The sequence below is a fragment of the Varanus komodoensis genome, unplaced genomic scaffold (assembly GCF_004798865.1).
Source record: "Varanus komodoensis strain SLA01 unplaced genomic scaffold, ASM479886v1 scaffold52, whole genome shotgun sequence".
In the NCBI taxonomy this organism is placed as follows: Eukaryota; Metazoa; Chordata; class Lepidosauria; order Squamata; family Varanidae; genus Varanus; species Varanus komodoensis.
In genome coordinates, this window is record NW_025336114.1 from 5526511 (window position 1) to 5597184 (window position 70674).

The window sequence follows — 70674 nt, forward strand, 5'->3', positions numbered from 1 at the left end:
AGACTGCATTCATGCAGGCCTGGTTCCTTAACTGAAACATGGGCATTGACCTTCATTCAGGAAACTGTTATGCAGGAGTTTGAGCCAGTCAGAAGAAGCAAGTGCTTTAAGGCTTTGGCCTGAATGCTGTCTGAGTTCAAACAGAAGCGCACTGGGAAACATCAGCCAAGCAGAATGAAACCATCCTTTTTAGCCAGTGCGCACAACTGTGTAGTTGTCTTGGTCCCAAAATGGATATGACGATAGCAGCATTGTGTGTTAGAGGAAAAGTGCTCCATCACTTAGGAAGAGGGCTACATGGGTCTCAGCTTTAAAGCAAATGTGAATGTGGAACAGAGGAACCTCTCTGAACTCACCATTTTCCTCCCTACAAGCCCTCTCCCTAGAGCATTTTGTCCAGCCCAGGTTATTTCTGGTAATAGAGCATGGCTGAAGACAGGAGAACATAGAAGATCATCTTCAGGGAGGTTAACCGTAGGCGGCGGGGGGCGGGGATAGTTTCCACTCTCTGTGAGAAGAGACCACAATTAAGTGGTAGAGCATATGCTTCATATGGAGCAGGAACAGCCTGGTTCATTTCCAGTCAAAAGGATACCAGGGTGGAGGTAATGGGAAAGTTCATTCTTTGCTGGAGGCCCTGGAGAACTGTTGCAGGTTAGATACACGAGAGACATTACATCTTTTTCTGCTGAAGGACCAGATGAAATTTCAGAGATACTCTCAGTGGTGGACAGGACCAAAAGCAAAGGGGGGCAGGCAAGAGTACCAGCATATTTTAACTAAAAGCTCTTTCTAGCAGTAATTAAATCTTAGGAGAAGCAGTTAACCATCTTAGAATTGGGGTGGGGAAGAGAAACTGCACAAACACTGAGAAACCAACAAAAGATTGGTGGGAGTGGAAAGGGGATGGGGACAGAGGAATGGGTGTGACCATCTGAGCAACTCCAGAGATCCAGATTGGGATCCTGGGAGGGCTGGATTTGGCCCATGAACTGGAGGTTCAGTATGCCTAGCCCAGGCAGTGCTGGGTTTGAGCAACACCGAGTTTCACAGGGTGCAAGGCAGTTTCCTGTGATTCCCACTGACTGCTATTCAAATCAGGCCCCATCCCTTTCATTATATGTGATTACTACAGTTCTGTGCTTGAATGGGTAGAATGACTTTGAACTGTCCTGTTAAAATGACTTTGAACTTCAGGCCTCCAAAGAAATGGCTCCTGGGCAGGCTGTGTAAAATGAGAGTTTGTTTCCGACTCCTGAGTCACAGAATGCTGATTTTGCTGAGCAGACTCAGAGGGTATCAAGCAGCATTCAGAGGCTTGCCATTGGCTTCCCTCAAATTAAGACATAGACCACAGCATCTGAGTAAGCCTCATTCCTTCCAATGGGATCTGCACACATGTGTACATCGTTTGGGAGCTGGGTCTTGGCATCCTTCCCAAAGGCATGCCGTAGCAAAATACTGACTAGGGAGTTGGGTAATCCACAGAGGAATGCTCCGGGAAATTCCATTGCACAGGTCAGAGGAGATTCTGCTTTCAGATTTGCCAAGCCAGGAACATATACCAAAAAAAGCATTCAGAAAGCCAGCTTAATGAATGAGAAAGATTAGGTGACAGAGAAGCTGTCCCTTACTTGGGGGGCAGTTGAGAGACAGAAAAGGCTGCGTGTCCAGGCTTGTCCCACAACATAAAGGAATCAGTTTGCTATATACAGCTGGCATGACCTTCAGCGTCTCTCTGTCTAGCTTGCCATGTTCTTCAGCTTGCCTTTTGCTCTTGCCCTCAGATGACAGTCACCATGGTGTTTCCCCTGAGTGGAAGCAATGATTGCTAATTTGTTTAATGACCAAACAAGGTACTGTTACACTAGAGGAGTTCCTGGCAGGGGCAGCATCTTGTGAATGGAGCCATGGCAACTGGCTCCCTTCTAGTTTCTTATGTTACCCATATAATTAGCAGGGGTGTTGCAGAATCTGGGCATGACTTAAGCAACAGAGCCATCAACAACAATACAGATTATGAATAAGAGAAAAGGCCCCACTGACAGCCTTTTTAGAGTTCATATTCAAGATCACTTAATGTGCACCCAGGGTGGTTGACTAATAAAATGCTGAATTGTTTGCTTTCTTCTAACGCACTGTATGCCAGTGAAGCATGAAACCTGAGGTTAACAGCCACCTATATGGGGTTGCATCCTTTCCTATTGATTAAACTGTAATAATCAGTATGGTGTTGCGTGTATGGCATAAACTAGTAAGAAAGACAGCAAGGATGATCCTGTGGAAAGGAAAATCAGGAAGCTCATTCCAACAGAACATTGGTGTTTCAGCATAGCAGAATTGACATCCAATGAAAAAAATTGCAATTCCCAGAATATGCCTCACCTGATTACCATGAACGTCATCCTTACCCCCCACCTGCACCGACTTACTCCAGTACATTTGTGCATTTATTTTGATTGGACCAAGAGGAAGAGTCCTACATCACCTCTCCTCTCATCCCAATCTGTCTAGTAATATAGATGCATATAAGTATGCCTGGAGCTAGGAGGAAGGTGACATGCTTGTAACTCTATGGCTGGTGAGGAACCCAACTCATAGCTTCAAGGCATCGCGCCTTCTTTCTTCCATCACATGCCCTTTCTTGTCCTTACCTTACTAGTGCTCATTTCTAGAGTGGGGGTGGTACTGAAGAAAGAATGGGATTTATCCACTCTGGAGGCTACAGGGGAATAGCAGCATCATGTGCATAGTGCCTTTAAATGTTCAAGGTGATTTACATGTATTATCAGGTTATAACTGCTTAATTCTGTAATCCTCTTACAACAAACCTGCAAGGTAAAGCCTTTTGTCCTTCTGCCAGCAAGCAAACAGGATTTTAATTAGGCAAGCCTTTGTCATAAAAATTGATCTGTTCCTGAAGGAGTTTCTAATTGGTTGGTGCTGCTTGTTCTTTTCTAGTTTTGTTTTTAATTACATATTTATTTGTTTTTATATTATGTTTCAATTAAGAGTTTATTTTTAATCTGGATTGTGTTGTGAGCAATCCTGAACATATTCTGGTGAAAAAGGGGGATACACATGAAATAAAATAATTGAATAAATCAGCATTATTTTCTCTCCTCTTCTACCTTATTGCAGACAGAAGGGCTGAAACTGAATGAGAATTGCAGACCTTCTGAATGCTGAAAGGCCTGGCAGAATTGACATTCGAACCAGGGACTTTCTGGTTTGTTGCTCAGTCTCTTACCTACCGTCCAATCATCGCACTGTCAATGCGATGGAGATGCTTGGAGGAAGGGTGAGCTAAAAAGCAACAAACAGATTAGAGCTGCTGATGGACAACATTCCTGTTAGCAAATCGGGCCTCTCCTAAATACATCTGCAGATGAAGTTTGTCTGTCTTGCACCAGGCCAGCTGTGTGGGGCTGTTGATTATTGTCAAGCAGAGGTTTTTGGCAGGTACAGTTTTCCTGTCCCAGTGGTGCAGAAACACTCGCCTGCCTGTGGCCTGTCAGCCTGCCTCAGCCGTCTTCAGAAACAGGACTGTGGTCGGTGAAAGAAAGGTCATGCGGTCCATTGCCTGTGCTACAACAGGCTGTGCTAACTGCAAATGCTCTTAATAAATTAGCTGATGGCATCTTCCAAGTCATACCATGCCCCACAAGCAGAAACAAATTATATTCTGCTAAAAGATGCCTGTAAGGCAAGAAAATCTGGAAGTAAGTCCCACCGGCCTGTGTAAGCCTTATTTGCTGCAGCAATCTGGGCAGGGTCACCACCCACCCTTCCTTCAGGGGAAAACCCAGATGTGACAGACCCAATAAGTGAAAGCAAAACCTGTTCTCTGAAAGAGGGTTTTGTAAGAAACTGTAGTTGAGTGTTTTCCAAACTTTCCATACCTGGGCTGTGCTTTCCCAGCTGTTTTCAAGTTGGTGGCATGCTTTGTTCTTACATTCAAAAAGATCTAAATACCTTTTCATGATCACCTTCCAGAATAATAGACCAACAATAGGCTGATGTGAGTTTTGAACTCCAAAACACAAAAACTTTCTTGTGAACACAAGATTGCAAGGAAGGAAGGCAGCACTTATTTGCTGGCCCACAAGCATCTGATTTCAATGTGAAACACAGAAATCACACGGAGTTGAAGAGGGGCAGAGGGTCTGGTGGGCGCCAGAAGAAGTGTCTGCAGCCACATGGGAGCCTACAGGCACCATGTTGAAAGCCCCAGGTCTGCACTCATGGGATTAGGCGTGATGGGGCTTTCTCTAAGATCTGCTTGTGCCGGTCACCTCTAAAGTGCACTGCTTAGACCCCAGCTTCATCTTACTTTCTCCATTGGAAGTTTGACATTGCCCACACATTAACAAAAGCAGGAGGAACTAATGCTGCCCATGGAATCCATATTCTAATGGGCACAGAGTGGTGGATGCATCCAAGATAGTGCCTTGTTATTTCTAATGTGCACACCAGCACTTTTCATGAGGCATATTGGAGTACCCAGTTGCAACTACATTGGGAATCACTTCCCACAGGCGGATGAAAGTTGCTGCAGTAGATGCAACTGGAATGATAAATTGTTGCAGGATGGGCAAGTGGGAGGATCCAGATTACCAACTGGAGAAGGAGGCAATTGTAGTGGCAGTAGCCTTTGCACCTCAGCCAAAACCTGAATATTTCTGGCAGAGGTAAAAGCCACACCTTCCCTGAGCAAGCTCTGCTCTCCCAGCCTCTGGAGGAATTCTTTCCAGGAATTGCCAGCACAGCTGTTTCCAGGAGCTTTGACCATCTGAGATATGTATGTCAGAAAAACTGCTCTGAGATAACCCTGCATAATATGTCAAATCGGATGAAAGCAACCTGTTTCCTTGGAAAGATTACACTATGCTGCAGTCTGTCCCTTGAGGACCTCTGTGCATCAGGCATGCTCCTGGTCGATCCTGTCCATCCTCCTTGCCTGCTACCCAGACTCAAAAGTTACACAAGCATCTGTCCACACACCCTGCTTTTGATGACTATCCTGCTTTTCTGCAGAAGACCAGGATGCTGAAGAACAGTGGTTGGAATAGTTTCAGCAGCAGGAGTTGCTCTGCTACCTGAGTTAGTTAAACATTCTCCAGGCCCTGTTGGGTAACAAGATCCACCACAGCAGAGCCTTGGCAAACAGGAAAGCTTGCCAGAGTACAGGATGCGTGACAAGCTGCTATTGCCTCTTTGCCAATGTACTGCGTTAGCTATTGACTGAAAATAAATACCTCACCCACCCCAACCCCAACTGTGCCCTGCATTACCAATCTGTTCTCAGTTGGGCGTCATGATTTCATGCTAGAAATATGCCTCCTTCTCCCTTACATCCAGTCTGCCACAGCCTCACCACCACAGAAGCCAAGATCATTACTAATGTCAGAGAAACAAGAGCCTGCATTTTATATTCTTCATTAACAGGCATAGCCCACTCTATTCTGAGGTCTCAGGACAGATAGCAAAACATTCAAACAAATACATAAGGGTGTTCAATCTCAGCTTTTCAAGGGTGGGCATCTTACAGCTTCAGGGCATCTGGAATTCCATCATCCAATTGTTCCTTTGCTCTCCAAAGCAGTTCAGAGATGATATTACGTTACTCAGGTCACAGAATAGGTGATAAGACAGGAGGCATTCTTTGAGGTGTGTTGGAGCCAAGTCAGTTTGCTGCTGCACCCCCACCCTGGTTTTGCTTCTAGGTCCATAATGACTGCACAAGCAGCCCAAATGTTTGTTGAAGATACATTGAAAACAGCAAAGGTTGTGTGCCTGCTCCAGGTTTCAGTGGCCTTGGGCAAGGTGCTGTCAATTCGCTTGCTAGCTGAATGGGTCTACTTACTCACAGCCAATTCTGTGGCCTTCTCCCTCTGAACCCAACTTCTGCAAATGCCCCAAGGGAGAACACTGAGCTTGCATGCCCAGGAAGTCAGATGAACAAGCAGCAACGGCAAAGAGGAGGAGGAGGAACAGCAGAACCAGAGGCTCCGGGGTTGGCAGTCATTTCCTCCGGGAGACATGGGCCTTGGCAAATGTTCAGTAGTGCTGTCCCTGAGGATGGTCTTTCTAAAGCAGGGGTCCTCAAACTTTTTGAATAGGAGGCCAGTTGAAAGGTGCCAGGGATGGGTGCAGGCTGCCAAGGCGGTGTGGGCAGGGGCCCCGGGCTGGGGCCCCGGGCCGGGCCAGGGGTGGGAGGAAATGCATGTGTGCAGAAAGGTAGGGGCATGCATGCACAGAGATAATTTTCTCCCAACGACTCCAAAATGATCTCCTTGCGAGCAAGCCAGTGCCTCAGGGCCAGCTTGCTCACAAGGAGATTGTTTTGGACTCACTCTGAGAAAAGGATCTCCTGGCAAGGTGCCGGCTTGCTCGCAAGGAGATCCCTTTCTCTGAACAAGTCCAAAACGATCTCCTTGAGAGCAAGCTGGCACCTCGCCACACATACATGCGTGCACATGTGGCAAGCTTTGGTGGGCCGGATCCAGCCCGCGGGCCGTAGTTTGAGGACCCATGTTCTAAAGAGTGGTAGAAGTGGCTTCAACACACATTTGCAGCATTTGCAGGTATTTGCTTTCATACAGTGAATAGATACACCAGATGGGAGAAAGAGAAGAAGAAGGCACCTGCCCACCAAGGCTAACTTGAAGCATAGTGGACATCATAAAAAATGTGTTTGTATGCATGCATGTTTAGAAATAGTTATAATTTGAAGAGCAGTACAATTGCATAGTGGGGAAACTCAGGACAGGGTGTGCCTGCCCGTTCAGTCTGCTGTCAAGGTGCTAACTCTTGGTGGGCAATGTGGGTAGGTGCTTGGTCTCCCGTTTTTGGTTATTTATCTTTAAATTGGACTTGAACAGGACCTCTTCGAATAGAGGACATCTTCAGATAGAGGACACTCTGCCGGCAGCCCTTCAAAGGGAGGACCATCCTCTGTAGAAAAAGATTCATGACCACCCAGATATGTCCGTCTTGAGCCAATGTCTGCCTATAGCCAAAGCTTCTTCTGAATGCATCCTCTTGGGAGGCAATTGAATATAGTCAGACGCTTTGGCCAGAGCATTTGGAAGCGGGGCACTCCCCACTCACCAGACAGAGCTGGGTTCCATGCAAACTCTCTCCAGTCCTTAAGCTACCTGGCATGTCTCAGGTGAGGTGAATGATGTTGTTGCATCACCTTTGTGTCCAAGTAAGATTCAATTGTCCAGTTCAAAGTTGAACTTCAGTCAACTCCTTTTGGTGAAATGGGGGTTATTTTGTTCTTCACCTTAGGTAACCAGTGTCTTGGCACAGACCTTGAGAATTGCTTTTGCGAATGTTTACAGTTTTTCTGTAGGGGTGGGGATAGTGGCCTTCCAAATGTTGCTAGACTTCAACTCCTATCAGTCCTAGCTAGCATAGCTTTTGATGAGAGATGACAGGAGTTACAGACCAACAACATCTGGATGTAATGGAGCAAAGCCCCTCTTTTCTCAGGTGCATCATTGACTTCCTTTTTTTTTTGCCATCTAAAAGCACAATCCTATGGCTGGTAGATGCTGGATGACTGGCTATAGGAATAGGAGAAATCCCCTACTATGACCTCCAGAAAGCTGGTCACAGCTGGTCACAAATTTTTAGAAATTATGATAATAACTAGTTTTCCATTTTTAAAGGGATTGGTTTTAAAAACCTTTTCTCAACAATATTGTAGTAGTCGTCTTCTTAAAGATGGCCCAGGAGGCCCCTTTTGACTTGTTCTGTTTCTCTGTTTCTTTTATGGGACAATTTCAACTTGTACCTCTAAGGACTTGCACAACAGATGAACCCAAGTCTCATAGTGCCAGAGACAGTATAGTTTAGTCACAGATCGAGTCCTGGACTGAAAACAGGAATGACCTGACTAACTCCTTATGCTGCCAGATAGGACCTTGGCCCAGCCACATTCTCTCTGCATCATGTTTTCCATTGTTAGATATAAATTATGTGTTCATGGACTGTGGAGTTTGTAATCCACCCTGAGCTTCTAGGATGGACCACAAATACATTGTTGTTGTTGTTCTTCTTGTTGTTGTTGGTCTGCAAAAACAGTTACATGCTTTCATGTCACTGAAGCTGGTCAGATGCTGTTATCTCTTGTTAGCACATTTATTAGAATTTAATATATGGTACTGATATTTTACAAATCTTTATAAATCAGAGGTCAGCAACAGGAGACATCTGTGTCCTATCCAGCCCTTTGAGAAATGATGCCAGCTCACTTGCTCAGCTATCAACCCAGAAGTATAAAAGAAATGGCAGATGTAGCATAGGACTGACACTTGATTAGGGCCCTAGCCTGCTTCTTCCCGAAAACATCTTCCAGCAAGACTAGCTGTTGACCAGGGGCCTCAGCAGCTCTCCAGCCACAGTTAACACTGTCTAGGTGTTCATTTTTCCTTTGAATCTATTTTGAGCTGCTAAAGTGGTGAGTAGGAACAGGCTGTTCAGCAAGAGATTGGGTGCTTGTGGAGCAAACCTTGTTTTGCTGATTATTTTGCTGACTTTTATTAGAAAGTTGCACGCTACCACTCCCACAAGTTTTACTATGTATCTTGTGACACTTTGCCTTTTCAAACACTGTCTTAGGGATGTCCGAGGATGCTATTGCATTGAAATCCTGTCTGTCATTTTCCCCTCAACTTTTTGAATTTAGTAAAAGCGCCAGGCCTTTGAATCCAGGACTTGCTCAGACAAGCATTTATTCAGGTGGGTGGGAAACCAACAGATTGGGATCTATTCATGCCTCATTACTTTTGCTCTGGTCTCCCCATACTGTTGCTCTGGTATGAAGAGAATGGCCCCTATGCTACTCTGTTGGGAGAAACCCTCGAAACTAAAGTGATGACTCTTCAAAAACTCAGTCCCTGAAACACAAAGAAAGCCAAGCATGAGTTGATGAGTCACAAAAGGTGAAGGGGCGTCACATGTGTGATTCAGATGGGTGGGTACTTTTTAACTGCTTAGTAGTGGTAATGGTGAGGTTTCTGTAAATTTCTGTAACAGGGTTTTCCATTTCCCAAGCATCTTTGGACTTCCTATTTGCATTAGGATCACAAGGGTGGTGCAGCAACTCTTCAGTCTTTTCCTTAGACAAGGGAAACTCAGGTGCCTATATGCAGTTCACCGTGGATGTACAAGCTTCTCTGTCCTTGTTCTCTTTCTCACAGGACTGCTACGTTTAGCAGTCAAAATGTACATTCATCAAATTGTGCGACTATGCATAGGGTAGGGAGAACAAGGATAAATGGGTCACAGCCAGAAGCGGAACACCTGGAGGAAGCTAGAAGGTTGCAAGGAAAGACACTAGAGCAGGCAAATCTATCATCCAACTACTGACCAAAATAGTATTTTCATTCACAATCGTTTTATAGGCTGACTTCATCCCAATCAGGAAAGAGAACCTAGGGAGAGCTGCTTCCAATGATCACCTTTTCATGTAACTGGAACAGTACAGCTATGCTCTTCTAACCAAAGGTGTCTTTGGACCGGGATTTTCGGAATAGGTCAGAAACTGGGATGCAGGTGAGAGTGCTGTACGATATTCAGGTTTTTTTGTACAGGCTTCCACCATGTGCCAGAATCGAGATCAGATGGATCCGTGGTCTGACCTCAGCAGGACTCTTTCTACATTCTTTGTGTGAGAAACTTTTCATGCTCAGTTGTGGAATGGACTCTTGTTGGCGACTGGAGTCTGCTAAGTAAGTTGTATAACTCATGAAGCTTTATTCTGATAAAAAGTGCTTTGTGAATATTTCCTTACTGTAGCAATACGATTGGATTGATGGTGATAAGGCACTTTTCTTGCAGCTGTTCCTGCAATCTGGCTGGGGATTATGGGAGTTGTAGTCCAGCATATGTGGAGGGCATTAGGACTGGGGAAGTCTCTCCCAAGATATCCAAACAGCTAGGGACATTCTTAAAAGGGCCACTTGCTAGGAAGTCAACCCGAGAGTTATACTTTTTTCCCATCTCATTCCCCTGCCTCTTCCATCTCAACCCAATAAAAATCTGTTCTCTGCTTTTATCCCCTAGTAAGCAATTGATTGATGTTCAGCACACAGATTAAAAACCAACAAAACAGTGCTTTATTGGTTAATTATTGTTAAAACGGCAGGAAGCCTGTACATGGTGCAGGGCTCTCCTGGAGTCACCAACAAGCAAGTACAACATACTACAAACACTGTGATTTCAAAATAAAAGATTTACTTTTTTGTTCAGCCCAGCTGAATATTAGAAACAACAATCAGTTTTGAAAAATGCCCAGTGCTTCTTTACACAATCACTCAAACTTTAGTTATGAAAAAATACATATTTATGTACATTATATAAACACATCCTATAAATTAAGAGACAGAAGAGGCTACTCATGGGAAAGGCTGCTAGAAGAGGGCTCTCTCTAAGCCGCAGACTTCGTTGTTCCCTCTGAGCTTAGCTGCAGTCTTTACAGTAGCTGGGAGTGGGGTGGATTTCTCCAGCAATAACATATGGATCCCTGTTGCAATGCAAAGCAATTAGGGGGATGGCCTTGACTGGGCAATTAAGCCCCATTTGCTTTACAAAAGGCCTGCCTCTGGTTGAGATGAACATTTCTAGAACTGGTTTGTTGGCAGGAATGTACACAGCAACCTGGAATGCTTGGACTCTCCTTGGGAGCCTGTTATTGGGAACCCCCGGATGTGTGCCTCCGCTTCCAGAGTTTCCACAGCCTGCTACAAAGGTAAAGTGACTAGGGAGAGGTGAAGAAGAGGTCTCTGCATCCATGCCCTCCACAAGAGCCTGAAATTCACAATGATCTCAGCCTTACGGTCTTAACACCGGAGCACTCTCTGGGAACCAGTCTGCAGCTGAGTGAGAAGCAACATGTCCGGCTACCACTCCCAAGTAGATATCAGGACTGATCAGCATTCCCGTAGTCTGAGGCACAGGGTGGCAAATCCCAGCTCTCTGGGTGCACAGTTGACCACAGCATTCATGGTGGATCAGCAGAGCATTTGAAGTCCTGTGAAAGGCCCTCCGGGACAAAGCCATGGCCAAGAACTGCCTGTTCCTTCTGCCTCAGTGAACTCCACACAGGGCCTCGGACAGCCAAGGGCATTGTAATCCTATTCAGAGTCGGCAGCAGCCAGAGTCCAATCGCAACAAATAATAATGGTTCACAATAACCTACTTGAGCCAAAATATCAGCTGTAATTACCTGAGCTCCCAGGCTGGGAGCCAGACTACACACTTTGCCCCATGGAGGAGCTAGTCTACCATTCACTGCTTGAGACAGCAGTGCAAAGGCCTGGAGCCTGTATCAGTGCATTGTGCATAGAGCTGGTCCTCTGAGCAGGAGTCGGCCTGGGTCTAGGCCAGGGCCAAGTCAGTCTTTGGCTCTTGCAGCGCTCCTTAGCTCCTGTCTTGCACTTCTTCCTCCTTCCACCCACTTGAGTTCTTCCCAAACTTGTACACAAGTCGCCGGCCATCCACTCGTTCAAGGATCTCCCGCTTGTAGTAATACCTGCAGGGAGGGATGAGAGAATTAGGGCTTTATGAAAAAGCAATGCCAAGAAACACAAAGACTAGGATCTTTGGGTGGGCTTTGCTTCAAGAAGAGAGGAACAATAGTCCACAGTTAATGATGGAGTGAGAAAAAAAACTTTCAGACGTGTGGTGCCTTATTATTTCTGTCAGTTTTGTATTCTTGCAGGCAGAACAGATGAACATGAGATTCTCCTTCTATTCTCAACACAACCCCGCAAGGTAGTTTAGGCTAAGCAGCAGTCACTTTTCCATGTCTAACCATCATGCTTCGTGACAGAGTAGAGACCCAGGATTCCATGATCCAAATTAAACTCTGTAGTAGTCATTATCTGTGATGCTGCTCCCACTTACCCAAGCACAATGCCTGGATCTGCCTCTCGGAATATCTACATAGTGCCAGTTTCCTGTCTCTAATAACGGAAGAAAAGGCAGTGGTCCATCTAGTCCAGTATCCTGTTCACACAATGGCAAACCAGCAGCCTGCAGGACCCCACAGGCAGGATGTGTGCAACAAGTTCATGCCCAAGTTTCCCAGCAACCAGTGTACAAGGGCACCCTGCAAATCTATCACGTGCTCGCACTGTGTTTGCTTTAGGTTTGCATGCCCTGCTGCAGCAGCTTTTTTGCACATCTGTATCCCCTGCACTCTCCATTCCCTCCCCCAGCTTCCTAATTTCATTCAAATCCCTGACTATTGGCCATATTGACTAGGCTGTGTAAACTGTGATAACTGTATGTATACACACCACACCACTTTTCATTTTTTTTTTTAAACAAGCGGCAGTTTCCCCAACTCACTCAACAGAGTGATGTCAGCTCCTGGCAAGGCCTCCACCTTCATTGAGTCGGCCTTCTCACTGCCGCTGTTACCAGCAGCTCTTGCTCCTCTCGTCACTGTTACACTCACTTGCTTACCAGGCAAAGAACCACTGGCAAGGTAAGCAGTGGCCTGCACCGTCCCTCTTCCTCACCACCTCTGCTGTCTAAGCCCAAGTGAGATGTAGGTAAACAAGCAGGCTGCAATTCCAGGGAAGCTCTTGTCCAAGGGACATGCTGAGCCTTTGGCAGGTGCCCAACCAGGCCTAACCTTGACTTTGGCCCTGAGGCACAGGTTTTGTCTGGCTAAAAACAGTGAGAGGGCATCATGGCACACTGAATCCAGAGACGAGGGTGTACAGAATCAATTGACAACACAGAATTTGAGGAGCTCTGGTCTCCCTACCTTAATTTTTCTGTAAGGTCTCCTTCCTTGTGCTTCTTCTAGAATTGTAATGCTACCATGGCATCTATCCTACAGACTTCTGGTGTCAGACAGAAACTCTAATACTCTCCTTCCCTTGCCGATGTTAAGTCCTGCTTATTATTTTTATATGACTTAAGTTTTTGCCACCTTTGAATTCTTTTTATGACAGATTCAATCTGTTTTACTAATATTTGAATAGTGTTTTCTTTGGTATGCAACTACCCTGGTAGGGCTTTAAATAGAAGTTAAAAAGTTTAAAGTTGGTGTAAACAGGTGATTATATACCTCATGGCACGGCTTAGCTTCTCGTAGGTCATGCTGCTGTTCTTTTTCTTTTGTCCCCAGAGCTGGGCCACTGCCTCTGAGCGCAGGAACTTGAAGATGCCCTCTCGACGGTCCTCCCATTTCAGCAGCCCCTCATTCATCTCTGGGTGAATTAGGATGTCCCGGATGAATTCCCACAGATGGATCCCTCTTGGGGCTAGTTATGAGTAAAGGACAGGAAGGCAACATTATGCAACTGTCTAGATGCCACCACAGGCACGAGCATTTCCTTGCCTGCGATGCCAATGCAATGCCAAGCTGGGTCATGGCAGAGCACCGCATACTGCAGGATGGAGGTGTCATGGCTCAAGCTGCTTGGCTGGGCAGGAGAGCAGGCTCCACCCCACCACGGATGCAGAAGTCTGTTCAGAGTGTGTGGCTGGTGTTACTCAGCCCTGAATCCAGGGGACTGCTATGGAGGGGGCAAGCCAGCGGGCATGGCATTTATCATTGCTGCACTGGTTCTCCCACTCTGTCATAAAGGGCCTTCGTTCATTCAGCAAAGGCGTCACTGTGCCACTGGTGCTGTCCTAATGGATCAGACGGGTGACCCCTTGCTGTGAGCTGCTTTGTGGTTACAGGATGAAGGGCCAGCTCGGACAAGCCAAGTGTTGCATGGGACAATGGTTTATATAAAGCACACAATCTGATTGGTACTGCAGAGAAAACCGGAACCAAATTTGGATTTCCAAGATTGAGATTCACGTACACGTACAGTGTTTACTCTTTTTGGTCTCCAGGCAGTCTCTGTTGTCCTTGCTGACCTTTCTGGGTCGCCCCCTTTTCCTCTTCTTGAGATCTTCTTTTTTATATTCTGCATAGTCACCTGTGGAAAGATGGAAAAAGGTAGGACACAGTTAATCCTGTCTGCCAAACATACTTCAAGCTCTTATAGTTAATACAGCATACCAATTCAGTTGGCATCTCAAAAAATCACAAGTTCAAACACACTTCCTTTAGAAGGGAGAATAGTAGCTGAAAAGCAGCATTTGAAACTGGAAATACTCCTATGGGACTGGGTGCTTGATCCCTATCCAGAGATTCTCCCAGTGGAACAGAACAGTGTCTTCTCATCAGTAACATACTAGCTAATGGTTTAGCTTGCATGTTGCTTGAGTAAGTCGAGGACACCCATTTAAAACAACCAGTACACAAGACAAATGTAAAGGGAATTTGCTTCTTGAGAAGCCTTCCCCAATAGAGCACCCTCTGGATGCATTGGGACTACAAATCCTATCACCCTGGGCCAGCATGGGCAGTTGCCATGATAGCAGGTGTAGTCCAACCGTTTGAAGGGGACCAGGTGGGACCTGCTTCTCTGGAACACTCAACATCCAGAGCCACCCCAGCATCCATTTCCTCCATTTCCATAGCCATTTTCCCTCGCTTTAAATCACTTTCCTATCTCCCAACAGTGTTGGTCTCCCTCACCATTTTACCCCATCCAGCGTTGCATTATGACAGTTCTCCAGTATCAGAAATCACTCCACGTCTGTGGGTAACATATTTGCTATTATAGTGGTTGTAATTAAGGACTTGCATCTTAGAGAGCCCTTAGGCATAATTCCCACCCCCAGCAGAAAGCAGCCACTGAGTGCTGCAACAGTGAATGGCACCCTGGCAAAGACTAAGGCTCAGCTACTCTTTCCGCATGGGTGGCTTGTCTCCTCATAATCCCCTCACTCCACAACCCCCCTTCCTTCCCACAGGTCTCCAGCCCTCCTCCAGCTCCCCCCACCACCAAAATAATCCCCCTCCATGTCTCACCATCTGAAAAGGAGCAGTGCTTCATCTCCATGGGATCAAGATCTAGGTCACTTCCACCGGAGTCCTGAGACTGAGGGCTCTGAGACATTGTCCCTGAGGAAAAAAGGGAAATCAGGGCTTACTTTGTGCTTGGGTGGCAAAAAGATGGGCACCGCACTGGAACACTTCATGTCGGGATTTCACTTCTAGGGCTTTGGGATTCCAGAAGGCTGCCACGGATGCTCCCACAAAATGGTTGCCATGGGGAGGAGTTTGCCCAGTCATAATATGGCCAGTCACAAACACTTCTTTCCCAGAAGACTAATGGGTGAGTCTAACAGAAAAACAACGTGCAAAGCAGAGGTGGGATCTGAGCTCCAAAAACCAAAACTGCTCTTTTGAACAGCAGTAAAGGTACTGCTGGTGGGCAGTTCTTTGCTTTATGCACCATCATCACCTTAAAAAATAAAATAAAAGGCAGAGGCACTATGTTGGAGACCCCAGGTGAAAGGAAAGGGCTCCCAGGGTGCCAATTACTTTTAGCTGTTGTAGGAGCAAAGCAGGTGGAAAGGTAGATCTGTCAAGACGATCATGTCTCTTGGGATCCCTAATTCAGAGCCTGGCAGGGGACAGAGGATACCAACAGTGACAAGGGGTCCATACCTGCTAGGGATGCAGAGCTGTCTGGTGACATGGCCCCTGAAATGTAGCCAAGGTCAGGCTGTGAGAAAGGGTTCTTCATCTCTTCCAAATAGTCCTGACTGCATGAGTTCCCCAATTCTAAGAACAAAAGATTCAGGGTTAAACACATCCACACCCATGCCGTGGGGTACAAGCACAAGGCAGAGCAATGAAAACAAGCTTTCCTTCTCACCTAAGTGACTGGTGTCAAGAAGGGACTCTTGGGATGCTTCTTCATTCCACAGAACGGACATGATCCAGCCAAGTTCATCTGAGACTGAGGCTACAAGCGTGCAGGGGGAAAATATATTATTTTTGAGTAATAAGACCAAGCACTTTCAATGCAAAGCGTGCACCTCCTTTCTCCATTCAGGGACAAGCTTAAAGTTGCACTATCAGGGTTCTGTGCTGTATGAAAGTTGAGACGAATGAGGAAACAAGAAATGTGGGACTGCCCCTGATAAATAGGGAAAAGCAGACACTACGACACTTTCTAGAATTGCCCTTTTATCTTTAACAGCAGTTGAACTTGAACAAGTAGATCCCCTTTTTCCTGGCATGAAGATAAAAGCAACAGGGAAGCTTTGCTCTGTAGATGTGTGTGCATATGTCTGATGGGAAAGGCACAAGAGCAGAGCCAGCAATAAAAAGTAGCAATTCTAGTGCTATCCATCATGAATTTCCGCTACCTTCTCTTTCAATGCTATCAGACATCCTTTCTGTGAGCTAACAGAGGTTCTAGACTGGAAGAGCCTAACCTGCTGGATCTCTGATTCTTGGGAGTTTCTGCACGGAGAGAAGGGGGGGCGGCACGTGTTAGATACGTACCGATTTCATGCAGGCGATCATAGAGCTCATCTCCAAGGGGCCCAAAGATGAGTCCCAGCTGGTCCCGTGTATACTGGCAGAGTGTGTAGCCATCCATGTTGCAACAGGAGAAGTCTATGGCACTGGCATCATACTTGTTCTTCTCCACATGGTAGCTGATCCACTCCAGCACCTGAGACCTGCTCCAGCAGTGGGGCATTTCACCATACCATGTTGGCTTGCCTGCAGAGGGTGGAGGTGGGGGAAGGAGGGAAAAGGAGAAGGCTGAGTCCCGCAGGTGCTGCATGGGAGATTGCTTTGCCAGTGCCAGCCCAGCCGCTGGAACAATTTGCTGGCTGAGAGCAGCGCAGGGTGTGGCTGGTTCAATTACGCACTGGATTTATCTTGCTTAGTCACTGTGGTCAGGTTAACACGTACACCTGTCACCTGTTCCCTTATCTCGGAACATGCCCCTCCTCACTGGGGTGAGGTCATTTAGGACAGCAACTTCGGGGCTCCCAGTTCAACCAGTCACTACTCTATTAGATTACTGTATGGAGCCAACCACAGCCGTATCTGTGGAATCCCTTGATGCTCCAGGGCCTTTCCTTGTTATGAAAAAGCAGACTAGACTTGAGGAACTTGCAAGTAATCTCTGACTTCACCATAACATATGAAATCTAAAAATGCTAAACACTTTGGTATTTTTTAAATAGTTCTCAGCTGCTCATATTCATTATCAAACAAATACATTAAATCTAAATACTGCCTTTCTTCCTTTTGTGAAGAACCTAGATGAGCTTAGTCTTCCTCCACTCCATGTTGTCCTTATAACAACAACCCTGTGAGGTAGGCTAGGCTGAGAGTGAGTGACTTGCCTGACGTCAGCCAGTGAGCTTCACGGCTGAACTAAGATTTCCCAGGTCCCCAGTTCAACACTAACTACCACACCACACTAACTCTCTGTAGGGTCAAAATGTTAAATAAGATGCCCCATGCTTTACAAATGGAGAAATAGTGTTGTTGTTATTCACATTCGAGTGTTGGAAGCATTTCATATGCAATAGCTCAGTGCTGGTTTCTCAAGACTGCCCACAGGGGAAAAGGGGAAAGGTTGGGTGTTCGCCTCTCCCCTGTGCGCTTCCTGATAGTCCTCCTGCAGTGCAAAGAAAGGCCATCCAGGACTAGCACGACGGTGTTTCAAATGTTCCCTGATTGTGGTTTCTTTGGGTGTCCCAGATAAAGCTTGTACAGCATTATCACCCTGCCTCATGCATGGAATTTTACTGTGTGTGTGTAAGTGTGTGCATGTGCGTGTCCCCCACAAGGTGTCATCTTCCACTCATAGCCCTCCCATGTTCTCCCATCACTTTTCTTCGTTTGGAAAACCTGTTGGGAATGAAAAGGCAGGTTGACCACGAAAGCCTCCCAATGGCACCCTTCAGTCCCTTGCCCTCTCACACTGTTGCCCCACCTTCCTTGCAGCACTGAACTGGACACTCACCCGTCGTCTCAGCTGCCGAGGCTGTATTAGACACAGTGAGAGAAACATTGTCGTCATCGCCAAGGTGGGTTAGCAAGTCTGGGTCAGGTGGTGCTTCCTCTTGCTGGTACATTGCACTGATGTAGTTTGAGAGGAGGTTGCTGATTTCACAGGATCCTGCCATGGGATTTTCTGCTGGAAGATTGAAATGCTTAAGACTCAAGGTTGGATCCAGCCAGCACAAAGCAGCTAGCATCATACTGACCCCAAGAGCTCATGTGGGGACAAACGCAACTTTTTGCCTTCTTCCTCAAGGTTTTTGCATAGATCAATTTGGCAAGCCTATTTGATAGTTCCCAGTTGCATTTACATATTCCCAGTGATCCTTCCAGTCCCATGTGGTTGGGACTGGCCCATGAATCACCAGCATTTGAAGATGTTCTTTCAAACTAACCCTAACCCATTGAGGGCCAAGGAAGCCCAGCAACAAATCAGGCTATATTCCTGTTTAATCAAAAAGGCCATTCCCCATCCTCCCCCCCCCCGCATCCCCACAGGCCATTGTCAACCTTTTGCCTGAAAAAAAAAAAAAGGGAATGTTTTAACATGGACATTGTATGCCCTACAGCAAAGCATTCGCCGCAAAAAAGGGGGGCAAAGAAAATAGATATTAGACTTTTTACTTCTTCAAGAGTCCCCAGCTTATCAGCCGTTCACACTAAGTATGAGGCCCTGTGACCTCTAAGAAACCTGGTGCGTTCCCCCCACGCACCCACCCTGCGCTTTTTCACCTACAACTTTCTAGGCGCAAACTGCAATGATCAAGTCACACTCCTAAAGCCATTCCCCCAGTTTCTGAGATGCTGTTGTGGGTCCACGAAGACAAATGCCCTGGAAATGGGCGTCTCTGCCGCATGTAGCCTCACCTTAGTCACTCAGCCCTTAAGATTCGTCATTGCTAACCCCGAATCGCTCTCCTGCGCTTTATCCTGCTGTACAGATTTTAAGTCCTACGGGCAGGTCGAGAGGCCCATCAGATCTGGAATCCACACCGCAAAGTTGGAAGTGCAGGGATGCTGAACTACCGGGAAACCTGGCGGCGCGGGGCCAGCTCGGGCCCAGCCTTCCGCTGCCAGAAAGTTGCAGACTACCTTACCGACTGGAACCCGAGGCAAGAAGGGGCTGAAGCTTCCCCAAGCCTATAGGGGCAGAAGAATCGCCTGGCTAGATCGGACCCGGCATTGTGCCTAGGGCGGCCCGCTGCTTGCAACAATAGCCACCCGGATGCACTTGCAAGCTCAGAAATCGCTCAGGAAAGCGATGGTCATCCTACTGTCTGCATCCGAAGTGTAGGTTGGTGGGAGGGAGAAGGGGGTGAGTAATTACTTGTGGGCTGCCTGCAAATACCCAGTTCACAGAATGCACTGCGGCAGCCATAACCACATCCTGAGCAAGAACCGAACACCGACCAGGTACAGACCGACCACATCCATCCTCCTCAGCCACTCTCTCCTCCTCCCCCATCGCCTTTTTAACCTACCAGGCCGGCGCTCCAACAGCAGGTAATCCACACGCGAGTGGCTGGCTAATATGCAGCGTCCCAGAGAGGGCTCAGCTCCCGCTCACCTGTGCCCTGCTATTCGTGACTGTACTCCTCGCGTATGGCTCAGCCCCTCCCCACGGCTGTCCCTTTTAAGCGTCTCCCGTAACAAGATCTCCACCTCTAGGGGAATTCCGAGCACAGGTACTCAGCTCCCGCCTGGAGAATTTGCATAATATGTGCCACCTGGGTCCTTGCCAGTCTACCTTGCCGGGAAATCTGCACTGACAGTTTAATCATTACCAAAGGAGAGCTGGCAGGATCTGTGCCAGTTTCACCCACGACGGTGTTTTTCTCCCTTTCATATCATTCGCGCTTGTTTGTCCATCAAAGCAGATAAACCCGCCTGCTTCCCCACCCCTCACCCCTTCCAAGAATAGCACTATATAAACTGGGTTTGTTGGGAGCAGCTACCACCTGCCTTCCCATGGGAGAACATAAGGCAAGAGGTGAAGGTGACACACTGTGTTCTGTGTGAACGGAAAGCTGCCATCCTTGTTCTTTAGGAATATGCCATTTTTACATGGCCTACTTAATCCACCACCCCATTCTGTTGCCAAGGTCAACATTTTGCTGCCATGTCTGATGAATTTCAGGAAACACAAAAGCAATAAAATTATCCATCACTTGAGGTGGGTTTTAGCCCCCCAAAACTGATGCCACAACAAATCGGTCTTTTAAGGTGCCACGGAATTCATAATAAAGGGGAACCCAGCACAAACTTAGGAGCCTTGGTCACAACTAAGGCTGCCATCCTGCACTTGCTTACCTGGAAATAATCCCTATTATTGGACTTATTTTTGATTAGTTGTGTGTAAGATTGCATTGTTAGTCCTTGTAAAATCCCTGGGACTTAGTTTGGTTACACTTAGTTGTGTGCACCCTGATCTTCTGCATGTTTACTGAATGGTAGGTGTCAATAAATCCAAGAGGACTCACTCCCAGATAATGTGCACATTCCAGTATTATGGCTGCTTGCCAAAGAAGGGATAAAAGGATACCCCATGTGGAAGAAAACAGGACTTCTGTGGGACCTAAATGGATCTTTAGAGGGAGATTGCAGAGAGGTTGTTTGTTTAGACATCACAGCAAATACAAGCCAGTCTTAAGAACCTTTAAAACTAACCACTTTATTGTGACATGAGCTTTGGTGGACTACAGCCAATTATGCATCTAAATGCAGTGGCTTCTCAGAGGCATCAGTTGGCTACTGCTGGAAACAGTGCTGGCTTCTCTGGTCTGATCCAGCAGCACCAGTCTTCTGTTCCTCAGTGCAGAAAGGCCAAGACCGGGAGATGCCTGTGCAGTTCTTTGTTCTGCCACTGCCCCCTTCTGTTCCCACAAGCTAGACTGCAGGTTATTTCACAAGAAGAGCACTTTGTAGCCTGGACTGCTGGACTGGTTAAAGCTGTCAGTAGAAGCTAGAAAGGGGGAGAGAGTCCTTTTGAAACAATGCAGGTTTTGACTTCAATGGCTAGGCAAGGAATGGGGGGTGGGGGGTGGAGATGTACATGTTGCTTGTGAAAACATCCACTGTCTGCCATGTTCAGCAGGACTGATTAATCCCATGGAGCCCCGTCGTACAGCTATAAATTAAGAGGGACACTGTCTAAAATTGTGAGGAGCTGGGTAGATCTGTCTCGCCCCCTTTGTGGTTGAAGGAGGGCTGTGCTTGCAGGTGGGTGGACTATTTATTCAAGCTGCTACAGCTTTGTGGAAATTCTAAACTGCCCACCAACCTGCCTAGCTGGCTCGGCCACAGGCGGTGTGCCAGCCACACCCTATTGACGTCAAACGCTAATAGAACAGCATTTCTGAGAATGCTGCCTAGCTCAGGGTTTGCTCCAATACCCTGATGCCACTTAAGAGGCTCCAGGTCAGGCCAGACTACTCTCCTGCTTGACTCGGGTAATCAGGAATGCACCTACATGCTTTGTTTTGCACGCAGAGTCCCTGGACTGGGGAAAACTCTTGTGCCTCTCAGACTTCACAGTTTTCAGCTTGTACCCAAAGAAGTCACAGCTGGGTCATGAGCTTCCCCTTTTCACCTCCCCGCCATGGGCACTGATAGCTGTGTAGCAAGCAGAACATCAACAGACACTAGGTATGCCAATACCAAAGCTTCACTTGTTGAATATCAAACAGGAGCCAGGAAGGGGCAGGGTTAGCAACCCAACACAGAGTCTGACTAAGTGATGTTGCTTCTGTAGCAATTTGCAGGGTTTTTTAAATTTACAAATGCCACAAAGCGGAAATGTTCTTGGTGGTGAGAGCAAGAAGAAGAAATGAACTAAAAGAATGCCTTTACATTTAAATCCTAAGCACATTGACCCTATGCATACTTATCTGGGAGCAAGTTATAAATATGGGAATATATATAAATATAATGAAAACTATGTTCTCTTAACTCAGTGGGGCTTAGTTCTGGCTAGCTTCAGTGCTGTTTGGAAACAAGTTCCACTTGGTTTTGGAATCTTATTAATGCTTTAGCAAGCGCTTTATTCATGTAGTTGGGCTTATCTCAGAGGCTTTACCATGGAGTAAGTATTCTTAAACAATTAGAGCTCACTGTGTGTACTCAGAACAGAAGAATGGAGTAGGGGTGGGCCTTCTCTCACTATCAGGACTAAGGAAAGTCTAAGAAGGAATAACATTCTTGACTCCATGCCTACCAGCAGCATTGTTTTCTTTTAAACTGGTGTGATTGATTATCTTATAATACCAAAATGGCAGAGCTAGCTCAGGATGTTTTATCACTTTAATAAACTTTAATATCTATATAATCTTTTCGAAATAACCAGATGATTTTAGAAACAAATAGTCAATGTTGCTGTTTTCCCCGATGGCTTTAACAAATATTTTAAAAGTTATTTTAAGGTAAATGCCATAGCAACATGCAAGTGATGCAGTTTATAGTAGGATTATATATTTGTACAAGGCCATTTATATGAAATATGAGTATGATAGTTCCTGTTGTAGATTATTAGTATTTAATTAATAAATAGGTTCCCCCAGTGCATGTTTGAGTTTAAACTGACTCCTCTGTGTCTAAAACATTAAACACTGGGCAAGATGGACCAGTAGTTTGACTCCATATGAGGGGGAATCCTACATACTGAGGCTCTGTTCACATGAACATTTTTGCAATTGCACCCGAAGTGTTTTCATCCAAAATCAGCGATACATTTGTATTTCATAACAGACTGTTTCCTAGCACTTCTTGATGTCTTCTCTCAGACTTTGGGAAGTGAACTAGTAAATTTACCCAGACTAGAGGACTAGGTGCAGCTTCCCCCCACCCCACTCCCCCATATCACTAGAACCTGGGGCCATTCCATGATGCTGATTGGAAGGGGACTGAGGACAGATGGAAGGAAGAGCTTCATCCTACACCACATAGCCAAATTACAGAATCTGCTGCGCAGGATGTCGTGGTGACCATTGATCCGGATGGCTTAGAAAGGGGACTGGAGAATTTTAGGCAGGATAAGGCTATCAAAGGCTGCTAGTCATCATATGCCACCTCCAGTATCATAGGTGATAATAGCCATGGATGCCGGTTGCTGGAGACCATGACTGGGAGGATGCTGCTAACTTATTTCCCACAAGCAGTTGCTTGGCCATTGTGTGAACGTTCCGGACCAGCTGGTTCCGGGCCTTGATTTGTTCCAGGGTGGCTCTTCTTATGATGTTCAAGTGACACTACCCATAGATAGGAACATATTGTGGTGGGGGAAAGAAAAGCAGGACTAGCCCCAACTCTCACATATGAAAAGAAAATGAGAACAGAACCTACACACAGACAAAGGTATACTTGCAGGCTCTCCTCTCCTCAGCATCCCCTAAGCTGGTGCCCTCTAGAAGTTTTGGGACACAACTCCAAGGGTTCCTGTCCATTTGCCAGGGTGGCTGGGTCTGATGTGTGTTGGTTCACAACAGAGGAAGGGCCCCAGGCTGGGGAAGGCAATGCAAGTAGGGGATGTGTATTTTGCAGGGTGCCTGATCTCATATAGTACAGCTGTTAAACTTCTTTCAGCTCAAGGGCTGAGTTTTGGAGAAACTCAGGTACATCCCAGTTGTTGCTGGGCCAAAGACAAAAAGGCAAGGCCAAAATACCAAAAGTATCTGCACACTTTAGCTTAAGGGTTCTTGCTGCCAGTAACTAAGCTTTAGGATAGTCATCTCAGCCTTGCAAAATGGGGGGAAGGGGAAGCTGCATGAAACCTGGAAAACTACCAAACATTTTGAGGTAGTGAAAAGGGGTGGGTGAATAGAAGAAGAACAGAGAATCTGGGTAACTCCAGATTTGGATGCCAAGTGGGCTGGTGGTGCTATATCCATGAGGTTTATGCATGTAGGCTTTGCTTTAGCCTTCTAATTAACACATTGCAGAGGGGAATGAGGCTAAAAGATAAGATTTTGCTCCTCCTCCTGTGCATTCATGTCCACTAGGGATATCACACTTGAAAAATAAAGGGTATGTTTGTGGGCCTCTGCTCTGAAATCAAGAATGAATAGGAACTTAATTGCTTCCTAGTCTACTGCAGAGCTGTTCAAACAATGCTTTGCAGACAAAAATTAGGAATATTGTCTAGATCTGCATCTGTGGAAGAACATCAGCTTTGACCCTGGTTTTCTAGTTATTTCCCTGCCTCACTTCTCTGCCTACTTCACTTTCTCCATGCCTTGAAAAGTAGTTCATATTGTGAGAAACCCCCTATATTCAGTAGTGCAGAAATGTCAAGTCAGACCACCCCTAGGAAACTGCGTGACACAGCTGTGATGGGATGCAGTGTGTGCCAGCTTTGTGGCTGCCATTAGGAATGCACAACCCTTGATATGGGCCCTTGGGGGTTAAGTAGCCCTTGCATAACCCTTGGTTATTAGAAGGGCTGTGCAAATGTTGTTTAACCCCTGAACGATCCACATTATTCTAGGGTTAAACAATAACCACCAATCTGAATGGTTTCAATAGGGGAGTGGGCAAATTCATAGAAGACAAGGCTGACTGCTAGTCCTGATGGCTATATGCTTTCTCCAGGCTCAGAGGCAGTGTGTCTGTGTACAAGAGCTGCTGGGAAACCTTGGTGGAGGGACACTCTGTTGTACTTCTGTCCTGTTCGTGGGTTTCCTATAGGTAGCTGGTTGACCATTGTGTGAACAGAATCCTGGACTAAATTGACTTTTGGTCTAACTCTTCTTACTTTCTTAACCCTTGATGAGCCAGTCATGTTATGTGGATTTGCCCATAGGCTATGCTTTCTAAAGAAGACCCTTCACAACTTCCTGGTTAGTAAAGTGCTAGGCTATAATTTGCACTGTCCACATCCTTCAGTTTCTTTACAAGATCTAGGAGTTCATGTGACCCATTGGTGTGACCTTTGTGGCTGCCCACTTGCTGATGTTTGTTGGCAAGCCAGAGAAGAATTCTCAGCCTGGAGAATCTAATTTGCTGGGGAAAACAGCCACCCCTAGCCAAGCAAACTTAGTCTGGACTGCCCTCTAGTGACTGATAGTGTGTTCCAAGAGACCGTTTCCTTATGGGCTAAAACATGTAAAGGAGTTGATTGAAAATAAATAAAAGAGGATCAGCAGCTGGGATGAGGTCTGTGAGAGCTGGTGCTGCCCCACTGCAGAGTGACCAGTGAAGGAGATCCTTTTTGTCCGTTGGAAACAAAATGAACACTGGGGATACTGGGGAAAAGCCCTGGAACACGAAGGTCTAACAGAATGTTAAAGCTGCATAGACCCACTGTTTATATGACAAACAACTGTGCTTTTGTGTGTGCCTTCCTGTAAGCCTTTTGTGTTTACAAACCCCATAAAATCACCTGTTTCTTCCTACATGTCAGAGTGGATTGCTGGAATCCACCAGGATTACTGTGGAGGTTACTAAGCCTGAAGTGTGTTCAGCCCTTGACATCAGCCTGTGTTGATACAGGCATGCTACTCCACCAGACATGCATCTTGCTTCATCCTTTTGGGCCAGGCCTTCAACCCCAGATTAGTCAATGCCTTCCCAACCCCATGACCAAACTGGCTTGGAATCAGGGAAGTTTTCCTCCAACACATTTGGAGGACACCAGCTTGGTTTTTCTGCCACATGTATTTGGAAACCAAAGCAAGCATTGGTTGGTAGACCACATTCTCATTTTCTTGGGATGCATTTGTTGTAGGGTGACTGCCGGTGTTGTAGTGGAGAAAGGGCTTGCATATCTAAGGGTGGGGACTGCTTCATTAGCTGGAAGGAGGATTTCATTTGCTCCCCCCCCCCCCAATTCCTCCTGAGCTTTGCTGCAATCCATAAGGTGGCTGCGATGGGGGCGGGGATGGATTGATTTTTTCAGCATCAGTATATAGGTGTGAGCAAATTGTTCCAGGTGGGTTGATCTTGAATGGGTAACTAACACCCATTTGCTTTACAAAAGACTGTGTTTATTGGTAGGGATCAACACAGCTAGTGCATTTTGAACTCCTGTGGAGGTGTCTGCCACCAGTAAAGAGTTGTATGGCACATTAAACATTTATCAATTAATTGCAAATTGAACATTCCAGAAGAAGTATAGGAATGTATTGTAGACTATCCCAACCTATGCTTTTAGGCTGCAAATGTAGGTAATTACTATTAAGCATGGTGGGATTTACATCTAGATAAATCTTGCTTGCTTTCCCCTCTATCACCAACAAGCACAACAGCACTGGACAGGACTACATGATGTTGCTTTGCTACTCCTGGTCCTCCAAGCAGTCAAGGAAACTAAGAATTGTATTTCAGAAGTCTCACTTTTGGTAGTTTCTTTGATTCTGCAAGACATTTCTCTATAAATAATTTCTTTTGGTTTTAATTTCTAAAAATCCTAAGATCAACACTAAATATTGCAAAATTAAATTTCTGGCAACCACATAACCATACAACTCTTAAAGTACCAAAATGCCACCCCAAATTCCTAATAAATGTATTGCTTAACTGCTGGTGTTAGATTTATATTTCTCATGGACCAGCATAGCTACCTTTCTTTTTGAAAGGTTGTCCTTTACCAAATATATCAATTCCCAGGTTTTTCTAGCTCCAGATATTGGATGCATCTTCAGAGTGGAGAAGGCAAGGTGCAGCTTTGAGCGCATTTATGAAGGAGAAAAACTCCACTGCTAAATACACTTACATTGGAGTAAATCTCATTGAACTCAGTACATATTACTTTTGATTAAACATGTTTAGGATGACACAGTATATTTGGTGTAGTGTTGAATATGCTTTCCCATCCATAGATCTCTCTGGAGCCCTAATTGGTCCTCTGCCCCACATTATTTCCTGTACTCTTGAAGTTACCTTTCCCACCCCACAGATCCCTGTAGTGATATCTAGGGCTGGGCCCAAGAACCTTTTCCTGCCTGAGTAGGAAATGGACGCTTTGCACAAAACCCTAGTCAAGGTGCACAGTAGTACTCAAAGCCAGCCAAGCTGTGTTGGCCCCTGAGCAAGAAAAACCCCTGCTGACCCCCCCCCACCCCGACCCCCCAGCACTGTTCTTCTTTTCCATGGCCATAGAATACAGTAATTAATAAATAACAAGCAATTTGCTCTTGTCTGATGACCGAACTGTCTCAGGCTTTTAAATGACCCTGTCACCTAAGGACACCCCAATATGTATGGACAGAGGAAGACAAACATTTGATAACAAAACAGGAAAAAAACCCTCAAGCAGAAAGATGGACCACGTGTTTGCCAAAAGCCAGATAGCTCAGAGAGATCAGATGTAACAAAGAGCATAGCTGGCCCTATAGCTTTATTCCAGCAAGTGCCAAAGCAACTTCTTCTTCTTCTTTTTGCCCAGAGGACTCATGTCCATAAAAGCTGATTAAACTATAGTAGCCAGTGTGGTGTAGTGGTTAAGAGTGTCGGACTGAGACTCAGGTGAATGGGTTTTAGTCCCTGCTCAGCTATGGAACCAAATGAGTAACTTTGGGCCAGTCACAGACTCTCAGCCCAACCTACCTCACATGGTTGTTGTTTTGGGATAAGATTGAGAGGAAGAGGTGGTGTAAGCCACTTTGAGTTCTTTAAAAGAAAAGGGGGGTATAGATCTAATAGAGAAAATAGCACATTTGTGAATTTAAGGGTCCATAGGACATTGTGGCTTTTGAACACACCAGAACAAGAAGCTCCTATCCACTTCACTTTTTTTTTTTCATTTTTCCCTAGCCAATACAAGCCTCTGATGTCAGGGAGTACCATGAACCTGCCAGAAACTGGCCATGTGCATCACACAGAAAGAAGCGGGTACACTCTAAAAAGATTATTGGAAAGCCAAAGAGTTCTGAACACAAGCCAGGGCAAACCATACACTCATATACTAACTTGCCATTGCTGCTCTTCCAAATCCTTTTTGCAAACAACCTCACTTCTGTTTTCCCCCAAGCGAAGGGGCCTGGACCAGCTAGAAGGAAGGAAGACCTCTGGCCCTTGTTTGATATGTGAGCAGCAAATCTGCCTGGCCTTCCTCTTGTCTGGGCCTTCCTGCCTGCAATAGCTCAGGCCACAAGGGCAATTGCCTCGTAGCGAATTGCTGGGCATCTCTCTGCAATCAGGCATATTCTGAGAAAGCTGGGTGACAGTGCTCTTGCCACTGGGCGATCTGGGACTCTGGACTTAATGAAAATACTGAGTAGGCTGCGCAGGGAAGGCAGCAGTCTTCCTTCTAGTTTGAAAGGCTAGTGTTTTCATGCTACACTTTTTATTAGCCCGCTAAGGGGGTGAATCCTAGTCTCCTAGTAACTGCAAGGTTACTGAGTTCAGAGGGAAGAGGCAGGCTTGTGTTAAGGCAGCCGGGGCAGTGCTAAAGATTTTGGGCATGGCTGAAAAGCTCCAGGGCCCAGGTCTTTGTAACACCGCCTACTCTACTTTTCTTCTCACAGGTTTGGTAACCTTCTGCACTAAAATTTCTTTCAAAGTGGCAGCTGTGACTCTGCCTAGCTACATTCAATCCAAGATTCCAATTTGTATCATTCCCTCTCCTCCTCTTAACATACTTTCAAGCATCATTAAGGAAGTGAAATATTGCTATTCTTCAGGCCAAATAAGGTTTTGCTTGAATGCAGACTTGGAATGCAATGGGTGCAAGAGAAATAAATACTATTATTGATAAGCAAAGTGCATTTCTGGGAAGGGGATGAGCTTTATCGTGTATCAGCAATATAACTGCCAATCAAAATGGAGGAAAAAGGACATGCATTGCAAGAAAAGAAAAAAGAGCACTGGTGCACATAAAATTTGGTTATGCTAATTTAAAGAGACAGATGCAAATTTAGATTTTTAAAAATGATTTAAAAACAAATCCAGTGACAGTGTGGGAGAAGTGCAGCTGTGGAACTAACCGTTGGTGGGCAACAGTTCTTAGGGTTCTTTATCTTCAAATCGGACTGGGGAAGGATCATCCGTGAAAGAGATGCCTTCAAATGTGCCAGGGACTATCTTTCAGGAAAGGAAACACAGGGCAGAGCTGCCTCGCCCCTTCCCAGATCTGCTTTGGTCTTGCTGCAATAGGGCTCAGCACTGCAGTGTCATCATGCTTCTCAAGAAACAATCCCCACTAGTCTTAAGCTTCAGCTACGAAACAAAAAGCCTCATGCTCCTCTCTCTCCAGCCACTCAGCTCTGTCGGTTCTACTGCACAGAAATAAGCAGGAAACCAACTGCTTTTTTGCAAGCTCATTGAGCAAGTGAGTATAACCCGGTCCTCGTATCTTGTCCTTGCTAGCCTTGAGAGAAGAGGGCCAGTCCTGGACTGCATAGGGAACAGCATCCTGAAGGGATCGGATGCAAACCCTGCCTAGTCAGACAAAAGCATTGAACCAAGCTGCTATCCCTCTGGAGGATGGGTTTCAGAGGCCATGAACCCCAGCCAGCAATGTAAATGGCCATGAAAGATGTGAGTTGTAGTAGCACAAAGGACATCTGGAGGCCATCAGGTTGGACAAGGCTGAGAAACCACAAGTCTCTTGCAGCTTAATGTCAGGATAATTGGCAGTTCATGTTGGCCATGTAACGCACCATCAAGAAATGGAGAGTTGCTGCATTTGTTTATGTCTGAGACTGAGGTGTAGAACCTCAGGCTTGCAGGCCAAATCCAGCTCCCCCTGGCTTCCTCAGAAGGCCATGTGCTTTCCCCTTCTTGCCCCAGCCTTTTCCCCAGACCCCTGATCATTTGAGGTTTCCCACCTTTGGTGCAGTTCCTCCCCCAGCCCCATTTTAAAAGGCTGAAGTGGCTCTCCTGGGGCTTAGTCACTGACAGTAAGTATAAGCTGAAATGCGGGGGGCACTTCTCGCTTTGACCTCATCCCTTCTGACTTTGCCAATGCCTCCAGGTGGAATGCAGCTCCCAAAAGCTCTTTGTAATGGAATTTGCCCTTAGGGCTGATGAGCGGTCTGCACCCTGGTTTAAGAATTCAGGAGGGGGCTCCAGCACAGATATGCTTGAGTCAATTTTCCTCTTTCTTACCGCGAAGTCTGTCTGCTTCCATGCGGACATCCCTCTCTGCTTCCATTTTGTCTTTCAGCTGCTTCAGCTCACTGATGGTGTCCAGTCCTCCTGCAGTAAAAGCACTTCAGAAACCCCAAGAAGCTGACATGAAGAGAAGTCACAACTGCTACGCGGCCAGAGTCTACAGACTGCACAGTTGCACTAGGGAGGTTGTGTCCCACAACAGCTGGCTGCGATAGCAACTGAGAGAACTGAGAAAGTAGAGGAAAACCACAAGAAGTGACTGGCCCACCCAACTTGCAGCCAGCAAAAAATGCAAGGACGGAGGTAGAGGCAGTTGGGAGGAGCAACACTGGCTGTGTAAGAAAGTTTAACCATAAACAGCATAACAGGAATGTACAGTTCCTGACCTTGAAAATGCAAGAGGAAATTAGGGACCCTTGATCACACACTGCTGCACTGCTAAAATGTATTGGTCCTATACATGCAAGAGCAATCAGCAGAAGAACTTTGAACCTGCCTTTGGTAAAATATCTAATATTTATTCAAGGTGGGAAGGAAACTTATTGCAATGTTTGACATTATTTTTGTTCTTGGGTTTTAGGATGCAGCCTCTGTGTACCACTCCACCAATTTCCAATTCCATTTTTGTATTCCTGATAGTTGTCGTCTCTGTTCCCATTGCATGTCGCTGCTGCACCATGGTCAGCTTTAGATCAGACCCTTTACTTGATTATTTTAGGGTCTTCCTTAGATAATTTCATGCCAATGTATTCTTTTGTTTTAAGTGTGTGCGTGTGCGCACATGCTAATTATATTCAACATTGTTTTTCTTGCCTGAGTGTTTTCTTCTGTACTTGCTAATATTACTGTCTAACTCCCGTGGATTAAGGGAGCAGTAGTTCAGCACAGCAGGAGAGAACCAGGTATGGCACCTTCCAGATGCTGGAACATCTGGAAGCCACTGCATTGGGGAAGGCTTAGGTCTTAATGGAAACGTCCAAAGAGATCTTTTCTGGCTCTTCTTGCTCTCAGACCAAGCAGGACTTTCAAGATGAATACCATCCCTTTAAATTAGCTTGAAAACACACCAATAACCGGTGTAGCTGATAAATGCATATGTTTTGATCACCTAGCCCCAATGATCAACTGGGCACTGTGTCCTGCACCACCTGAAGTTTCTGAACCGCATTCTGAGGCAGCCCCATGTGGACTGTCTTACAGTAGTAGAATATCAGTATAATCAGGCCTCAAATAATTCTGACCAGCAATACTTTTGCCAGACTGCTGGCAAATTAAATGATACCAGCAGCATTGCCAGTAGTGGCTGGTACCCATAGTGCTAGTGGGGTGGAAGTCAGGTACTAATTACATCTAGTTTGCAACCCAACCTCTTCCCTTGCCGAATTTAGGTACACTTAAGCAAAGCATTTCTATTAATGAAACTAAAGAAGAGCGCATTACCTTGATTCATAAGCATGGGCACTATCACACTTGTTTCTGTTTTAGGAGGTAAGGTGTGTGGCCACTACCACCTGTTGCATCCATCACTACTCTCCAGTGAAATGCAGAGAATTGCAAAAAATCCTGGGAGGCCTCATTATGGCAATAAAGGATTGTTTGGGTCCCATCTCAACATATTAAGCACTCTGTTGTGCTCACTCTTGTCTGGAAGAAGAACAGGACAACTCACTGCAGAAGGGGAAACTGAACCAAATTTACTGTAAGATTATGCTTGCAAAACTCTGTGTGAAAGAGAGAGATGGCGGGGGGAGGTGAAAGAAGGAAGAAAGAAGACGGGGAACTACACAGTGTAACACGGAATTGTACATAGTATAACAGAGTTTTTAATCGAGCGGCAGCCCATTGCACAAGAAGAAACAGAGATCGTGATTGCAAAGGAGAACTGGTCTTTTATTCCAACAGAGCACTCACTTGCCTGGAACAGTAGCAAAACCCAGCATAAAAATACAAACCAAGGCAACAAGATAAATGTAAACCCTAGGAGTGCAAATTGGAGGATTTGCATGGAGCGTATCCCTGACTCAGAACACCACCAAAAAGTACTTATTTGGGCTCACATTGCTCTGCTCCACCAACAAGCCTTTACAAAGCATCCAAAATACACAGATTTATATAAGCAAGAACCTCCATAACTACGCACTCAGACAGCATGAAGCAGCATAATACATAGAAAAAATCAGTTTACACTTGTCTGTTCACAAATAAGAACTAGATTACTCAGGAATAATCCGGTGCACACAATAACTGAGCATCCAAAATCCACATTTTTACATGAATATCCCAATAAGCACCGCCTCTCTGTGTCTTCTGGGAAGTATGAATGAGAAACAGAATAATGGTGTAATAGGAATGTTCACTCACAAGTAAGGATTGGATTATTCAGGAATAGGTGTGAGCAGTGAGTTTGGAGCATCCAAAATCCAGCTATTTACATATTCACACAACATCCCCCAAAGGGCAAAGACTGGAAATCTAAAAGAGGCAAGGGGCTCCCACAACTCCTTCCCCACCACCCAAATAGTAAAAAGCAAACCCAGCATACCTGCTGCCCATTGCTGCTTTCCCTGTAATCTCTGGATTATCACAGAATCAAATTTAGAACATGAATGTATGCACACACCTCTTTGACTTTCACCTCTCAGTTTTCATGTGGACATTGTCATAGTACATATGCTAATTAAATAACGAAGGGAGGAGGAAACACCCATCCATCATTAAGCAATGTTCATTCAGTTGCACTGTGAAGATGCACGGAAAATGGAGAGAACTCATTTCTTAGTTAAAAATACGTTTGCAAAGTTGAGTAGTAAAAGGCGATTAACTGGATATTTTTCTTCCACTCACTTAGATCTCAATCTCCTTGGTCTCCTGATTGCCTACTCCCCTCCTTCAGAAAATGACCATATAAGGCATCCAGGCAGGTTTGTCATCATTGGTGCTCTGCTGCTTCAAGAGGAATGACTAAGCCTGCATGTGTGGCACTTGTGCAGAATTAAACCCAGGAAGCCAGAGAGGTTCCTGGACAGGTGGCAACAATCAGAAGAGGAGCCATCAGGCCAGTGGAGCAGCAGATGCAGCAGACTTGACAGCGAAGAAAAACAGGCGTTTGGGGCTTGCCACCCTGCCTCTACTTCAGCCCTTCTAGATAGCATTGACTCTAGGAGAATGTCGGGAGGGGGGTCAACTTTGTTTTGCACATTTTTCACCTTGTACCTATATCTGCTGTGCATCCTCCAGGTGTAATGGAATCTGCTCTAAAACTACTCATGAATCCCCATCCATAGGAGTAAGTTTTCCCAGCTGTAGTACCTTTGTCTTCCCTGGATGACATTTCAGTTCGAATGCCTTCAGCCATCCCAGAGCTGCCTCCATCAGCTGTTCAGTGTTTCTGCATCCTTCATAGGCCTAGTAAGTGGCAATGAGAGGAAATGAGTGTGTGGAAAGAAGATGTCATCCACATCTTGGGGGTACATCAGCTGAAACCACCAGATGATTTTTCTCAGTATATCTGAGTTAAAAAAGGATGGCGGTCAAGATGGGACCTGTAGCACCTACAAGGCCAACAGCCACGGTTAGAATACGAATCTTCCAGTGCCACCTTCCATCCCGGTTCCTTCAGAAAGAAATGCAGCCATCATAACAGCAGCGCTTTTGCATTTGAATTTATGTTATACATTTATGTTTTATTGTATGTAAACCACCATGTGAGATTTGCATTAACAATGCAGGGTAGATGTGTGTAAAACATAAAGGAAAAAGTTATTAGCCAATGACTAGCCAACCTAGCGGTCAGGATGGCTCTGTAAGCATCTCTATATGGGATTGGGTGGCCAGACTTGCTCAGTGGAAGAGCCACATGCAGTACACGTCAGATGTTTGAAGGCTGCAAGCGGGTGCCTGCAGGTGGTGGCAGCAGGCAGTGAGTCACAAAATAAACTCAGTGCCACCTGTGGCTTGTGAGTGTTGGCCAGCCCTGTTGTAGAGTAACTGTGTCAACAAGATAACAGATATGCCAATATGAATGGCTGAATGCAGTGACCTGGTTCACATGATCAAGAGGTTAAGTGAACCAGAGTTCCTCATTTTTCCTTCCCATGCACATCACTTGCATGTTGGTAATTATGCATGATCAGCATAATTACCCAGCTTAAGCACAGCTTACCATGTCACATGAACACATGCGTGGGTGGCTTGTTGCCAAGGCCAGGTTCATATGACACAAGTAATGCTGCTGGGTGCAATTACTCTAATGCCCCATGGTACACAACTGGTATTTGTGGGGAAAGGAGATAAGCCACCATAGTTTGTTTCTCCTGTGATCATGCAAACCCAGCCCCTGGGTAAGAGCTACAAGTGGCTGATAAAAATTCAACAAATGCATTGAAAAGTGATTACTGTTGTTTATTGAAAAATAGCAAACATTTTACTAGTGCATGTAATTCAGTTTCACATTTTGGAAACATATACATAGAAATCTTTTGTATATAATTGTTTGTTTACATTTATAAACTTTAAACAAGAAAAGAAAATGTTTAACCAGCATGTTTTCCATGAGGTATCTTCACTTTTTGGGAGGTTTCATAGTTTTCCAGCATAGAAAATTGTTTTAATTTTGCAGGACTCCAAAGACTGTGGGACTTGTCTACTACCTCATGAACCCTGGAATTAGGGTTTGAAAACAAGCATTCTTTTTGCCCACTCAGCTGCCCACATTACATACAAACATTTGCTGAAGCTCTGAAAGACACTGCTTTGGTATTATGTCTGTCCTCTTAGTTGCTATCACTCTTCAAGCCCAAGATCTTTTTGACATAGTTCTGCACGTTCACATGGAGTTGTGAAGCAGTGGCGGAGAAGGTCTCCACCGCCAGTGCCCGGGAAGTCTCTGAACCACTCATCATGGCTCGGTAGATGGGAAGTGTATATTTCTGCTTTCCCTGCAATATAAACATAGAATAGTTCACTTTAAAATCTGTAGCATTCAACAACATTCTGGAAAGAAAGCCAAGAAATCCTTTTCCAAAACTGATCACAAGACATTCTGGTTGGGTAACATTTCTAATTACAACGTTTCTAATTTTAATCATCATTCATTTTTTCAGTATACAGAAGATCAGGTCTGAATTTGGGAAGTGGCCAGGACTGAGTCTATTTGGAAATGATCTTGGGAGAGGCAAAGATCACAAGGTGCATGTTGCAAAAACTCAACAAGTTGCTGCACGAAGTTTCTTTTGAACTGGATCCAGATTTAGTTATCTTTGAGTGCACAGAGTGAAATCAACTTGACTCCAATTAGTCATAAGCATCTTAAGTCTCAATGCTTTTGTTTTAAGATCCGATCCTCTGCACAGATGAGGTGCAAACATATGTAAAACAATAAAAGCACCAATACCTAGAACTTCTAGGAAGCCCAGCCTGAGCTCACAGATGAGCTCTCCACCCCACCCCAGCGCTAACCTTTGGAATGCTCAATACTGGGCTAGGCAGTCCTGCTGGCACAAAGAGGGAGGAAAATTGGGAATGTCAAGTGGTTCAAACTCCTGTAGTTCAGGTTGGTGAGATCACAGCATGCCAGTGCCTCTCTTTAGAACTGGCCTGCCGACTGCTCATTTTCTGAATAAGGGATGCTCTTCTGCAGGGATCTTCCTGCGTGCTGCTCCTCAGATCTTGGGTTTTTATCCTGGTGCCGGAACCTTTATAGGAATAGTCCCAGCCCTCTCCTGTTGTCCTCATTGGGATCCGCCAGTTGAGACACAAAATGCCAAATGAATAACAGCAGCAAGGCATCAAGCACAGAGGCAGTTGCAGTCTGGTACAATTCCCGGTGTGTTCTGAAGAACTCTTTTATCATGGGAAATGTTCATAGTCATTAATCAAGGCAACACAACATGTCCTGCTGCAGCACACCAAAACTGTGGCATGGCATTTGTCCAAAGCAGCTTTAATTGAGGGATATGCACATTTTGCCATGATAAACACACTGAATTGTACCAACCTGTGCAGTTGCATTTGTGATTGAGATCCAGCAACACTCCTTTATTCACTTTTCAAAGATCTTGCAAAACTTCTTAATCAATGCTGTCAAGCATCCTTTCTAAGTGGACTGTTTTAAGGATCACAATTAGTCATTCTAGTCTACTGTTTAACAAAGGCTTAAGTTACGTTGTGCAAAAAAATGAATACATTCCTTGCTCAAACCAGTGGAAGTAGCATTCAAAATAACTTATGTTTCTTGTTAGAATAATTGTCTTCTGTTTGGCAGCAAGAGGTGGATTCAGCACCAAGCCAGCATTAATACACTTCATTTTATTCTTGCAGTCCTGATGGTACTATGATTTAAGTGAATTTAAAATGGAATTGGTCTTTTTCTTTCCTCTTTTTGAAGGATCCAGATTGGCGGATAGTATTTATTTTTGTTTTGTTTTTTCTCTTAACTCTTCCAGAATGCAGAAGCAATTGTGGAACATGGAATGGCAATTGAGAGGGGGTTGGAAGAAAGAGATGCTAGTTGAGTGTTTACAATTGAATACAGTCTGGTTGCCTAAATGGAGAAAAAGGAGGCTGAAAGATCATAAAGCCTAGGTATAAAATTACTTAAAGGCAGGACTGCACACACCTTCCAACTAAGGAAAGGCAATTCATTGGATGAAAGCTACCAGATTAGCATGTCTAGGAACCTTCAACAAGAAGACACATCAACCACAAACCTGGCTGTGAAGGAAATATTTTACTTTGCCAAACTCAGCCTCATGATTGTTCTTGAGGAGAATCTGACACCAACGAAGTTGAAGCTCTGCATTCTGTGCTTTGGAGATGTTGGGGTACAAGGCACTCATCTTCTCAATGTTCCCTTAAAAAAAAAAAAGGGTAACTCAAGTCAGTTCTTGCCCCCATAAAGTACAAGAATTTTGCATCACAAAACTAAGCAGTAGCATGATCCTTTGGTCACTCCTTTCTTGGAATGGTGCGCCTGCTAATCCTTTATATATCTGAGCTGTGCATAAGAGTGTCACAGACCATGTCTCTCATTTTGAGGGACTTTGGCTCCCTGTCTGCATGTTTCCCTTCTGTAATATTATTCATTTATAAATCTGTCAGTTTGTTAAGGTGCCAACAGGATCTGTGTGTGTGTTTGCTATAACGGACTGATGTAGTTATCCCTGTGGAAGCTATTCCTTTTTAAGACCACAGGCACAGGAAAGATTTCTGGCACCCACACACACAAGAGCCCCCACCACACCCACACACACTTAAAAAGACACGTTACTCAACCACATGTTCTGAATTCTCATTCCTGGAGTTATCAGTTTGCTTTCTGCTAAGTCAGCATCCATCCCACTTTTAATACTGCTGCGATTATTCTTTCAGCACAGTAGAGAAAAACTCACCATCTGGTAAGGGGGACTTCTCCAAGATCTTATCGAGAAAGTAGACCAGCTGGTATGTTTTCCAGGCAGAGATATCTACTGATTTGATGGCACTCATATTGAGGTCAGCAGATGCCCACAGTTCTGCCAGTTGCATAGCTGGCTTCATTAGCTGCTTCCCGGGTGACAAGTCAGGTAGGTATGGGGGCCAGCCAGGCACATTCAGCCACCGATCAAACTCATAACCTGCCACAGGAACAAGTGGGGGCAGGAGAGAGGAAAAACAGAGAAGCCTGCTTGAATCAATAGCAGGAGTTGGCTACTGAAGATTTATATAGCACATTTCAATTGCCCAAACACTTCACATAACCTCTGCAGAGTGCTGCACGATAGGGGAGAAGCATCATGGTCTCTGGCGAGGAGCAGAAGAAAGGAAAGGGGGAGCGGCTTCCTTCTCTCATCAGTGACACTCATTTGAAGCAGAGGCATCCAGCTTGCAGTCTACCCTAGTACCTTATGTGAGAGCATGTCCCTGGAACTGGATTGCTAAAGAACCCAATGCCACCACCAGTCTATTGTTTCTGCAATTAACTGACTCATGCAGAGATCCAGGGAAAAGTGTGCTTTGATTTGTTAATGAAAGGAACGGGTAGGACTGGTTCCATTCCTCCAGCTGTTTCTCCAGCAAGGAAGCTGTCTTTGAGGAGAGATGGAGCTGAAGAAACAGGAGCAAGATCAATCCAAGGGGGAGAGGAGAAAGGACGTTGCTTAGGCAATGCAGAAAGTGTAAGAGCCAGTATGGCCTGGTGGTTATGGTGCTGGACTGGGAAGTTGGACAATCCAGGTTGCAGGACCCACTTGGCCCTGAAGCTCAGTTGGAGACTTCGGTTCAGTAACTCACTCTCAGTCTGATCTAACTCACTGGGTGGTTGTTATGAGGATAAAATGGAGCGGAGGAGGTCTGCATGAGCCACCTTGAGTTCCTGGCGACAGGAAAAAAGGAAGGATATGAGTGTAATAGGAGGAGGAGGAGGAGGCAGCGGCAGGAAATGCCTTCAGCCCCAGGGCGCTGCAGTGTGGGCAAATTCCAGCAGTGGAGGAGACCTAAGGCAAAGGAGTGGAACCAAAGGTAACAAGGGTGGGACCACAATACAACAATGCCAACATGCTGCAGCTTAAAGCTCTTGTTGGCAGTAACTGAATCTCAGAAGAGGCACCTGACTTTTCAGAATGATGGGGTGGGATGGAACTGCACAAGAGCAGAGCAACCAGCCAACCGTCACTGGTGAGCCAAAGGCGGTGTGGCCCTCTGGGGAAATGCAGAGGGTCACACTGGGACCCCCAGAGGCTCCCCAGGCCTAGCATGTGACCCTCATGGGGAAGGGAGCACCGTCAGGATGGGGCACAGAATATGGCTCGTCCTGTCCAGCCTGACTCCTTCCCTTCTGCAACCATTACAGGATCTCCACTCCTCCTGCTGGGCCAAGCACTAGGCCACCAATCCTGTGTGCATATACCTACACTTGTATATACACATTATTATTTCTATATTGCTCCACAGCCAAAACTCTCTGAGCAGTTAGGCATACCTTGAATTCTAACCTAATAGCAGGTCAAAGGATTCTGACTTAAATGAAGGGGATTATTTTCATTAAACAAACATGACAGGATCAAGATCTAGGCCTGCCTCACTACCACTTCCGAGGGAATCTCAGTGGCAGCAACAAGGAGAGCATCGCCTTTTGAGTGGTGCTCTCCACCCTCGTCCCCCCCCCCCCCCCAGTTATGGAACAAGCTCCCCACTGAGGTCAGGCTAAGGCTGTCCTCTAAGACAGCGCATTGAGGCAGCATCAATATTATCTTGGGGGATTGTGTAAGCTGCTTAACGGGCCCTGTCATTTACTTTGTGTAAGCTACTGAGCGTTAAAAATTGATTTAATTTTTTATTGTAAATGTTGTGCTGTAATTTTTATGATGTTTTTATTGTTATCTGTATTTTGTATTGTATATGCTGTTGTGAACTGCTCAGGAATCTTTGACTACTGGGCAGAACCGAAATCTTATGATTAAGATTATAACAGTACAGTTTGAAGAAATGGGGTGGCCTCATTGCTTTCACTGCATTTTACAAGATTTCAATCCGATCTGCCTCGGCCTCGCTTAGGGCACATGTATACATTATGCTCATTGAATCAAGGCACTCTATGCTCCTGCCAACACCTGTGATAATGGCAAGGGTCTACATGTTATACACAGGACAGACACTAAGGGTAGTGTTTTGCAGGCAGAAATTCCCAGGCTCAACCCCCAGCCTCTCCAGGTAAGCCTGGCAAAATTTCTGCCTAAGTTCTGGAAACCTGCAGGTGGCCACTGTCAACAGTACTGGGCTGAGACTGTTTCTTACATCTCTTTAAGTTTTCTGGGACACAAGCTATGTTTTTCAACTAGCCCTTTATTATAAACCTTAGTGTTATTTGCTAACCATACGCCAGCCTTTTAAAAGTTGCAGGAGCTTTGCTACTTTTACCCTTTAGAAAAGGAAGACAAGGTGTGTATTTCAAGAATGTAACCTCAGTAGCAATTGCAGGGAAGAGCAGGTGGAGTAAGCAGAAATGCAGCGCAGAGCAAGTGAAAGTAAGGTAGCAGAAAGCAGCATACAAGCATGGAGCTTATTGGATTGTGGGATGGCACAGGAGAAGATCAGCTGGCAGGTTATGTTCACAACCACCTTGACTGCTGTGAAGAATTGCTGCTCAAAGCTTTATGCCATGATGCTTCTGCAGTGGTTCTACCTGGCTAGTATCTTCCTGGAGATGTTTTTTGAAGATACAGCTTCATAAAGATATGTAGACCATGGGTTTGGTTCTATCAAACCAATGTAAGCATCTCAAGAGGTATCTTAGGAGAACTGAAGAGACTTCACCTGCTCATGAGTGAACCACCTCTAAAGTTACAGGCTGGGCCCAGAGAATATAGAAGTTTTAAGTATATGCAGTATTGCAGACCTGGAATTTTGTCCACGCCTTGTTTCTTCAGTTCTGGAAAATACTTCAAATAGAACTCCAGAGCATCATCGGCTGTGATGCTCTGAAATTTGAACTCATTCACATACGCCTGTGGGAGAGAAGAGAGAGACTGGTCTGAGTTATGCTGTGTTCTGCATGGTGCATGGCACATTTCAACTCTCCTTTGCCAAGATATTGTGAGACTCTCTTGTTCCAAAGTGTATCAGCTCAACTTCAGCCTACATCATTGGATACTCCATGGCATAAAAATGTGATTTATAAATAAATACATTTTTAAAAATCCTGCTGCTCCAGTCTGAGCAAACTACACTGGGGAAGTGGAACAGATAGTTAATCAGTTTTAGTATATGTGTTGCCAAAGTGGAGAATAAGAAGCCAGGATTACCGTTTGTCCTTAGTCTTGGCCCTTCTGTTATCAACCAGATGCCTTTGGGAAGACTCGGAGCAGGACATGGGAGCAATGGTACCCTCTTTCTCAGTAACTGTTCCCCAGTAAGTGGATTTCAGAAGGAAGCTACTTCTGAAGCTGATTGTCATAAAAATCCATCATGACTAGTAGCTATTGATAGCTCCTGAGAATCTCCTTAATACCTTTTAAAGGTTGATGGGCTATCATCACCGCATCTTGTGGCAACTAATTCCATCATTTTATCTATGTGCTATGTGTAAAGGAACGTCCTTTTGTCTATCCCACCACTCAAACTTCATTGAATGACCCCAGTTTCAGTATTAGGAGAGGACTGTCCACTTATCTACATTATACATAATTTTATGCACTTCAATTAGTTTCCCTACTTACTTGTCTATTTCCTTAAGCTGAAGAGCTCAAACACTGTAACCTTTCTTTATTGGGGAGCCCCTTGATCGTTTTGGTTGTGCTTTTTTGCACCTTTCCTAGCTGCACAGTATCTCGTTTGCTGTGCTGCAATCAGAATTGCATATAGTATTCAAAATGTGGATGCAAAGAAACATTCTTTGTAAGCACACATTTGGGCAAAATTTTCCCCACAACCTGCATGTAGCACAGACAAGTCCCAAACTGACATACAATACCTGCAGGAAAGCATCAAACTTGCTCTGGTCTCCCACAAGATGGGCAAGATAAGACACAAAACAATAACCCTTTTCATAAGGGGTTTCATTATAGGTGTCCTCAGGATCAATTCCTAGTAGGAAAAAATACACAGGCTGAGATTGACAACACACCGATTACCACGGTATTGAAAGAAACAATCAGATCCAAAACTTTAGCATGCTTGATGCTGACAATCTCCCATTTTGTGCCCTTGCAACTGCTTCCCTTGGGTTACAAATGGGGAAATGACTAAGCATTAACTACTTTCCTGAGAGGCCATCCAGAAATTCTAGATCTAAACACAGAATTAGTGCTACATCAAGGATGTTTAACCTCTTTCAGCATGAAGGCCAAATTCAATTTCAGAGAAGTTTTTGGAGATGAGGCCAAAGATGAACAAAAATGCAAATATAGTTTAAAGGTCTTACTTCCACTAACTAAAACTGAGGAGAAGCATTTCAATCTTTCAGATTTGTAAAAATGTGTAAAAGCCATAAATGACCAGTGGCTGAAAGAAAAGGGGCATGGCCATCTGACAAACCCCAAAGAGCCTGAGTGGGATCCTGGCAGGCCTGATTTGGCCTGTAGGCCTGGAGTTTCATACTCTTCATTCAGTTCTGCAGATGACACCAGCTTTACAGCCCATAATTCTCACAAAGTAGGCTGCTCCTAATATAGTGGTTATGGTGGGGATGAGAAGAATTGGTTGCCTGCCTTTCAGAACTAGTACTGATCTTTTCCTCTTTGTTTGGGAAGCTGGATTCCCACATGACCACATGACCAAATTCCTAGGCTCAAGTGTCGTGAGGTCGTAACTCACGTCCCCAATTACTCACACAGATGCAGGCAATAAAAACCTTTAAAGATTCTAAAGACCTTTATTTCAGACGACGGCAAGATTTATGTTTATGACAGAGAGTGTAGGAGCTACTGCAGAGAGCTCCAAGCAACACAGTTGCCCCCCTCCTTTCTGACCTGAGATTTGTCACGTGGACCTCAGTCTCCTCATACGTCCCTCTCCACGGGGGTTGGACAAACTTCTTTCTCTCCTTCTCTGTTCTAATTGGTCTAAGCGTCGAAGTCTCCGCCTGAGTTGGGCACATTCCATGACAACCGACTCCCCTTCCTGATTTCCGGGAACTCTCTCAAAAACTTGAGTCAGGTGGAGGGGGGGACTGTTTGTGCCGTGGGCACCAAGTATAAATCTCCCTGCTCTAATGCCTGATCCTCGCTGGGGGCTTCTGGCCCTCTTTCGCGTGCTAACGCCTCCCCTGAGTTGTTAGGCACGGCATCAAGAAGGTCTGACCTGGCTCTATTTGCACCCTGAGTTTGTTGAGAGGATGATCTTCCCCAGTATTGTCCATGTGTTGACGAAGCAAAGCCCTCCCTGTTGCAGCTTCTAAGGAGGTGTAAGCGGCACCTAGTTTCAGGGAACAAGCAGAAGGAGCAAATGAGCTATTTATTGAAGCGTCTGGCAAAAGATACAGAATGACATTCAACGGCTTCCTTGACACTCTGCGGTTCAGTCAGCAGTATTCAAAAGTTCATTTGGAAACCAGCATCACAGTTACTGCGGGGAACCTGCAGGTCAAGGAAGATTCCTCTGAAAATATAACAAAAACAAAAGGAACCCCCCTCCCCATACACACATATTTCACTATTCAAAAGAACATCTTACCATTCCTCAAGCTGCAAGTCTGACATTCAGCTTAAGTCCACAGGGGAAGAATGGGGCACATACAGTCCTCTTGTAAGATTGTATCACTTAATAAATTCATACAAAGGACTGTTTCACATAAGGGTTTCTATAAGCCACAGAAAAGAAACATGCCAAAGAAAAGACCTTTGGCTTTACTTGCACAAGAAATCCCTCAAGCTCATCCAAGACTGTATAAACCTGAAAGAACTGAGCAGGACATATACTACTAGAGGCATAAATATGTGAGCAGAATTGTGCTGGATCAAAAGAAAAGCCTCTCTAGTCCAGCATTCTGTTCCTGCTGTGGCCGACCAGTTACTTAAGAAGGAATGCAACAGCATAGTCCCGCTTATACTCCTCAGCAACCCTCACTGAGAGGTGCACTGCAACAGCAGAAGTTCAGCAGCAGAATCTGCGCAATAACAACAAGACAACTTAATCTCCTCTTTTTGATATAGCCAAGTGGGAACCAAAACCAAGCTCTTCCATGTTCCAGTCCAGCATTCTAACTACTATGCCACACTGGGCAGCCTTTGCACCAGTCAGCATGTATTTCCGATGTTCTCTATCTACTCCATGCCATCTGACAAGAAGGCACTTCAGGTGTGCAGCCAAACTGCCTCCTGTCAGGCCTTCCTCGGACTGGATGGTGAAATCAACTGATGTGGCCTCCTCACCCACTGACATCACCCTCACTGTTTTGCCTTTTCCTATGTTGAGAAAGGCCTGGAGCTTCTCCCAGTGCTGGCTGAGTTCCCACTGCCTAGGTCCCTGCTGCACGAAGGTTTGAGCAGGTTTGCGAGAAGCCACGGATATTCAGAAATACAAACAAAAGGAAAACAAATTCTTGGAGGGTAACCCTCAAAACAGCCCAGTCATGAGGATTATGGCTATTGTACAGTATATTGGCAAATGTGGGGGGAAAAATCAAACTGGGAAGGGAGGCTGGGTGGGGGTAGCTAAAGGAGAATGGTTGGTATGCTGAACAGCAGGACTTATACTGCAACATTTTGTTGCAGGTCCCATTGAACTGCTATGAATAAGCACAGTAGAAGCATCCATGTGGATGTCTATAGTGGGCTACTCACCATAGAGTTCGGTGGAGATCCTCCTCTGCGCATACATGGTGAAGCCCTCATTCAGCCAGAACTCACCCCAGTGGGCATTAGTAACTAGATTTCCAAACCAGCTATGTGAGATCTCATGGATAATCACATCAGCCAGGGAACGATCGCCAGCCAACAGGCATGGAGTCACAAAGGTGATGCAGGGATTCTCCATGCCCCCAAAAGGGAAAGATGGTGGCATAAACAGAACATCATACCTGTCAAACACAAAAAAGTATCAGCATAAAGACCATGTTGGTTATGGCACTCACAGCAAGAATTCCTAGGAGCACAAGAAGCTGTCTTATACCAAGTCATCCAGCCCAGTGTTTGGGTGGCGGTGGCAGCAGCAGTGATTGCAGCTCCCTGGCAGGTTTCCCCATCATTTCCTGCCTGACCCTTCTTAAAACTGGAGATATCAAGAAGAAAAAGGGGGATTTTCTGAAGGGAAAGCCATGTGCTGAACTGCTAAGCTCTCCGCAAAGGGTGAAGTATGAATCAAGAAGCAAACATCTGAATGTGCTGGTGTATACAGAGTCATACTATTGGTCCTTCAAATGTAATATTCAGCCTTCTCCAACCTGGTATCCCCCACATGTCAGAAGGCAACTCCCAGGCTGGCTGGGATGTATGGAAGCTGTAGCTGAAAATATCTGGAGGGCACCAGGCTGCAGAAAGCTGATCTAGGCTGATTATTAATGACCCTCCAGGGTGGAGGACAGTGGACTTTCATCATTCAAGCTGGAAACAGCAGGAATTGAACTCTGGACTTTCTCCATACAAAACACGTACCCAATCAAGTGAGTGACAGGCCTTTCTTTAAGTAAAAGTTTAAGGGAAAGGGAAAGGCATTTCTCTGCAAAATATGGAATTGGGGTGTCAGTGTGAGTGGTCTCTTTATGGGAATTCTTCCCTCTTTCATAGCTACAACAAGAAGTTATGCAGCAGGAGGAAAACCATGACTTATTTATTTTTCATTTATTTACTATATCACAATATGGCTTCCCATTTTAAAAAATAACCCCCAAGCAGTTTGCAGCTATTTACCTTCCCCACACATATGGCCCAAAAAGCTTCTCCCCAGTAGTAAGAAATTCTTCAATCACACCATTGTATTCTTTCTTTGCAGCGTCAATCAGGCAGGGCTCAGCCCACACATGACTCCTAGCAGGGGGAGGAAAAAGGCAGGAATTCTGTAAAAGGTGCAAGAAAACATTCATAGTCATATACACAGTGATGTGCAAGACATTAACTCTGGCTTGTAAATAGTCTCTCACATCATTGCTCAGTGTAAGTAAGGACATATTCTGCACTGGATATGAAGAAACTGAGCTGCTCTGGCAGTTGAGGGATAGGGTTCTTTTTGCTTGAATATTATGTCTCCAGCCCATGAAAAAGGGAAAATATTAAAATTACAGCAACCATTAAGATGAGTTAGTAAACAATGGTTTCCAAAAGAAAGGAAAAAAATGGGCAATGAACATTTAAAGGTGTCTCTGTTGCAGGAATGACCCTCTAGGTGTTGTTGAACAGCAATTACTGTGAGCTCCAGCTGGCATGTCCAAGGGTCAGGGATGATGGGATCTGAAAGCCTAGACAGAGTTGTATTACTACTTGCACTGTATCTTTATTATCTTTAACCCTCTTGTGAAACAATCTGAATCACAAAGAGCAAGGGTTCATTCTTTGCAAGCAAGAATGTACAATCATAACTTGCAGCTGGAGGATAGTATTCTGGGATCTATGCAATCTAAACAGGCATAGCAATACATGCATTCAGCCCTCCTCCAACCAAATTCCACAGTAAACAGGATACTGGGAGGATTGTGCTTTAAGAGGCTCATAGATTTAGATAAATCTAGTTTTCTCTGCTTGGGTCTACTTCATTCAAGGTACAATCCTATGAATGAAAGGAGTCCTAAAACTACCAGTATCGCCCAGCTAACCAGTGTCCCTAGTCGTGGTGGCTATATGGTATTGGAAGCTGTATGCCTCCATATATCAGTTACTGGGGAACAAGAGCAAGAAGATGCACTGCTGTACTATTTGTGGGCTTCTCACAAGCATCTGGATGGCCATTCTGGGATCAGAATGCTAGACTGTGTGTGTCTTTTGCCTGCTTTGCCAAGACTCTTCTTGTTCTTATGATGCTGCTTATCAGCTCCTCCTCACAGAAACAGGCATAGCCAGTGCAGTCCTTCCAGCTTTTAGCAAAAGCCTCTTTGATTACCTTACCTTATTTATTGTGTGCTTTAATTCCAGATGAGTTTTACCGATGGTTTTCACTTTTGATGGCCTCATGGTAAACCCCTTTGGATATTTTGTGTGTGTATCAGAGAAGCAAGTAATAGGCCTAGAGAGCCAGAAACTGATGTGCCAGTTCGTCTTTATCCTTGCAGCAGCTCCTTACCTTGGTCCCACTTCTGCGGAAACTATGTCACCAACAACCAGGGCAACCAAATAGGATGGAATGGGATGAGGCATCTTGAAGAAGAAAGTGTCGTCCTTCTGCTTCTCCTGGGTGATGGCACTCATCACCGCTGTGAAACCCTCAGGGACCTAATGAAAAAAGAAAGTAATGCCAGTGGTATAGCAGAAAGGAACACTCACGATAGCGATACCTCATCTTGCCTTGTGAAGAGGACCTGTGACAGTCACTTTTTCCATTCATGGATTCTTGCCACAAAGGAGATGGAGAGAGAGAAACCCAGTAGCATTATTTTACTGCAGCATAAAGTATGCATTATTGGTACCAACCTTCTCCAACCTGGTGCTCTCCAGATGTTTTCGACTACAACTTCCAGCATTTTGCTGGCTGGGATTAAAGGGAGTTATAGTCTAAAATGTTTCAAAGGCACTGGGTGGGGAAAGGTTGTTCAATACAATATGCCTAAACAGTATGGATTTATTTATTAATTTCACTTAATATAACAACATATATAATGGTATAGTAGATAAGTAAACTAAAATGTTATATCTGTGCAAACCTAAGGGTCTCTGCGTACAAAAGAGAAGTATGAATGTGTTCCACACAGAGACTGATCTTTATTTGGGCAGTCCTCAGAATCAAGGTGCTGTGCTGTTATTAGAAAAGAGGTTGCAACTGTAGGTTCACAATGCACCAAGCACGCGGTAGTGAGCAGTCACTGGAAGGGAGGGTTTCCCAGAACTCCATGCATGTCACCAGGGCTGGCCCTTTCATTAGGCAGAGTGAGGCGGCTGCCTCATGCAGCAGTTGCTGGTGGCAGTGGGGTTACAGGGAGCCTCGACATGGTGGCGTAGAACTGGCAAGTGTGCCTGACTTCTGCCTTCAGGTGTGGCGGAAGATGCTGTTCAACTGAAGAAAGATTGTAGTGCCAGTTTATTTGGCTTCTGTATAAGGAAATGGGAGAAGCCCCATCATCCTCTTCACCTCAGGCAGCAGGGAGTCCTGAGCCATTGCTGATGCCCCTTTGAGTTCCGGGATGTATTATAAATGGAATAAATATATGGTTTGGAAGTCTTTGCTGCAATATGTTCAAACAGGTAGGACATCTCTCCCTTCTTACAGTGCCCCATGGAACTTATATCATCAGCTGTTCTGCTTCCTTAGAGTAAGGGAGTAGCTTACCTTGACAATAGCTGAGTATGTACTTTTAACTGCAGGGGTGTCAAAGCAAGGGAAAAAGGATCTGTTCAGGACAGCTTGGCCTTGAGTGTACATATAGGGCTTCTGCTTCCCTGCAGTCTGCTGAGGACTGAGCCAACACACCTGACAAAAGACAAAAGACAGCCTTCTATCAGCAATGGGAAACTTTACCTGGATGAGTGCAGAATATGTGCTCTTGACAGCAGGGGTGTGAAAGCCTGGGAAAAACGACCTGTTGAGCACAGGAAAGCCAGAGGTGTAAAGAAGTGGTCCCTTCTTCTGGGATGTTTGATAAGAATCCAGACAGGATATCTACAAGAGCAGGTTACAGGATCAAACTTTTGGGCACTTTTGATTTCCCCCTGAAATCTATTATCTAAGCTAAAAAAAGAGAGATTTTTTTTGTTTAACCACCCAGAGAGCTTCAGCTATTGGGTGGTATGAAAATGAAATAAATAAGCAAACCTTTCCGGTCCAGTAGCCACCAAAGCAAAGTGAGGATCATTCTAGCACAGTCCTCCCCATCTGGTACCCCTGACCCACCCAGCGTGTTGCCCAGAACCCCCATGATCCCACAACCTCCTACTGGCTAGGATAATGGAAGCTGAAGTCCAACATAGCTGGAGGGAGGGCACAGTGTTGGAAGGCAGCCCAGGTTGCTCCTGACACCTGGAATAAGCTGGGAGTTGCAGTAAAAATAACTTGGTAGAGAGGGAAATCCTTCTGTTCTCCTTAGGTCAAGAGATATGCATTATGCTCCACCCACACCCCAAAATCCTTGGGGATTTTCGACGGTGGGATGCTTTGTAAAATCCAAATCCTCACGTCTTCAAGACAGCTGCTGTGAATTCTTTCTAGAAGAACAGTGAGTTAATGAGTTGATCATGCACACATCCCACACTCAGACTTCCACAAGTCCCAGGCTTTCAAGTACATTTATGCAAATTAGAAGTGCATAGGCAGAAGATTCATTGGTTTTTCTCTATGAGTCCTGATAGCTGAAGCTCTCTGGGTGGTTCACAACAATTAATCCAATACAAAAGACAAAATAACAATACAAAGTGAACACAACTTCGCTTCAAGGGTATTAGCACATCTTTTAAAGAAAGGTTTTCTAGCAGAAACTTTAGGTCTCTAAGCAGAGTCTAACAAAAATGGGTACAGAAGCAACGAAACTGAACAAAATGCAAAAAGAGACGTATTCTCAAAAGTGCCAAATGGAAACTTCTGCATTTAATCCCTGCATTTAGTGAGTGATAATCTTATAAAATGCAAATAATGAAAGCAACAAAACCATCCTAAGATAGCCACCATCTTTGCAAGCTGGCTTAGCTTGTTTTCAGAATTTGAAAGATTCTTTTATAAGATTGTCCTGATGATGGAGCTGTCCAACTTTTTGCTTTGCAACAAGAAGCTACTATGGGGAAATTTTCCCATGAAGCTTCCTGTCATGGCAGTGCCGGCCATTTCAAATACTTGGAGTGTGCTGCTGGTATGCCTTAGATTCTCAATATGTAGTAGCAAGGCAAGGGTGGGTTCTTGGGGTGAATAACAAACCAATGAGACCCTATGGGCTGTTTCCAGGTTGTGGGTCACTTGTCAACCACCCCAGCTGATCCTTGCTGGGTTTTCAGGTAATGAAAAGCTACAACATGCCTCTGTTGTGCTGCACAGTGCAAAGTCCTGCCAAGGAATGTACCCAAGGTTGCTTCTCCTCATCTTTGTCTCTGAAATACATGGGACTTCAGGGAGTTTCCCTCAGGCATCTTTGAGAATATGTTCTCTTTTTGCATGTTGTTCAAGCAGTCTAGACACAGTCTATCCACAGTCTGGACCCTGGGTCCACAGATATCAGAATGCACGTTTCATCATCCCTGACTATTGTCCACGTAGTCTAAATGGCTATTGTCCCTAAACGGCTTGGGACCAGGATACCTAAAGGAATGCCTTCTTCCCTATTTGCCCTCCCACCACCTGAGATTGGCAGCAGAAGCCCTCCTCCGGGAACCCTCTGTGAAAGATACTAGGAGACAGAGTACCCAGAGGAGGGCCTTCTCTGCAGTGGTGCCCCGTCTGTGGAATGTGCTCCCCAGAGAGGTCTGCCTGGTGCCGTCATTATATGTTTTTCTGCACCAGGTTAAGATCTTTTTATTTAATCAATATTTTAACAAGTGTTAATATTTAATTTTATTGCCATATTTTAATTGCAGCCAGAGTGGATCATTAATTTATTTATGTTATACTATTATGTATAGAATTTTATTTGTGTAAGCCATCCTGAGGCTCTTGCAAAGGACGGCATACAAGTATCTTAAGTAGATAGATAGATAGATAGATAGATAGATAGATAGATAGTCTGGGGATGAGAGGAACTGTATTCTGACATCACCTGTGGACCCAAGGTTAGAAAAGGCTAGTCTACAGAATTCCCTTACATCCCAAATCTGTATTTGGCTCAACAGTATAAGGTCAACTTCAGCTGCATATAACCTGGCTGGGAACACACCAATCAAAACAATGTGAGGAGGGCTTGCACAACACAACAACCTGCACTTGGCACAGACCATGCAGTGTGGCTTGCTCACTCCAGGGCTCATGATGCAGCCAAAAGACAAATGGGCACATTGTGGGTTTGTGCTCATGTTCTCCCACCTTGGTCATCCCATGGGGATCCTGGGGGACTCAATAGAGTACCAAGGTTTCCCTCCTCATCATTTTGAGTGTTCCCTGCCTTGCCTTTGCACTTTTAACTTAAAAGCCACAGTGAGTTATGCACCATGGTGGACTAGTGCATGAATGAGTCAATAACATTTTGTAGAAGACACTTGGCTAAATGAGTGCTCTTATACATTGGAATGATCCAAACTTTACATTGGGGCACAAACCATCAGTTCCTTATTTTTTTCTATGCATGTTGGCTATTACTGCTTCAGAGCACTGTGTTTGACAAAACTCTGAGCACACAGAAAGCATGAAAGAGATTGAGCATTAAGAAATGAGGATTTCCAGTTATCTTTGACGCCGTAACGGACGCTCCGAGCAAGCGTAGAGGAGCCCTTCCACCCCTGCTGTTAGCGGGCAGAGCCTGAACCTTGAACACTTGGCCCGCCAGCACCCAGGTGAGGAAGTGGGACTAGAGCCGTCCCGTCTCCTCCGCCTCCGTCCCGCGCTCCCTCACTCACCCCGGGGCCTCCTCCAGCTCGGTAGGCGATCTCCAGCACGACCGTGTCTCCGCACGTCAGAGGCTCGGGCAGGGTGATGTGCAGCGCCGAGCCGTAGCTGGCAAAAGGGCGCTCCTGAAAGGCGAGAGGGCGCAACGCCTCGGACTCCACGCGTGCCTCTGCTTGCTCGCAGGGGCTGCCCGGCGGCGCCAGCCCGGCGCTTTCCACCTCCACGCTGGGGTGCGAGTCCAGGACCAGCTCGCTGGCGCGGTCCCGCAAGCACGTCAGCTCCAGGCGGACTGAGCCCCGCAAGTGCCCGGAGCCCGCCGGCTCGAAGGCCACGCACAGCACCAGGTGCAAGTGCCGCAGCTGGAAGGAGTCGGCGCTGCAGGCAGACGCTGCGTCCCGCTGGGCCGCCATGACTCGCGCCTCCAGGAAGGAAAGGGGGAAGCAGGGAGCGCGCGAGAGAAGCGCCGAAGCCTGCAAGAGGTGAGCTCAGCTCAGATTGCCGGCAAACGTCTGTCAAACCGGTCGAGGTTCAGGGAAAGGCGGGCGAGGTCCGGCCCACGGGGCGGAGCCGCGCTCGGAAAGTGCTTTGCTGACAGTTTCTTTGTCTCAAGACCGGATTTCCTGGTTGCATTTGCTGCTGTGGCGGCGCCCTTCTTTCGTAGTTGTAGTAAAAGCCGCTTACGTATAAGGAATAGTGGAGCCCTGGCTGGACCAGGACTTTTCGCTTTCTCAGTTAAAAACATGATAGTCCCCTCTGGCCCCAGTTTATGGAGAGAAGCTGACCAGAGTTGAATCTTGCTTCAAGACTAGCATCCGTCCACCACTGCAATAACGTACTGCAATACGTTGGGGCAATACGTTAGTGTAGGTAGCCTTTCCCAGCTTGGTGTCCTCCAGATGTGTTGGACTACAGCACCCAGCATCCCCTAGCCAATACAGTCCAACACCTCAGTCTGCCTAATGGTAGGTTGGCCCTGTAAGGAGGAGTGATTTGGCAGCCAGCCTTCTTCCTCCTTGAGGAAGTGGTGCAGTAGTTAGAGCATTGGACTAGGACTGGGAGGCCCGAATTCAAATCCCCACTCCACAAAGCTCAGTGGGCAACACTGGGACAATCACTATCTGCATGTTGATTGGGTCAGACTAACCTGCCTCAGAGAGCTCTGAGGATAAAATGGGAGAGTGGGGTAGAGCCGTCTACGCCAGTCAGAGTTCCTTGGGAGAAAGGTAGCCTATGGAGTGGTATACAAGTACTTAAAATTAAATAAAACAATAAATATGCTCTTTCAAATTTGCATCATGTATAAAAAGCGAGTTTATTTAATTCTTACATTTAAAAAGAAATTGCTCTGCAACTGGATCATATTAGGAAGGATAAATACGTTGTCCAATATTATTTCCCTCATCTTGCAGATGGAGTGATATATATGTCTGCATGAGATTCAGGCATATTGTAGCCATACTGTCAGCAAGGCATATTATTGTCCCATATTGCAAGATGTGTGCGTAAGAGCAGAAGAAGAGCTCCACTGGAGCACAAGCAGGATACGAGCACAATAGCACCTTCCCGATCATGTTCCCCAACAACTGATAGAGCTGCATGGCTTCTGGTATTGGCAGTAATTAATAGCCATCAAGACTAGTATAGCTTTAGTGATAACCTTATCCTCCATGGATATGTCTAATGCCCCTTTGAAGTCATCCAGATTGATGGCCATTAATGTTATCTTTTGGTAACATATGCCATAGTTTATACCCTGTGTGAAAAGTACCTTTTTTGTTTTGTTTCTCATGACTCTTTCAACATTTCACTTCATTGGATAAAACTGGCTGTTCGTTTCACAAGAGAAGGGGAAGCGGTATCCCCATCCATGATCTTCACAATATGCATCAGTGTATATAACTATATCATGCCTTTCTTACCCTTTTTTCTAAGCTAAAACTCTCAATAGTCTAATGTTTCCTCATAAAGGATTTATTCCATCACCTTGATCATTTTGCTTACTCTTTTTGTCACCTTTTCCAGTTCTGAAATACTCATTTTCAGGGTGTAGTGACCAAAATTGTACATAGCATTTCAAATGTGGATTCATCATATATTTGTGTAAAGACAGTAGGAGATTGGCTGCTTTATTTCAGATACTGTCTTGCTGATTCCCAGCATAGGAATTCATATTTTCCACAGCAGCCACCTACTAGATCGACCCATGAAGACATTCACCACAACCCTTCCTGATCACACTGCCAGCTCAGAACTACATCAGAGTATATTTGAAAATACTCTATTTTGCTCAACTGTGCATCATTTTACACTTGCTAATGCTGAACTGCATTTCCCTTTTAATGCAAATAAGTAAGGGCTAAACAAATAAATAAGGCACAATATTTGATTCTCCAATTTTCAGAAATAGACTTCATAGATTTATGAAGTCCTGAGAATGGATGTTTGAGCACTAAATTGCTACTGATTTATCCATAAAGTGAAATCCAAGTGGTAAAAGCTCTGAGCAATTTCATCTGCAGTAAGGAGAATGTTCCTTTCTCCTGAATGTTGCAAAGAATTACTAATTATAACATCCCTTGAATGTATTGCAGCCTTCCCAACAGGCTGACCCCACAAGATGTGTTTGACTGCATCTCCCAACATTCCCAGTCAGTATGGCAGCTGTCTTGGGCTTATGGGAATTGCAGTCCCAGATTGCAGAAGGCTGTTTTAGTGGAAAAAGTATTGCATTCCTCAGTTTATTTCTTAAAACTGCATCAGCATCATGCTTGCATTTAATGCTTTGGACCTAAATCAGGTAGAGTGTTTGCAGATTTTCACTGGTTCCTAACCTAAAGCAAACATAATGCTTTTTAAAGCACAGATTTGTTTTTGAGATCTTATTGCATTGCTCTTCCAAGTAACATGTAATTGAATCGCTCAGATCTCTGAAATATTGTATCAAATAAAATGAGTTCCAGTGCTATATGTGTCTATTCCAGAGCTAGTTTCATAGAGTTCAATAGGACATATTTCCAAGTCAGGGAATACACATGACAGCCTTAGGTTATAAAGTCTTTAAGGCAGCACAACAAAAACACATGGGAAGAACTCTCCTCATCCTAGCTTGGGCTCTAGGAATGGATGGATGGCAAAATCTATAGAGGGGCACTTTCTGCACCTCTGCTTTGAGATCCCGCTTCAGATTCTTTCTTTGCTCTCCTTTCCCCAGAAGATGAGATTTTTTTTCAATTAACACGAGCTGCCAACAGGTGTCAGTCTAACTGCACACTTGGCTGTTCTGTGTTTTTCATCTTAATGCCCGGCTGCCTCTATATCTTTGGCAGGGACTAAACTAGATGAGACGTGCATCTGGTTTTGATATCAAGCTGTGCCCCCTCATGATTTCATTTGTGGATTATTTGTTTTCTCTTTCTTATTATAAAGTGTTGACTAGTCTTTAACTTCTAGCAAAGGTAGACTTCAGCCTTTCTCTCTTCCCACATGTTTCAGCTTCCTTTCATCTTTAAAATCTCTGTTTGTGCCCCTTTCTTGAGTGCCAGGTTCTCTCTGAAATGAAGGCTGAAATCCTAAGGACACTTGACAGAAGTTAGTTCCACGCTACCAAGGATAAGAATTATACTGATTTTATTAAAATATTTTTACCCTTTGAACCTCAGAAGGGATCTTAAAATGGCTGAGGCAGAATTAGGTTGTCCTTGTCCTGAAAGTATCTGAAACTTTATAGAGCCTTCCCTGACCTGGCCCTGTCCAGATATATTAGACCATTATTCCCTTACCCTACTGGGGATGATGAGCATTGTAGTCCAACATATTGGTAGGTGCCAGTTTGGGGAAGGCCATTTTAAAGCTTGTCTGTCAAGCTTATTTATTTTATGTATATGTATTTATGGAACAAATGGATATTTATTGGTAGAATAAAATGTTTATCCCTCACATTAAGCCCCTGGAGTTCCCCGGGCAGCAAATCGTACAAAAGAGACTGTAACAATGCAAGGTAAGAAAGCACAGTAAAATGTAATAACAAGACACAACAGCAAGAAGAATATGTCAGTATCAGCAATAGACCTTATCCTACAGCTTGAACAGTAAAAGTCCAAAGATGATTAAAGTACTCAGATACCTGGGGGAGGCAGGTGGAATAAAGTATTCATTTGGTCCCTAAGGTTGCAACTCTATATATACTCCCCTGCCAGCAAGTCCCATTGAGTAGTATATGCTTCTGATATGCACGTGGCATTAACATGGATACTAGGTGAGCAGGGAGCTTTCCAAAGTCCCCCTGCCATAATTTGTAAGGGGTGGAGGAGAAAAAATGATGATCCTGGTGACTTGGACATCTAATGTGGGAGAAGGCAGTCCAAATAATATCAGCCCCACAAACAGTTTAGGACTGCAACAAGCATCTCCACTGGAAGGGGAAGCAACAGGGCAACACAGCTGGGCCACTTCAAAGCATACAGGGTTTTGTACATGGAAAGAGTTTCCTGCATAGGAAAAAGCTTGCAGACCATGCATAGATCACTGCCATAAATAATGCATTTGTTGAAAATGCTGTTGCTTCTGGCTTTGTGTACCTGATCTCAGACGCTAAACTACAGCCTTCTGCTGCTCTCCAGATGTGTTGGACTAGAACTTCCAGAATCCCCCAGCCAGCTGTGTAGTCCAACATATCTAAAGGGTACCAGTTTAGGGAAAGCTGCTGTACTAGATATGTGTGCAATATTTTTTTTATATGCCAGCTTACACATGGGTTTTCGTCCCCCCCTCCCCGCCCGCATAGAAACTATTTCCATATGGGAAGGTTATATATTTGGAAGTCACTTACAGCCTCCAGGAGGCAGAAAGTCTTGTTACATCTACATCACAGTGGAATTTGTAACAAGCACAGGTTGCTTAGCCATCCATACCTTAGGCTGGGAGAGTAGGTAGCAGATTTTGGGGTACTGCAAAGGGCAGGAAGTCCTCAATTATTTAGTATATTACTGTATTTTATATTAAGTAGGGATATACATTGTTGTAAAGGATGGCATATAAATGTTTTAAATAAATAAATAAATAAAATATAACATTTGGATTTTCTGCCTGAAGCATGAAAATGTCCTGGCTGTTCAGTGATAGTTGTAGATTTGAGTCACAAATCTAATGCATTTGCTGAGGCAAAATCCCTAAAATGTGGGCAGGTATGGGTTATGACTCAAATCCTAAGGCAGGTAAAAACACAGGGAGCCAGACAGGTACCATGCAACAGAGAACAGAAAAACAATAGCTCAGTCTGATAATATCATCAGAGCCCATTTGCAGATACTAGTTGCAAGAAGCCCAAGATACACGGAGGCTGAGGTTAGCCAATTCCCATGGCATTATTACAGAGTAAAAGCTTAATCTGAACCTGTGCCAAGCCTCACTACATTTAAAAGCCTACTTTAAAAGCCAGCTCCAAAAATGTGAAGTGATGCCCCTGGGTGTGTGCAGAGTGCCTCTCCTTTCCCACTACAGAAGCACAGTCCACTCTTTCATATCTTCAGTTCAGAAGAACTTCGGGGTCAAAGGGCAAAGTCTAACTCAGTAGATTCCTTTTCTGATCGGGAGAAGTGGTTGTGTCTGCTGCTCAGAAACAGGCCAATCCTAAACTAAAACAGTTGCAGCAGACATTGCAGGCAGCCTTCCTAAGGATTCCGCAGCACTGGTCACTTTTAAACCACATGCTGTGGGTTTGCTGACTGAGGACTTGATTCCCTAAGCACCAACATCAGTGTGCCCTGGCCCACTTGACTCTGATGCAGGCAGAATAGTATTTCTGCGTAGGATCCATGTTTTGCTGTGCGTAAAGGGCTTTATGGTGGACGTTGCTGGCACATCACTAACGTTCCAGGGGGCATGATAGCCTGGGTGCCTGACACAATAGGGCCCTTGTGCTCCTCATGGGGTGGGTGAAAGGTCAATGCTGAATTCTGATGTGAGCTGAGAGCACAATTTCTCGGAGAGCATTTGTATGAGTCTTGTGACATGCAACTGCCCCTCATGAGGAGACATGCTCCTTAAGGAGGCAGGGCATTGCCTTTTTTGTTCAAGCCACAGCTTCCTCTCATGCAGCAGGGAGGAAGTGCGCTGCCTTGCTTCACATCATGAGCTGATCAGGATCAGCTGATCAGGAGAGAACTTGGCATGGCCAGCAGAGATGCGAGATGTTATACTGAAAAGTTATAGTTGATTAAAATGATGGTCAAGCGTGACTGGTTAAGTCTGCTTTCTAGTACCATTATGTTTGCTTCCTGCAAATTGGTGGGTACACATTTGCAAAAGAAGGTCTCCAAAACCTGCCAGTTTATAAATCGAACTTCTTTATTCTGAACTTCAGCAAGACAGACTGTCTTCATTCAGTGTGGAGGCTAGCCTAATAAGACAACCTTACAAAGAAGTACAGAAAACATTGCAAGTCTAGCCAGCCCACTAAATATTTTAATAATCATTTTCTGCAAGGGTCTTGCCTTATTCCTTACCAACCTGCTTATGCATTATGAGCTGATCTCTCTTTAGGAGAACTGTACTATGCATGAAGGAAAGGGAAGGCCTTCTCTGTGGTGGGTCCCTGGCCCTGAGACACCCTTGCAAGGGAAGTATGCCACCGACACTGTATTCAATTAATACTTGCTTAGTGCCTGCCCCCGCCTTTTCTTTGCCCAGGCAAGTTAAACTATTCTATTTTCAGCTGGTCACTATCTTTCCCTCTCATTGTGATTGCATTTGTTATTTCATGTTTCATTTTTTTAAAATTATATTGGAGATTTCAAATGTTTATGTATAGCACTGTGAGAGCCATTCCTTTGGATGAAGGTGCAATTCTTCTGAATAGACCTGAATAGGGTTGCACTGTCATGCTTGGTGAATTATTATTATTATTATTATTATTATTATTATTATTATTATTATTATTATAACATTTCTATGCCGCCCCTTGCCAAAACCTCGGGGCCCACTACGGCACTGGACTAGTGCACTAACCTTTCGACCTCATAAGAGAGAAACTGTGTTTATTCCAAAGTCACTACTATTGATTTTGGTGCCAGTGTTGAGTAGTATTTATAGCACTGGACTGAGACCCAGGAGATCCAAGTGCTAGTCTCCCCTTGGCCATGAAGTGCAACTGGTACTTTTGAGCCAGACACTGACTCTCAGCCTAATTGATCTTATGGGGTGGTTGTGAGGTGTAATGGAGGTGGATGACCATGTAAGCCACCTTGACTTCCTTGCAGGATATAAATGTAATAATAAAATAGGATAAAAATGTATTTGGGGAAATCCTCACTCATCTGGCCCTTAGGTGCTCAAGCTGCAGTCCTATGCATGCTTAACCACTGAAACACTAGGACTTATTTGAGGACGCATCCACCAGGCTGATTAAAATACATCCGTTTTTCCCCAGTGCGGTGTCTTCCAGATGTATTTTAGACTTCAGTCCCAGCAGTCTCAGCCAGTATGGTCAAGGTTAGGAATGCTGGGCTGTAGACCAAGATATTTCAGTACCAGGTGGGGAGGGATGGGGCACATGATTGGGGTAAAGCCACCATTAGCTAAGAGGCCTCACACAGCCCTAAGCTAATTAAAACTTTCAATAAGCAAGGCAATTGGGGATGAGTTAATTGCTACTGATCTCCTCCCAGAAGAAATGTACAAACATGAGGAGAAGGTTGGGGCTTCTGATTCACATTCTGGGTATGGTCAATGCCCAGGAAGCAACTGCATGTCTAAAACGAAACAGGATGAAGGTACTTGACTACTGTCTTAGGGATATTAAGCCTCTTTTAACTTGAGTGCTGAAATTTGAAGCAGCTTTGAGTTTTGAAGCTGCTTTTGTGGGAGGGGGAGGGTCACGTTTCAGTGCTGGATGGAGCCAAAGGCAAACAAGGCAGGGTGAATATTCCAAAAATGATTATGTATTTTGGTCTAAAGCGTTCACAGTCAGTAACTAAGACTTAGGAGAGACATTTAATCATTCAGAATGGGAAAAATACTGTAAAAAGGTCTGGAATCCATGAAATGCCTGGAGGTTGGGGAATGAAGCTGGGGTCAAGGAAGAGGGGCATGGCCACCTGGAGGACCAGTTTGGGACCCAAGGCAGGCTGGATTTGATCCATGGGCCAGAAGTGCCACATCCCTGCCCCCTCTGAATTGCCCCCTTTCCTTCATCCTGATGAAATGCAAGCTGGGTGCATTTCTTGTACTATATATGTCTTTAAAAATGTGCACTATTGATGTGAACTGAACTGATCATACAAATTACAAAGTTGTCCCTGGAGTAAGGAGGTGATGGAGAACAGTAATTCTGATTCAGCTAAGGACTCTCCAACCACCTCAGCTTCTGTACTGCTGTCACTGTGCTTTAATGCAACCATTCTTCTGTGACTTAGCAGGGATAGGCAATAACCCTGTTGCAATCTGTCTTTGCTTACAGAATTAAAATCATTCTTAGTTTAAAGGAACACAGAGGTGCTTGCTTACCTAATGCCTAATGTACCTCTGTAGTTGTGCCCTCAAGCATGTATCAAACATCTGGTAGGGTGTGTGTGTGTGTATAATTATTATCATCATTATGATTATCATTATATTGGTGCTTGGTAGGGATAATCTGCCATATACTTTTCATTAGTACCCACCCACTATGTTTCTGTTTCTTTCTCTTCCTCTTCCTCTTCTTAATTTCAAGCCAGTCTTTCTGGTTTCCCTGACTAAAATCCTGGCTGCTGAAGGACTGTAGCAGCTTAACCAGACGAACATCTTGTCCTGGGCTCTTGATGTTGTGCATATTGCCAGCTGCTTTATCCTGCTTAGGGAAACTGTGGAACTAGAGTAGAGGCTGTGAATGATGCACAGGTTTATTTGGAAGACTTAATAACAGAGCTTGTCCAAGAGATAAGCATCACTGCTCTGACACATCTGTCATCTTGTGACGCTTAGGAGTTGGAGGAGGGTCTATAGTACATGACACCTAACCAGGTGTACAGAATTCAGAGATAAGAACTACAGTGAGATGCAGTGGCAGTTTAACAGCACTTCTTCAGTAACATGGGAAGCTATCCAATACCAGGTCAAACTATTTGTCAGTTTAGCTCCCTATTGTCTACCATTCTTGGCAACAGATCTCCAGGATCTCAGGCAGAAAATAAATTTTGCAGTACCTGCTACTCACTCCTTGGACATGCCAAGGACTGAACCAGGGACCTTCTGCACACCAAACATGTGCCCTATCAACAAAATGAAAGCTCTACAAAATATCGTGGTTTAATTGCTGGATAAATCTGTAATGTAATGACTATAATGAAAACCCAGTCATGGGTTGTTGTCAAATTATGAGTTTCCATTTTGTGCAGACCTTACACTATAATTTAATTGTGGGTTCCTATTTATGAATAATGCATAGTTTAGAACCCAATAACCAATGGGTTTTCTTCCTAGTTTCTTTTTGGTTAAAAACCCGTAGTTAAATCAAAATGTGAGGTTTGTACTTCACAACAATCCATGATTGAACAAGAGCAACCCATGCTTAACCCGTATTCTGGGTTCTTATATGAGCACCCGGTCACTTCTGTCCTTCAACCAGAAAGAAAGACCTCTGGGATGCATCCAAGGAATAAAGATGATGGGCTTCTGTGGCAAACCACCAAAGGATGGGAAAGGCCCTTACAAAGCCTGAGCAGCAGTGACAGTAAGATCCTCGCCAGCAAATGGTCACTGTGCAAGAAGAGCACTGTGGTCTTGCACAACTCTGCTCATTCAAGAACAGCTTTTGGAAGAGAAATGCTTACTAAGTTGTGTCCCTTATTTAGTGGAAGGGAGATGTGCCGCTTGAATTTTCTGTATCTTGGGCAGATATTATCTCCCTTCCATCCTGGTTTCCAAATGGCTTTTCCAAAAGATAATTTGTTTGCAAAAGAAGAGCACCATCTCTTCCATGTTGCAGCTGGATATTCAAACACCTTCTGTGTTGTGCTTGACTGGGTTATTGACTACAATATTCTGTTGCTGGGAGAATGCTATTTTTTCTCCAGATAGCACGTTCATTGTTGTTGTGACTATTGTATGGCATGTGGTTTTGCAAATGTCCCTTGGCACTCATTGGAAGGTGCCTGTAATGTGACCATTTCCATTAAAATCCTCTTGCCCTCCGCTCTTTAACAATCAATAAGAATAGGAAAATGATCCAGCCAAAGGTGAAATCCCATTATGATTTAAATGGGAGGCTTAAGAATATGTTTAAATCAACAGGACATGGAGGTGATTCGTTTTAGCAGGTCCCTGCTGGATTTGACTGGGAGGCTGTGTGCCCCAGCCCAAGGCAAACAAAATGACATGCAACGCCTGTTGCCTTTCCCTAAGAACTGATTTCTGCCTTAACTGACTGACTGATAGCTTAGTCTTTAACCTCCTCGTTTGGCCGAACTGGGTCGTCGATTTTGCGCCGTCACTTTCCCTGGTGCAGTGGGTCGGCGAGGGACACAGCAATGAGAGCAAGGCTGTAGCTCCCCCTTTGCAGTGAGTCCAGGCAACGCGCGAAGGCAAATCCAAATCCGCCTCGCTGAGCTACGCTGTGGAGTTTTTGCAGGCAAAGTTGATGTGAGTGCAGGCCACTCGTTGCACGCGTGGAGCCGTCAACTGCACTTCCCTGCTCTCGGTATCAGAAGTGAACTTAAGGAAGCTGATTTGAGGATAGGAAATGGCAGATGAGGGGACGCAGATATGAGCCCGAACGCACCCCGCCACTTAAAAAAAAAGGGGGGGGCGCACGACTGCAGCGTGTGTTCGTGACCCCTCCCACAGCAAGTTATTCCCCCCTCCCTCTCTCCCGCGCCGGAGTGGGCACGGCTTCGCGAAGGACCCCGCCAGTGGACCGGGCAAAGGAAATGATGCAGTTGTCGTAGGAGGGGAGGGGGTCACAATTCACTAGATCCGACAGATAAGCCCGAAGCTTGCCTGCCTTATCTAACCGGGTGACGTGTGTGTGTGTGTGTGTGTGTGTGTGTGTGTGTGTGTGTGTCCGCGCGCACGCGCGCGCGCGCCTGCCTGTCCGCGCGCGCGCGTGTTGCAATTTACAAGATCCTCTGGATAAGCTTGAAATCTACCCTCACCATCGCACGCAGTCCACGCCCGTCTCGCGAAAGACCATTGTTGCTATTAACTTAAGGAAGCCAACAGCTGGAGGAGAGATTTCCTGCCTTCCACCCCCACCAATCCCGGAAACGTATCGGGAAGAAGGAGGCAGGAAAGCCGCTGGCCGAAGAGCTTGACCGGAGAATCGCTGCGCATCGGGAGATGGAAGTGGCCCTTCCGCCGGGGAGGAAGAGTTAAGCTGCCCCCTCCCCGCCCCGATGAGAAAGTCTCTCTCTGGAATAAGCAGATTGCCCGCCCGCCCGCCCGCCCGCAGCCAGGGCTTGGACTTTCAGAGAAAGGGTCGAGGTGCGGTGGCGGCCGGAGAGCCAGCAGGAAAAAGCAGGAGACGAAGCGAAGCGCGGTGCGCGCGCGGTCGTGTCACGTCACCCCAGACGGGCACCCTCCTCCCTCGCAGCGGCAGCGGCATAAAGAGCGGGCGTGCGCCCGGAGGGCAGCGAGGCGGCCCACGTGACGGCCCCTCCCAGTCGGCATCCCCGGGGATCGGCACTTTGTTCGGGATGCTGCCGCCGCTCGGCGTTCCCATTGTGAGCCGAGGATTCGGCCGTTTCCTCCTCGGCACCCGCTGAAGGCGGCAGGAGGAGAGGGACCGGGGCGCCCGCTCCGTCGGAGGGCGCGCGCGCGAGCGGGGCTGACGGGCTGCGCGGGGATCCTCCTGGTCCGGGCCGGGACTGCGTGGACGCAGCAAGCCCGCGGAACTTCGGGGAAAGCAGGCGGGCCGGCGAGGGACAGCTCCGGCCAGGCTGAGGAAAAGGAGATGGCGGGTGACGCGCCGGCAGCCTAGCGGGGTAAGCCCCGTTTCCGCGGCGCTTCTCGGAGCCTCTCGGCTGCCCTGCGGATTCGGGTGGTGCTTCGGGGCGGGGGCGCACGAGGAGAGCCCTCGGCTGTCACAGGGTTGCGGGATGCCGGCCTCTGTCACTCCCAGCCGAGGCAGCGAGTGCAGCCTATCGGGGCTCCCCGGAGAGGCTGGGGAGGAGGGCTCGGTGGGTGGGTGGGTGGTTCCCCCCTTTTTCTTTCTTTTTTTGGCCATATGGTACATTCTGTTCGGCGGGCCTTGCCAAGCAGCGAAGGTACAATCAGGCTGGCTGCTTGGCTGGCTGCTCCGCACCAAGGGCGGCTGCCAAGAGGGCAGGGTGTCTGTCTGTTCGGAAAGACTCTGACTCAGCCTAAGGTCAGCGATAGGTGGGAATCGCGGGGGGGGGGGGGGCGAGGAGGAAGCCTCCCGATCCCCTCTAGTCTGCAGGGATATAAACCTTTGCCAAGTTTGGCGATGGGAGGGCTTGTCTGCCTTTTGGGAGAAATCACAGACTGGGGATGCAGCTGGGCTGTGGTCCTAACTTAGAAGCCAGCTCTCCCTATGAGGCTGCTGCTTTCCAACTTCCAACTGCTGGTAGAGAGCTCGCCCTAGCCAGGTCTGGGGGAGCCCATGGCTTTCCAGATGTCCATGGACTACATTTCCTATCAGTCATGGCCATCTACCACACTGGCTGAGACTGATGAGAGATTGGGTGCAACATCTGGAAGGCTGCAAATTCCCCAGCCCCTTCCTATTTCTATATATCACACCTGCCTACTCCTATGTTTAGGGCTGTACTAGTCTTTTGACCTCTTCTCACCCAGCTGCTTTCTTGGGGTCTCCTTTGCACTTGAGTTGTGACAAGGGGAAGGAAAGGGGTAAGCAAGATTGGAGACTGAGCATAGAGAGAAGCCTCCTGGTTTGGCAGGGGCATCATTCTGTTTTCAAGGCCCCCTCCCCACCCTGCCATACGGCAGCCTTCCCAGACATGAGGCCCTGCAGATGTGTTGGACTTCAGTCCCCAGCATCACCAAGCCATGATGGCTGGGAGCTGTAGTCCAAGAAATTTTGTGGCTTCCAAACCAGGGTAAGTTAGGAGAGAGTTAGCTGCTTCCTGCCAGTAATAACTGCTCCCTGTGCCCCCAATTACACAAAAGGTAACTTTGGGCATTGCGAACAACCTGTGCCAGAGGAAGCAAGAATGATGTTTTTCTTGGAGGACCATTATAGGAACCAAAATGTACAATGAGAATGCAACAGTATGAGTGACATAAAGCTAAGCTCATCAGGGATCTGAGACTGGCTGCACAGATCATCACTATTGTGCAAAAGAGATGTTTGTAAATGTAAACCCAGTGGTTTTACAAAGCAAGCTTTCATAGTTCTCCCTTGGGTATTTTGCTGTCTCTGGTGAGGGACAAGATCCTACCCTCTTCACTCTGGGTGTGGAAGCTGAATCTTGTTTCTGCACTTATGATGGGGCATCCTCCTCTTCAGGGCAGTGGGGCAACTTCGGGGGCAGGATATGCCCAAAAGCATAACTCTGTCCTCCAGGAACTTGTTGTCACATCCCAGAACTCCAGAACTCCTGCCTCCAGCCCAAGGCAGTCACCTCACTTTTCCTAGTGGTAGGGCAGCCTCTCATCCAAGAGGTCGTGGATCTCACATTCTCACTACATGTACAAATCCTTTCTCTGTGGCAGATTGCATGGAATCGATACACAGAAGATCTGTAGCTGTTTATCTGTAACACCCAAAACCTCACTAGACTGTTAGTGTCAGAAAGTAGGAGATGAGAGATGGATGCCTTGGATTTCCACCCCTGTCCTTAAGCCATCCTTCCCCAGCCTGGGGCTTACTAGATATCTAACCTTACATCTTCAAGCATCTCCATTCAGGGGGATGCTGGAACACATAGCCTTGAAAGCCAGTAAGTGGGCTTAGCTAGCAGCCCCCCCCCCCTTCTCACCGTCAACACTACAGGCCAAGAGAATATTAGCTTAAGGCTGCCTTGGCCAGCACTCCCTCAGTGTATTGTTGGAAGCTGTGAGCATGACATGGGCTTAAGTCATTTCTGGTAATAGTTACCAGGAAATAGGCCAAACTGACAGGAATTGTGGGTGCTAAGAGGAGTAGGGTGTGGGGAAGAGAAGTGTGCATAATTGTCACATAAGTGTCATAACTGTCAAATGGCATTCTGAGTCCTAAAGAAGTGGATAAATCATAAGGAACAACTAAGGAATATGTTTCATTCTTCCTTTGGAAAATAAAGCTCCTTGACTTTTGTTTTAGTTTTATTGCAGTGTGTGTTCCAGCATCCCCCTGGATGGCGTGTGAGATGTGTGTGTGTGTGTGTGTGCACGCACACTTTACCGCTCATTTGTTCTGAGCAGGATTAAGCTGCTTAAGCCAAAAATGTTGGCTGTTGTTGTTGTTACATACATAGCAGAGACATGCCTTGCCTGTGATAACGGGCTGTAATATAGACACAGTGAACAAGAGGCGGCCTCTGCTTTGAAACCCAGAATCTGTACACACAAAAGCAGCACAGACAAAGGAAAGCAAAACAGCAGGGAGGAAGGGAGCAGTGGGAACCCAAGGGCCACCCAGCACAGTCCTTTTGCCTCATAAGACAAGTTGGCATAAACCAGCCTTCTCCATTGTGCCACCCTGCAATTGCATCAGCTTACAATTCCTATCATTCCCATCCAGCATGGCTACTGGAGATTATGGGAGTTGCAGTCAGACTCATCTGGAGGGTGTCTTGTTGAGGAAGGCTAGTATAAGCCTTGACATCCCCACCAGTATGTGGAAGCGTAATCTTCTAAACCTTTATAATCCTTACAAATTCGTTGATCTTAATTCATGAGTATTAAATAGTCCTCCATTGTTTCTCCATTCCTTATAGCATGAATCCTCGGGCTCAGTGATTCATCTGCCCCTTGCTGGTGGTGGCCTTGCTGTAATTTGTCCTGATAGGGGAGGGAATAAACAAAAACATAAAGAATGACACATGATTTCCTTTATAGCGGATGGGCAGGAGGTTTATTGGCTCATGTTTGCCAAACAGGGCGAAGCCTTGAAAAGCACAGCAGATGCAACACACAATGCCCTTGTCTATTGAGAGGCAGGCTGTAGGTGGCACAGCTTGGCTTGGCACAGCTCCTGAAAGGGATTCCCCCCTCCCCATCCTGCTGCCAGGAATGATCGGCAGACATCCCTGCTACCAAGTTTTTCTTCTCCAGATTGTTTCCAAGCCCAGCTGCCTACTAGTTTTTTCCTGGTGATAATTCAGGCCTGGCACTTCTTTAGGAGGCTTCTGAGAGATCAAGGTTTTGAAGCTCTTAATGTTCAGCTGTGTGTTGACAAGGGTACTTCCCACATAGGTTGCAAATGGGAGGTGAATTCAATGTTTGGCATTTCCATGTCTCAACTAAGGCTAGAAGTCCTCCAGTACTTTTCCAAGCTGCCTTTCCCATATGGCACCATCAGCAGGAGACCTTGGCATTCTTATGTTTTCTAATATAGCAATACAGAAGAACAGAAGAGCACTGCTGGATCAGACAAGTTTCCACCTTGTCCAGCATTCTGGCCAATGGGCTGCCTCTGGGAAATCAGCAAGCAGGGCATGAGTACAACAACCCTCTCCTAGCCACGTTCCGCAACAACTAGCACTGAGGAATAATGCTGCTCCTGATAATGGAAGCAGCATCTCACCACCAGGACTAGCTGATAGCCTCACCCTCCATCAGTTTGTCCCTTTAAAACCATTCCATTTGGTATCCTAATTGGCTACCATTCTTCTATTGTTGTGCATCTATTCTGACACTGGGTGTGCTGGGAACAACTATCTCAGTTTAGAGATGGAGGAAAGTGAAGTAACAGAATACACTCCAGGGCAGCTTTCCCCAGTCTGCTGCCTTCACTACAGCTTCAAACATTCCTAGTCATTGGCCATGCCACATGGAGCTCTTAGAAATTGAACTCCAAAATATATGGAGAATACTAGGCTGGGGAAGGTTGCTCTAAGCTGATGCTCACAAATATCAGGAGATTTAGGGGTCAATGCATATGACCAAACTGGCACCTGAAATGTTGGACAGGTGGACTGATACTGGAACTGATGCAGGTGCTGAAGGAGGTGCTCATAATGTGCCTCACATGTAACAATGTTAGTGCTGCTGCTGTGACCCCTCTGTAAGCTTTAGGGTGCTAGTGGGAGTTGAACTTGCAATGCAAATGCAGCACTGGCCCCCTGAAACCAGAATCCAGCATGTCAAGACACAGGAATTGGTACGATAGAAGAAAGGGGGAGCCCAAAATTGTGCAAAACTACCATACAAGAAAGCAAGGATCTCTTTGCATTTCAAGACTTGATTCTTCATCAGACATTTAAGAGTTTACCTGCTCAAAGTGCAGGTCTATCCTGATATGAAAATTATTCCCCTGGAGAAGAAGCGTTGGCTTGACTGTTATCAGATCAGTATTTATGAAAAGATAAGCTGTGCAGCCTGCTCTCCTAAATACTGGTTTGCACCACTGTGGACTTCCCCTTTTTTGTCATTGTGTTTATCTGTTCAGTGCCTCCTTCTAACAGCATATCATAGCTGCTTTCCTCATCCTGATACCCTCCAGATGTCCAACACATATAGAGGGCACCAAGTTAAGGAAGGCATCTTTGGGGGAATGTGCCCCACATCTGCTCTGTGTACTCATGCAGTTAATGCTGTGGGTCATTGCCAACTCAACATGGATGTACTCAGTCTAGGTGCTGCAGAACATCGGTCTGGTTGTGTGAATTGCTCTCTGGAGTACTCTTTTTGCAAGCTCACAGATGCTCTTTCAGTCATGAGGACAGTCAGGCTGTTCCTCAAACTGGTATAAATGAGATGTTCTCTGTTCCTTCCTGTCACTCTAGCTGTTCCAAGATTTGTTTGAAATGTATGCCATGTCTTTCTTCAAAGTGGTTTACAATCCAGAATAAACAATAAGACAATAACAATATCAATAAAATTCAGATAAGCTAAAGACCAACCATTCATCTTCATATATGCCATATAATAGCATTGACAGCAGAGCTGTTGCTGCTTACCAACAGCATAAGAAAAAACTGCAGCTTTGATTTAGCATCCAGGTTGGTTTGACAGTGGAGCAGACTGTCCACTGTGGGACCATCTTCCCTGGAGGCAAAGGAGCAGAGCTTGGGTGGCCATCTGTCAGGGTTGCTGTCGTTCTATCCTGCAATGTAGATCCCGTAGTGAGCAGGAGTTTGACTATGCTAGAAGTGGCGAACATCTGGTGCAGGAGCTTCATGTACACTATGGCATCCCTGGAGTCTCCCCACCCCATCAGCCAGACCAAGGCCATGCAGGGTGTCCCAGGCAGAAAGGGTGTTTTGATAGCAAGGATCTGGCCTTGAAAATGAAAATTAGACAGGCGTCTCTGCTTGGGCAAAGAGGGGGTTACCTCCTCCAATCCAGGCAGGAATCAGAAATTGTCAAGAGCTCTGAAAATGCAGATCTCTGGGTCTGTGCTTTCAAGAGATGATGTGTGAGAGACTGTAGGTTGTCGATTATTTTAAGTTAAGTTCCTTAACTTTTCCTTTTTCTCTCATGCATCTAATTCAGAGAGAAAGAAAGAGGAAAAATAGTTTAGGGTAGAGAGAAAGAGAAAAAAGAGTCCTTAGAAGGATCTGGCTTCCTCCACCGCTGGTTTGGGAGCCCCAACAGGGAACCCCCTGTGGGAAAAAATGGTTTCTGATTCCTGGACTAGATTAGCCTCCAAACTGCAATGTCTATGCTAATTTGATTCCTGCAGAACCCCTGCAGTGCCTCTCTGATCCTAGAGCTTTTCAAGGCATATATAAATATTTAGAGACAAGTGAAACCTGTGTGAAACTGGCTGGCTGGCACAATTTGTGCAGAGCTGGGTATTGTAGGACTTTTGGCAAATTGCTCATTCCCCTTATTGTGGACCCAGCTAAGCTGTCAGGACTGAGTGCCCTGGATGGCATGTGTTGTGGAAGCCCCCACCACTGATTGCTGAGAGTAGGGGTGCAATCCTATTTGTATTTAGAGAGAAAGAAGTACTACAGCTGCAGGCACGGTTGGCTGGGGCATGCTAGGAGTTTTAGGGCTTTCTCCTGTCTAAGCACACATAGGATTGCACCATAAGGCTTTGCCAGCCCCTCTTCCCATTCAAGGGTGGAGGGAGATGAAGCCAGAAAGGGGCAAACATGCTGATGCAGCACAGGGTAAAGAGTAGCATTTGCTGCCACAGAAGCTTCTGTCTTGCTATTCATCTACTATTGATTATCCAGCCTTGGAAAACTCAGCAGGTAAGCAGGCCCATTTGGCCTGCCTAAGCAACATGGAAAGAGGTTTTATGTTTTAAGTTGGCAAGAATCAGGGATGGATTCCTGGAAGAGAACCCTGAGAAGGCTTAATGAGAAGACCAAAGATGCTGTTCCATATTGGGCCAGTAAAGTACAGAAGCCTTTCTGGCTCTTATTTTAGCGTGGAGCATTGATTTCCAAATGGTACATCAGGGTGCATCAGAAGATTGATGGTGCTACCAAGAGGCTGTCAGTGCTGAGTGCCTGGAATGATGGGGGAAAATAAGGTGCAAAGAGTGGTGAATGATGTCTTGGTTAGCAAGAATGCCTAGCAAGCAGTTCTTCAATATGGGTTAAAAATATCCTTAGAGATGCAAATGCCAACCTACAGTAGCCATTGTCAACCTGGTGCCCACAGATGCTTTCGACTTCAAATCCCATGAGCCCAGTCAGCATGACTAATGGTCAGAGAGTTGTAGTCCAAAACATCTGGAGAGCACCAGGTTGGAGAAAGCCGTTGTGCAGAACTGTGAGCTGGAGAATTTCTGCTGTGGAACATTACATACAGTCTAGAAAAACCTTTGGCTGGTTATACTTTGCTTTCTATGCTCCACTTCAACTTAGAAGATAAGTCCCAAGGGGAAGGATTGATGTCCTGATTGGTTGCCAGCTTGCCAGCTGCTAAGTACAGACAGTAATTTGTGCTACCGAAGTTAAAAATGCCATCCTATCCCTGATGTTTAATCTACTTACTTTTATCCAGCCTTAAAACCCTGTAGTATTATGCATTATTACTGGCTTTGCTAGTGCAGTGCTGTGCTAATGCTAGGCGGAAGGAGCTACCTGAGCCACTCTCGGCTCTGCATTTTCTCTTCACCACATTCCACATTTCTCTCTCTTGCACAGCATTAAGCAGCCTTCTCCAAATTGGCACCCTCTGGATATTTTGGACTGGGTGGGGCTGATGGGACTTGTGCTCCAACACATCTGGAGGGCACTGGTCTAGGGATGCTAGTGCAGAGGATCAGGCTGCCAGAGGAGATGCATGAGCCAGAGAAAAGGGTGAAACCAAGCCTGGTGCAACACCCCATAGAATTGTCTGCAGCTGCTTCAGTCCATCAAGAGCATGGAGCAACCTGTTCCATTTGTTCCCTTTGGAAGATGTCCCATCAGAGAGGCCAGGTGCTTGGGTGGGATCTTTGTTTACCTGCTTGCACAGCTGACTTCCACAGGATTCTCCTCCACAGGTCCAGTTCAGGAAATCCTGGGCCTGGCCTGCAACACAAACAGCCTGGCCTGCCCAGAGTGCGCCCCTGTAACAGCTACCGGGGCTCCTGCCCTCTGTCACAA

The 70674-nt window shown here is 45.7% G+C and overlaps 3 protein-coding genes across 14 annotated transcripts in view; 1 reads left to right on the top strand and 2 right to left on the bottom strand.

The window, feature by feature from the left end:
* Positions 1–11356: 11356 nt before the first annotated feature.
* On the bottom strand, positions 11357–30191 carry ELF3 (E74 like ETS transcription factor 3). Of its 3 annotated transcripts, none has more exons than XM_044447617.1 (9): positions 29951–30191; positions 17874–18044; positions 16391–16612; positions 15756–15845; positions 15545–15661; positions 14903–14995; positions 13851–13961; positions 13097–13292; positions 11357–11545 (listed from the first exon to the last, which is right to left on the bottom strand). In XM_044447617.1, exons 1-9 carry the CDS (start codon positions 29994–29996, stop codon positions 11434–11436), a joined length of 1158 nt encoding a protein of 385 aa, XP_044303552.1. In that variant the 5' UTR covers positions 29997–30191; the 3' UTR covers positions 11357–11433. The 3 variants fall into 3 exon arrangements, with proteins under 3 accessions (XP_044303552.1, XP_044303551.1, XP_044303553.1); XM_044447616.1 differs by having other exon boundaries at positions 13845–13961; XM_044447618.1 differs by lacking the exon at positions 29951–30191 and adding an exon at positions 19393–19529 and having other exon boundaries at positions 13845–13961.
* Positions 30192–34339: 4148 nt separating this feature from the next.
* Positions 34340–51523, bottom strand: LOC123032007 (arginyl aminopeptidase). 2 transcript variants are annotated; one of them, XM_044447592.1, is made up of 11 exons: positions 51040–51523; positions 47840–47980; positions 46640–46788; positions 45277–45393; positions 44212–44447; positions 42731–42844; positions 41403–41515; positions 40329–40437; positions 37345–37569; positions 36664–36806; positions 34340–34893 (listed from the first exon to the last, which is right to left on the bottom strand). In XM_044447592.1, the coding sequence occupies exons 1-11, from the start codon at positions 51436–51438 to the stop codon at positions 34729–34731; spliced, it is 1911 nt and encodes a 636-aa protein (XP_044303527.1). In that variant the 5' UTR covers positions 51439–51523; the 3' UTR covers positions 34340–34728. The 2 variants fall into 2 exon arrangements, with proteins under 2 accessions (XP_044303527.1, XP_044303528.1); XM_044447593.1 differs by lacking the exon at positions 47840–47980 and adding an exon at positions 48029–48169.
* An 11010-nt stretch (positions 51524–62533) lies between these two features.
* Positions 62534–70674, top strand: part of NAV1 (neuron navigator 1) — a 285492-nt gene continuing 277351 nt past the window's right edge. For 4 of the 9 annotated variants that reach the window (XM_044447469.1, XM_044447471.1, XM_044447473.1 and 1 more), the window contains exon 1: positions 62534–62982. The gene's annotated coding sequence lies outside the window, so the exon portion shown is untranslated. The remainder of the gene's footprint in view (positions 62983–70674) is intronic. The other 5 variants (XM_044447472.1, XM_044447475.1, XM_044447476.1 and 2 more) reach the window with 2 other exon arrangements.

Excerpts from the sequence above, each read along its gene's own strand:
- ELF3 (XM_044447616.1), bottom strand. The coding sequence starts at position 29,996 with ATGGAAGCAGAGAGGGATGTCCGCATGGAAGCAGACAGACTTCGCG. Across the intron at positions 15,846-16,390 it reads TGATCGCCTGCATGAAATCG|CCTCAGTCTCAGATGAACTT; the intron begins GTACGTATCTAA and ends GCACGCTTGTAG. Across the intron at positions 13,293-13,844 it reads AAAGAGTAAACACTGTACGT|CCCCAAGAGGGATCCATCTG; the intron begins GTACGTGAATCT and ends ACTCATAACTAG.
- LOC123032007 (XM_044447592.1), bottom strand. The coding sequence starts at position 51,438 with ATGGCGGCCCAGCGGGACGCAGCGTCTGCCTGCAGCGCCGACTCCTTC. Across the intron at positions 42,845-44,211 it reads GATCTCCACCGAACTCTATG|GTGCCGCTTACACCTCCTTA; the intron begins GTGAGTAGCCCA and ends CCCTGAAACTAG. Across the intron at positions 37,570-40,328 it reads AGGCGTGGACAAAATTCCAG|GTTATGAGTTTGATCGGTGG; the intron begins GTCTGCAATACT and ends TTCCTGTGGCAG.